Source organism: Anastrepha ludens, chromosome X, assembly GCF_028408465.1.
Source record: "Anastrepha ludens isolate Willacy chromosome X, idAnaLude1.1, whole genome shotgun sequence".
In the NCBI taxonomy this organism is placed as follows: Eukaryota; Metazoa; Arthropoda; class Insecta; order Diptera; family Tephritidae; genus Anastrepha; species Anastrepha ludens.
Window position 1 is genome coordinate 53,583,916 of NC_071503.1, and position 72,089 is coordinate 53,656,004.

At 36.8% G+C, this 72,089-nt stretch overlaps 1 protein-coding gene and 1 pseudogene across 1 annotated transcript; one reads left to right on the forward strand and one right to left on the reverse strand.

Annotated features, from left to right (window-relative positions):
- Positions 1 to 30,410: 30,410 nt before the first annotated feature.
- Positions 30,411 to 57,851, forward strand: LOC128869153 (actin-binding LIM protein 1-like; annotated as a pseudogene).
- Positions 57,852 to 64,043: 6,192 nt separating this feature from the next.
- Positions 64,044 to 64,490, reverse strand: LOC128870073 (uncharacterized). Its single transcript, XM_054112671.1, has one exon. The coding sequence runs from the start codon at positions 64,488 to 64,490 to the stop codon at positions 64,044 to 64,046; it is 447 nt and encodes a 148-aa protein (XP_053968646.1).
- Positions 64,491 to 72,089: the final 7,599 nt, after the last annotated feature.

The following is a 72,089-nucleotide window of genomic DNA, read 5'->3' on the forward strand; positions in this document are numbered from 1 at the left end:
ATATGTCCTTCTTTTAAGCTTTACACGGTTTTTTTTCTCTTAAATTTAATAAAAGACTATCGGTTTTTTCCTACATACATCGTCCATGACCAAACTTAGTAACAATTCCATTTTACTGCACAGCACGTTCATAAATGCAACAAATCTATTTGCAATTTTTCAACAAATCTATCAGTTGCATGAATTGTCACATTGACAGTGCTGCCAGCGCTGCAAGTACTGCGCATTATAATGCGTTTCTGAACATAGCCTGAAATATGATAAGGCGATGCTTGCGAGGTAGGTCATGTTGCTTCAGTGCATACATATGCGTGCAACACTATATTTATTAAAGATGCAATAAAACTTAGTTGTCCCATACAAATACGTTTCTTTAAAGTTTTCCTTTATTTATTTTAAATTTCAAAGTTGTATACTATCTATAAAATGCATACATATATTATTCCCTGTAATAAATGTAAATTGAAAAAAATTTCGTTTGGCAAAGGAACAAATGGAAGCATATTCAAATGTACATAAATATGATAAGGCGATGCGTCGATGCGTTGTCAAATTAAGTCTAACTGTTACAGAGTTACTTAAAGCTATTTTAACTTATCCATCACCTCATTCACCTGCCGTGCCACGTGATCGTGTTCCCGGAATTTCATGTATTGCCGTTCACACGGTTTGTAGCAAACATAGCGTCAGCAAAAAGGTTTTAGAACGGAAGCGCGTGCAGCGAATGAACTTTCAGCGTAAGCGGTGTTAACTCCTCCCTTCTTAAGAACGATTGTCCTCGATCGTCTTATTTAAAAATAGGGTAGGCCATGTAACCGAAGATTTGAATAACTAATAGTGGCTCCGAGTTGGCTATTGATTGGGTTGATTGGTGCAGCTGGGAGATTCGCTGACGCGCTGGTCTTTAGATCGACTATTGTGAGTGGTTCATTTGGTACTTCTTGAATGATAACCTTTGACTTGGGTTTTATCCAGAATTTAAAGGTTATTACGATTGCTGTTAGGATGATTGCTAGTCCTAGCATTGTGCTCTTGTTTACTGCTGAATCTGTTTTTAACAGGTTTATTCTTTTTGTGTTGTTAATTTGCAACTCGTTGAGGGCCTCTAATGACAAAATGCTGATGCGTTCTTTTTCTAACGGTGTTGGCTGTATAATCGCTGGTTCTGCTATTAGTGTTGGCATTTCCATATTGGTGAATGTTTCGTTGTTGATACTTAGTGATGTGTTGTGGAATTTAATTAGGTATGTACCCATAATTGATCTCTGCTCTCTTTCCGTTTTTACTGTTCCATTGAAATCATTTAGTAGAATTATTCCGGGTTGTATCTCTTCTATAGTCGGCATGTGTTGATTGTTGCTTATCGTACAAAGTGAATTTTGACTACTTATTAATTGAGGGATGCAGGTACTATTACTAATGTTAATTACTTTGCTTCTTTCACAAATTTTTATTCCATTGTATTTCGTACATTTGTCTTTAATACCATATACATCATTTTTATCTTTTAAAATTTCTTCAAAATCAAGTTTGATAATTTCTTTGTTTCTCTTAACTGATCTTATTATAATATTCTTATAAGTAATGTTACTCGTTAGTGGTATTTTTACCAAGTACAAAATTCTTGATTCTTTACTTATTATATTAACTTTTGCATATTCTAATGCTTCTTCAATTGATGCGAATGGCATTCTTTCTTCTTTTAATTTCATAATCGCTATTTCAATTTCTCTTTTATTCAATAATATTGTATTAATGATTCCAATTTTTGCCCATTGAATGGCATACTTTATATTTGTTAATTCTTCTTTGATAATTCTTATTCTACTTTCAAGATTCAATGTTATTTCACTTATTACATAATTATCTTTCCTTATCGAGTTTAGTAACTGATTTCCTAGCTTGGTTAAATTGTTAATTCTTTCGTTAAAAGCTTCATTAATTATTACTTGTTCATTATTGTTTTTCTTAAGTTCATTTAAATCATTATTCAAAATTTCAAAATCCTCGTGGTCTGGAGTACCTGCAATATACTTCCATACCGTTCCTAATGCATTTATTGCTCTCTTAGTTCTAAATTCCTTTTTAGGTCTTATATTTGAAAGTATTTCTAATGATATATCTATTTGAGATTTGAGGATGGGGTAGAAAAGGTTGTTTATGGGAATGTTCTTGTCGAGGTATGTAAGTATGTCCTTTAGGAAATAGTCGTATTGGTCCAAGTCAATAAGATGTATTATCTTAAATGTTCCTTCCTGTATCTTAGCTTGTCCGTCATTAATCGTTATTATGTGATTTTTTGTGTAATCCAATATTCCCGTGTCCGTTAGACTAGTGGTCGTCAAGATAAGTATGATCAACGTTAGTAGTGTGTCCTTGCTATTTACCATGTTGCTTCTATGAAAAGAAAATTATTTTTATTGTATTAATTATGAATTTCTAATTAGTCCTTTATGAACTATTCTACCTGATTCAGTAATGATTGTGCTATTTTTATTTTCTTTTACGATTTCCTCTTTATATCTACTAGAAAGTTTATTTCCTACTCTTTTATTTGTTTTGACATACACGACATCTCCTTGGTTATAATCTTTAAAGACGTCTCTATTTTTGTTATGATGTTTAAGATCTTTCTCCTGCTTATCCTTTAATTTACGAATGTTTTCGTTTCGATTTTCTTCTAATTGTAGTGGATTTGAAGTTACTCTACGTCTGAAAAATACTTCGACTGGTTTTTGATTAGTGGTAGAATGGATTGAATAGTTATATTTGTAAATTGATTTTTCTAGCAAGTCCTGGAATGAGGTATGAGACTTTTCTGCTTTTATACATCTCATAATTTCACTTAAAGTCGAGTGAAATCTTTCTATTTGACCATTAACGGTACTAGTATATGGGGGTGCCTTAAAAACTTCTATGTTAAATTGATCTTGGATTAGATGTGTTATCGGATGTGATCCTAAAGATTTTTCGTTATCGATGACGATTTTTTCTGGGATTCCGTAATTTGTGAGAATTTCTTTCAAGGGCTGAATTATATCTTGAGTGGATCTTGAGTTAATTATTTTCGCTTGAGCATACTTAGAAAATTTATCGATTTTATCATATTTTTGTTCTTTGCATATTTTGCATTGTTTAATAATTCTGTCAATTTTAGCCTGCATCTGTGGGAAGTAGAAATTTTTTAGAAGTTGCTGTTTATTTTCGCGTCCATTGCGATGAGCGCGTTTGTGTTCTTTTAGAATTTCATTTGTTTGGTCTATTTCTTCAGTTAAATCGGTTACTTTGGTTCGTGTGAATCTAATTCTGTAATTGCTATAATAAATTGGGTATATTGTCTGAATTATTCCTAAAGTATGTTCGTCAGTGTTGAGTCCGTTTATAACAGATGGATTCAGGTATCGTTTCAAAATATTTATCAGATTTTGTTGTGTGAACTGTGGTTCGGCAATAATGTGTCTATGGTAGGTCGGGAATATTATCTTAAATTGGTAAGAGGAAACTTCATCCAAACAAAGGAAGAGTTGGTTTTTGAATACATTTATTGGTTCTTGAACTATGGGTATTAAATGTTGTGAAGAACTAATATCACTATGGATAGTATCGCTTAACGAGCTATTGTCATTTTCAGTAACTGGTAAAAGGTTTATTTGAGGTGGTCTTGATAGTGTGTCAGCTACGACATTTTCTTTTCCGGGTTTATAGGTCAATTCGTAATTGTACTCTTCCAAGATATTCTTCCATCTTTTCATCTTATTGTTGTTGTTTTTGTTACTGAGGGCATAAGTCAAGGGCTGATGATCTGTGAAAATTTGGACTTTTCTTGATCCATAGAGATAACTGCGGAAGTTGTTTAATGACCAAATGATAGCTAACATCTCTTTCTCATTAGTAGCGTAATTTTCTTCTGTTTCGCTAAGAGTACGAGATATAAAAGAGATGGGTCTATTGTTTTGCGACAAGACTGCTCCAATTGCGTATTTAGAAGCGTCTGTAGTTAATTGAAATGGTTTTAAGAAATCAGGGTAGTTTAGAATTACGTCTTCATCAGTTAGGGAGAGTTTGAGTTTATTAAAGGCAGTTAAAGCTTCGTTACTTAATGTTATTGGAATTTTTTTTGATTGGTTCTTGGACACGCGTCCATCCTCCCCTCTTAAAAGGGCTGTCAGGGGTTTTGCGAGTTTCGCATAATCCCTAATGAAGCGGCGATAAAAGCCTGACAGGCCTAGAAATGACCTTAAGTCTTTCAAGGTTCTCGGAACTGGAAAATTTATTATTGTTTCTACTTTCTTAGGGTTTGCTTTAAGACCGTTGTTTGATATTATGAAGCCTAAGAATTCGACTTCAGATTTGAGGAATTCACATTTGTCCAGTTGCACTTTTAGATTGGCTTTTGAAAGGGTATTGAAAATTAATTCAATGTCCTTAAAATGGGTCTCTTGATCTTTACTGAAAATAATTATATCATCGATATAAACGTAGCATCGTATGCCAATATGATCTCTTAGAATGTCATCAAGTGCCCTTTGAAAAATCGAAGGTGCGTTCTTGAGACCGAAAGGAAGACGGGTAAATTCATATTTCCCGTTATTTACAGAGAATGCTGTCTTCTCTATGTCAGATTCTTTTAAGGGAATCTGATGAAAACCGCTCTTAAGATCAACTACTGAAAAAATTTTATTTTTGCCTAGTTGTGCTAATACTTCATTAATATCCGGAATTGGATATCTGTCGGGTACTGTGTCAAGGTTGAGCTTACGATAGTCTACTACCATCCTATACTTTTTTTCGCCTGATGCGTCTAACTTTTTAGGGACTATCCATACTGGTGAATTATATGGTGATCGAGATGGTCGAATGATGCCATCGCGTAAATATTCTTGAAGTTGTTTTTCAACGTGGTCCTTTAGACACATAGGATAGGGGTAATTTATTGTATAAACGGGGGTTCCTGATATCGTACGAATTTCTCCTTTTACTGTGGTGATGAAGGTTAGTTTTTCATCTGGATCACAAAACAGAGATTTGAAATTTTCCGTTAACTTTTTAAGATTAGCATTTTGAAGTGGTGTTAGATGGTCTGATCTTATGTTGATTACGTTTACGTCCTGAGATATTTGTTGTTTTAGTTTTATTTTAAGGCAGTTTTTAATCAACATGTAATTATCTTTAGTGTGTATTACTGCGTCTAGTTCCTTTAATGAGTCGTTCCCTATTATAGCATGGAATGATTTTAACGTTGGTAGAATGAAGAATTTTATATTGGATTCCTTTAATCCGAAGATGTTTGCAAAAGTATGGTGTGTGACATCAATATGTCCTCCTACGGAATTAGCTTTAAAGGGAGTTTCGTTTTTAATTGGTTTTTTTGCTAGTCGGGGTTGCACATAGTTCTTATTAGAACCTGTGTCTATCAGAATTTTTATGACCTCACCATCGCCTGTCTTGCTCTCTATGTAGGGCAATGAAGAGGCATTCATTCTAAAAAATGAATATCTGTTAGGTCCATATTTTTAAATTGGTTGTTGAAATCTGAAGGAAAGTCGTCTTCTGTTATGTTATAGTTTCTAATCGAGTCAAGGTATTCAGGTAATGTTGGTTCGGATTCAGGACTAAAGTCCTCATACTGTTCCGTTTCTATGTTGAAGTTGCGTTGACGTTTTTCCTGCGTTTGTGGTTGTGTTATTGGTGGTCTTTTTCCTTGAAATGCCTGGTTTGGTGGTGGCCGATTCATGTAGTTGACTCTCTTTGTCTGCATGGTCTGGTCGATGTCCATTGGTGTAGGTTTTTGCTGTGGTTTCGGTCCGAAAGGTCGCGGTGGTGCAAATTGTGGATTGTAATTATTGTTATCGGTTTGATTAAAATAGGGTGGCTTTTGAAAGCTATAATTTCTGAAAGCATTTGTTATAGGCTGTGGCATGTGGGCCAATTGAGGGTAGAATACGGTAGGTTTCTGAAATGGCTGAGGAGTAAACTTGCGTTGTGGTACCGGTGGTGGTTGATTTTGGAATCTTTTTGTAAAATTTTGATTGTTGCATGCATGATTGGTGCGAAAACTTTGGTTCTCCAGCTTGAGACATAAGTGGAGCGCTTGTGGCAGGTCCACTGGTTCTCTCATAGCTAGTAAGCGTGGTAGATCTCCTCTGAGACCACGTACAAATGTATCCAGGGCTTTGTCCCTGTAGGTTTGAGTTAAAAGATTTGTTGCGTCATTAGATAGTTCCATACACCCTATTTTGTTTAGGATGAGGGACAAATTTGTATATACCATCTGATAATAATCTTGTACAGTGTGGTGTCCTTGCACTAGAGTCGTCATTTGGTACTCTAGAGTAGGAATATCGCGTTTGTCCGCGTAATGAAGTGTGAGACACTTCGAGATAGATTTCCAATTTAGTGGAGTGTTATAGGACTCCAGTACGGCGTCAGCTTCGCCGATAATTTTGTTTCTGATAACACTGAGGATCCCATAATATTTTGGTGTACCTATTGACTGTTCGTAAATTTTAAGTATACGCTCTACTGATTTCCTCCATGAGTTAAATTCTTCTTGTTTTCCTGAGAATTCTCTAATTGATCTTACTATATCCGATATTTTATCGAGTTCGCCTAAATTGTTACGGTGTTCCGGATTTATTATTTGATCTGTTCCTACTAAGTCACTGTTCGTATTCCTTATCGCGTTATTCACAATGTTCGTAATTAATTCACTCAGTCCTGGTATGTTGATAGCATTGTTAGGATTAGGAGGGATTGGTGCATTAAGGATAGGAGGTCTAATTAAATTATTTGGGTTACTCATTTTGCTTTATAATGTTAATATGTAAACTTGAAAAATGTCTTTTATTTTATCTGTTATTTTATTTAGCAAAAGCACTTCTTAAAATTTATTTTCTTCCTTAATTTCTTGTATAATCAAAAATTTCCTTTTAAATCTTTTATTTGCTTTTCATTATTTTCTTTAGATTTTAAAACTTTTCCTTACTGGTTTTAAAATTAGAAGGAATTTTTTTTTTTTTTTTCAAATTTTTCTTCACTAATATTTTTCACTTTATCTTCCACAATTTCTGGTTTTCTTATTTCTAAATTAATTTCAAATAGTTACCGCCGTTGCCTACACAAAGTCTGTAGGGGGTCCTTTTTGCCTATTTCAGCTACTGGGGGTCTATCAGTACTCCTTCTCGCGAGGTTGTCTGCGAACTGGTCTACAGACGTGGTTGTAACTTGTCCTTTTACAGGAGTTCTTCGTGGTGTTCAGGGCTTCGGGTTGTCCTTGTGCGGCGGGCTTCTTTAGGCCGACTTAAGCACTGGTGACGACGGGATTTTTACTTTTTATGCTGCGGGCTACTTTAGGCCGACTTAGGCATCGGTGAATACTCGATTTTATTTTGCGTGTGGCGGGCTAATTAGGCCGACCTAAACACTGTTATTAACTTTTGACCAAAATCACAAAAAAAAAAAAACCCGTTATCCTTTTGCCCTTACCACGTTGGGCGCCAATTAATTACATTTATTTTGAGAAATGTAAAAAAATAATTTTTTCGGAGCAAGCTCCTTGTTATTTATTCACTTGTCAAATTAAGTCTAACTGTTACAGAGTTACTTAAAGCTATTTTAACTTATCCATCACCTCATTCACCTGCCGTGCCACGTGATCGTGTTCCCGGAATTTCATGTATTGCCGTTCACACGGTTTGTAGCAAACATAGCGTCAGCAAAAAGGTTTTAGAACGGAAGCGCGTGCAGCGAATGAACTTTCAGCGTAAGCGGTGTTAACTTATACCAATATGCTCTTTGAATTCTTGTTTAAAATTAATTTCGAGTCGAAAAATTAGTGAACATTTTCATCAAATTTGTATGAAGTTTCAAATTTACTAAAACGCACACACAAAATGTGAGGCCGTTTCATAATGTAGTTTGTTTAAATTATTCTTTTTAAATTAAATCAACAAACATGAAAATGTTGGCCCATTTTCAAATCTTTTATTTATTGTATTTGTTTGAAAATACAAATTGAATATATTTTCTTTTATCAAGGGAACATAGAAATGCACAAGCAAATGCCTTGCAAAATGCCGTCGGCATTCGTCAATTTGGGTATATTCAATAACGCATTATAATGCGCAACGTACTTTTGCAGTGTTGGCAATGCGTTCAGAAATGCAAATATGGCAGTACTGCAAATGCATCGCGTTCCAAAACGCCATTTTTGTATCAAACGTCGCGCATTATTTGCAGGAAAAATTTTAATACTGCCAATCTATCAATTGCAACACTTGTCACATTGGCAGTGCTGCCAGCGCTGCAATTACTGCGCATTTATAATGCGTTTCTGAATATACCCTTTGATTGCATACAGAAACCAAAAACTGAGCAGAGCCAATGTACTCGTACATAATTCACTGTAATTAGCTCTGTTAAGAAGTTCCCCGCTGTCGACTGCGCATTTATAATGCGTTTCTGAATATACCCTTTGATTGCATACAGAAACCAAAAACTGAGCAGAGCCAATGTACTCGTACATAATTCACTGTAATTAGCTCTGTTAAGAAGTTCCCCGCTGTCGACTTGAGCGAGGTGAAAAAGTCTTCGCCGTTTCACTTTATTTTTGACAATTCACAGTATACGTAGCTCGTGAGACTTCTCTATATATAAACGTTCTCTGCAAGGAATCCCTATACTAATTAAAAAAAAACGTTAAAAAAATGTTTTTTCCACCTCCATTCCCGCATCTCCGCTTTAGTAATGGAGATACAATAAAATAAACATAGTTTCCGCGTATTCTCCTCCCGACCAAACGTTTACCTTCGTTGTTTTAGTAATATTTTGCCTACATCTCTGCTTGCAAGGCTAAGAGTTTTTCCCGGTCTCCTCCCGTTAATCAAGAAACATCTAGTATACAGAAAATTATCCAATGCGCAGCTAACTTATGCATTCCACAAACATGTGGAAAATCATTTACCCCGACCCCACTGTGGTGGAATACTGAACTTGCAAGGTTAAGGCAAGCCAAACAAAATGGATGGCATGAATATAAGCGCTCAAGATAAGCTGAAAATGTAATAATTTACAAAACAAATAACGATTTCTTTCGACGTAAAACTAAAAATGCCAAGTCACCAGTTTTGAGAATTTAACCGGGAACATCAGCTCTCAATCCAGTACAAAAATAATGTGGGCCGATATCAAAAGAATAAATGGAATGGCTTCTTATACTTCTATCTCTATACTAAGTTCTTCATATGGCACTCTTCTTTATCCTCAGGATATAGCCTAAGAATTCGCCATTTATTTCTCGGCCTCCTCCTCTGACAGCAACTTTTCCCCTGAATTTATTTCATGCAAACAACAAACTCTTAATGAAATACCCTCCCTTAACAATCTTTTACCCTGCGCCATATACTTAGAGATGGAATTTCACTATTTTGAGTTAGTATTTTCTCTTTCTAAGGTAACTGGTAAAACGCCCGGAAGTGATAGTATGAAATTCTATGATTAAGAACCTTCTTCACCCTTTACTCTCTCGACTCCTCAAACTTTACAACGATGTATTCTCTATAGGCATTTACCTCCAAGCTTGGAGGACCAGTACCACTCTTCCCATCCTCAAACCCGGCAAATCTCCCCTTGATGTTTGTAGCTACCGACCTTTCCTTCCTTTAAAGGGGTATTCCCATGAAAGGCCTGCGAAATAAGGAAAACTTCAACTATTTTTTCTTTTTACATTCGATTTTTTGATATTTATTTTATAGTTGTGTGAAAAATAAGGTTAAAATATTTAAAAATGGCGAAGATATGTCTCCACAAAAAAGGGGTTGTCGCCGCACCTCAGCCATGATAACGGCCGTTCTATTCATCTGAAACAAAAAAATAAAAAATCATATTATTCAGGATGGTTGTCGTCATCATATGAACTAGAATCTTTGAAAAATAATTACATGCAATGAAATGATAGCCTCTTAAACATGAAAATCGCGATTTTACTATTTTTTTTTACTTTGGTGGGCCATAAAAAATCGAAAATATCATATTATTCGATTGTAATAATTCTAGTTCATATTATACGGACATTAATTAAGAACAAAATGCGACCTTATACGTCCAAATCGGTAAATTACATTTTGATTTATCGTGGCTGAGATTTTGAAAATGCTGCAACTGCAGGTCAATTCTGACCTGTGCGCGCTCGGCTTTAATTCTGCGTAACTCATGAAGATTTCAAGATTTCTCGAAAATGCCTGTTGGAGATTATTCGAAAAGGATTACAGAATCAAATAATTAGAAAAAAAAATCAAATTTTTGAACCCGAATCATGGGAATACCCCCTTAACCCTCCGTTGTACACCCGGTTCTGGCTAGACCTTTTGCACCTTTGGTTGTACACCTCGGCTGGACTCCTATTCAAAATGTATGGAAACATATGTGATATGATGAACGTTGAACGCATAGCAAAATAGCGCGAAAATAATGAACAGAAACACGAATGCAGTGAAACTGAACCCTATGTGATTGTGTGTATTGGTTATATATGTATGTATTCTTTGCCGTTTCTTTTTCTCATTCTGTTCATCAGTTGCCCAGTAAACGTTGAACATATAACACGTTAGTGCCAAAAAACAGTTATTTTCGCGCTAAATAAAGCGCCATTTGTGCGATATTTTTTTTTTCGTTTGTTTTGATCATAATGGGTGATGAAGTGGAATTTGTTTATAACACAAGATTACGTAGGAAAAGCTTGAGTATTGATTTTTATGACCGAATTTCTTCGGCTTTGTTTAGTGATATTCGTCGTGAAAATAGAGATGAAGAAGGCGATGAGGAAGAGGATCCATATGGTGGGGGTCATGATCGAGGTGTTGATTATTTGCCTGAAGAAGATGCATCTGATATTGAGCAAGAAGAAATAATCGAACCAAATGAAATATTTGACAGTGACGAAGAAATCGAGAACGATTTATTGCATGAGCCGACGGCTACGCCAGAACAAAGTGCTAATGAGCATTCTTTCTACGGCAGAGATGGAACAGAATGAAAGAAAGATGAGCCATGTGCAGCTATTCGTACCCGTCAACATAATATTATGCGATTTCGCTCTAGGCCAAAGCACCAAACTCCGTTGCTATTGAGGTATTCAAGAAACTTTTTACACCCAATATTTCATTCATTATCATTTCGGAAACAAACCGATAAGCCATTCAAAAATGGAATGAAACACATCCTGATTCAAAACAAAGGGTTTGGATTGATTTGACTAGCACTAAGCTTGATGCATTACTTATTGGTATTCTTTTGGCCATGCGTGTAACACACAATAATATGCAGAATGCGGTAGCTTTGTGGCGTTCGGATTCATTGCCCATTTTTCGTTCAGCTACGTCTTATCATCAATTCAGAATTTTGACACGATATATTCGTTTTGATAACAGTCGAACCCGTGAGTTTCACCAAAGAACCGATAAAGCTGCGCCCATTCGTGATATATGGAATATCTTGAATGAAAACTTCAAAGATAATTATGACCCGCATGAAAATATTACTATCTATGAGCAACTATTTCCATATCGAGGCCGAACAAAATTCACGCAATATATTCCATCAAAACCAGCGAAATGCGGCATAAAAACCTGGTGGGCATGTGACTCCAAAACAAAATATCCGTTGCAAGTAAAGTTGTATTGTGGCCGAGCAGAAAGAGAAGAGCGTGAAGTTGATCAAGGGGAAAATGTGATGCTACAATTATTCAACCGATATCTAAACAGCGGCCGTACAATAATAGCCGATAATTTTTTCGTCACATTGAATGGAGCTAAGCGTCTTGCTGCTATAGGACTCGCGTTAGTCGCCACCATACGATCCAACAAACGTGCTTTCGTCATTATTTGGTTTTCACGAAAACCTTGTTTTCAATCAGCAGATATGTGCCAAGGAAGAATAAAGCCGTCAATTTACTTTCCACTGTTCATTATACTAAAGTGTGTGAACGCAAGGCAAAAAAGCCATCTGCTATTGTATTTTATATTATAATGCACATAAAGATGGCGTCGATTGTATGGATCAAATGGTCACACATTTCACATCAAAACGGCCAACAAGTCAATGGAACTTTGCTTTCTTTTGCAACATGTTGGATGTCATGGCATTGGCAACGTTTTGTATTTGCAAGGAAATTGATAGGCTTAAAAAAAGTAATGCTATGCGCATTTTTTTGACGACTTTATCGAATAAATTGCAAAGCATTATTTCTCAATTTACTAATCGTCTGGCTATGGAATCATTTTTCAACAAAAAATAAATATCCCTGTGAATATCGTAGTTAATCAACCAACCGGTGCCGAAGCGAAAAGAGATTGTCCTCTTTGTTTACAAGGGGGCGATAAAGTTCGTCGAAGGACTCGTTTTTATTGTACTGCATGCATGAATCCAGTATGTCAACCGCACTCAAAAGTCTCATATAGGGTATATTCAGAAACGCATTATAAATGCGCAGTAATTGCAGCGCTGGCAGCACTGCAAATGTGACAAGTGTTGCAATTGATAGATTGGCAGTATTAAATTTTTTCCTGCAAATAATGCGCGACGTTTGATACAAAAATGGCGTTTTGGAACGCGATGCATTTGCAGTACTGCCATATTTGCATTTCTGAACGCATTGCCAACACTGCAAAAGTACGTTGCGCATTATAATGCGTTATTGAATATACCCATACATGTATTGCTTGCCTTCCCCCGAACCCATAATAAAGATCATTTCATATTTCATCATAAATTTTATTGCTATTGCATTTTGTTTCTTCAACCTTCTTCGAAAGGAGTCAAAATAAAGAACAAAAAAAGAAACGAATAAAAAAGGTTTTTCTTCACAAACCGAAATATTTTTAGCGAATATTTTTTCTTCTGTTGGTAGTTCACTGCATGCCAAAACCAATGAGAAAGGCAAGAAATTTTAAATATATACCTGCGATGCTTATAAATGATCGCGCATTTGCCATACATATATTCCCATACAAATGCATGTAAATGCATAGGGTTCTAACTAGACCCGGGGTGTATAACCGAAGGTTTAAAAAGTGGTGCACAATGGAGGGTTAATGCCTAGGCAAATTGTTAGAAAAAATAATTGCCACGAGTCTTTCTTGTATATATTCGTCATAATCAAGTCGCCTTTAAAAAGGGTCAGGGAACTATGGACTCATTATTACACCTCGTTGAATATATTTCTAACGCCTTATCTAACAAAAACCACATTTCCTTTATGTCCCTCGACTTCCTAAAACCCTTTGATTGGATAGGAATGCTCATTATATTACGGCAACTCAACAATTCGAAGGTGGGTACAAATATCTTCAATTACACAAAATCCCTTTTATCCCACCGCAAAATCAGCGTCCTTATTTTCATCACCCGTTCTTCCATTTTTCCGCTGGATAATGGAACTCCCCAAGGCTCTTCCTTGTCACCCATACTTTTCATTATAGCGTTTGACGCATTAATCTTACTGTTATCTGAATTCACGACTGAATTACCAGCTGTACGCTGACGATGTGATAGTATAATTAAAAAAATACTGACCAAACAGTTGTCCTGAGAACTTTTACCGAAATCTTTTCCTATATATCCACCTGGTCACAAATTTCAAGCGCTTCAATATCTACATAGGTACCTACGCGCATTTCCAACAACGGCTTGTATTTCCTGAATGCTCAGTTTGCATTGCAGAAGCAACCGCAATATTCAATGCTATTCTCTAAACCGTGAAAACTAAGGGAAAATTCGTTATCGACTCTGATAGTATATCCTGCATCACCGCGGTAAGGGAAATTAGTAAACCATATTATCAGGTCAGTCCCTAAGTTCGTGCGTATTTTACCCATAATTTCACTTTTGTACGATTTTTGCATACAAAAAATTATTCGCGGAATATAACGGAACTATTTATATATTCTTTGATATATTGTGCATTCAACAAGTGATTTTAATCGCGAATAGAACCACGTGTTATTAAAAAATAAAATGGAATATTCGAACGCGTATAAGAGGCAAATTTTGTATTTTTTTATAAAAGTGGTAAAAATGCAACAACTGCTGCTGCTGAAATAAACACTTTGACGGAGAGGATACCGTGAGTGTAAGGACTGTGCAAAAGTGGTTTTAAAAATTCCGAAGTGGTAACTGCGATGTGGAGGATGCTCCGCGCGCTGGTTGTCCTGAAGTCTTTAACTCCGACGCGAACCCGTGGAAGCTGAGCCAAATTTGACAGTCGATATGATAGCTCAGAGATTAAATTCATCGCATAGAACAGTTCACAGGCACCTGGTTCAGTTGGGAAAGGTTTCGAACTGGAAAAATGGGTTCCGCATAGACTTTCCGGCGCCAACCTTCAGCAGAGAGTGAATGTGTGTTCTCAGCTGCTGCAACGGCTTTAAAATGAAAGATTTTTGAACCGTCTCGTTACTGTTGCTGAAAAATGGGTCCTTGTCAATAATCCTGTTCGCAAGCGCCAATGGTTAGATAAAGATGAAACACCAGAACCGACCTCTAGAGATGGCCTTCACCCCAAGAAGATTATCCAGACTATTTGGTAGGATATGGCCGGTATTGTTTATTATGAACTTCTGGAACCAAACCAGACGATAACTGCTGATTATTATTCCCATCAGCTATCAAACCTGAATGAGGCAGTTAACAAAAATCGACCGTCTTTAGTGAATAGCCGCAAAGTTTTGTTTCACCACAACAAGGCAAGCTGAACGAGCTCGGAGCTAATGCCACATCCACCATAATTGGTGTGTACACCCTTTTTGGGTGTTTGGCCGAGCTTCTCCTCCTATTTGGGGTGTGCGTTGTGATGTTGTTGCACAAATGGAGGGACCTACAGTTTTAAGCCGACTCCGAAGGCAGATATTTTTATGAAGAGCTTTTTTATGGCAGAAATGCACTCGGAGGTTTGCCATTGCCTACCGCTATTAGAAAAATGTTTTTTCTTAATTTTGGTGTTTCACCGAGATTCGAACCGACGTTCTCTCTGTGAATTGCGAATGGTAGCCACGAACCAACCCATTCGGCTACGGCGGCCACCCACCATACTCTCCGGATATTGCACCATAATTACAATACCTTTTCTGTGGACTTCAATCTCATATGAGTAACAAGAACTACTCCTCAAAAGAAGCTATAAAAAGGGATATCGAAGCGTATTTGGGCTCCAAAGACAAAAAAATTTTTGAGCAAGGAATTAAAAATATGCCTAAACGTTGAAAAGACATTGTAAATAATGAAGGAAAACATATTATTGATTAATAAATACTTTAAACATCTTTTTTATTAATTCTAAAACCACTTTTAACCCTAGAACACACACCCGGGTACAAATGATATTTTCAAGCATAATATAAATGATATCTGTAAAAATAATATACCGGTGATAAAAAGGACTAGTTATAGAGTACCGTGGCATACCAAGGAACTGAGAAAACTAAAAAATTTGAGAAATAAATATTTCAAAAAGTTTAAGTTTTCTCATTCCTTCACAGATAAAGATAAATATCTACAGTTCTCTAGAGAACTTAAATCTTTGGATATGGACTTAAAGCGAAATTATATTCTCAAGTTCGAATCGGACATTAAATCAAATCCTAGTTCCTTCTGGCGTTATGTTAGATCTAGGAAATCATGCTCAAGTATTCCTTCGGTTGTCTTCTATAACGAAACTCAAGCACATACTTCTACAGATGCAGCCAATCTTTTCGCAGATTTTTTTTTTTGTTCAAATTTTCAAGTAGACTCTGATTTAATTGATGAGTTTCATTCGAGCATGAATTCCTCAATCAATATTGGCTCGTTAACTTTTACGCTTTCTGATATCGAAGATGGAATTCGGCAACTCAAAACATCAACAAAAACTGATGTAGATGGGCTATCTTCGTATCTTCTTAAAAACTGCTCTGCAATTGCCTATCCACTTTTGTTAATGTTTAACAAATCCCTTGATCGAGGAGAATTCATAGATGCCTGGAAAGTAACAACCATTAATCCAGTATTCAAAAGTGGAAATAAAAACAATATTACTAATTATAGACCAATTGCCAAATTATCCACGGTATCAAAATTATTTGAATTAATAGTGAAAGATAAAATCTATTTCGTAGTTAGTCGTTATATTTCAGTAGACCAACATGGCTTCATGAAAGGTAGATCTACTGTTTCAAATCTTGCTGTGTTCTCTGAATATTGTATATCATCGTTTAAAAAAAAAACTCAAGTTGATGCTGTGTACACAGACTTTTCAAAAGCATTTGATAAGGTTAATCACAGGGTTTTAATTTCCAAATTGAGTGCTATAGGATTCCATTCCACTCTTTTAAAATGGATTAAATCCTATCTCTCCTCTCGGAAATGTGTTGTAAATGTTGATGGTGTGTCATCTATTTCTTTCATTGCGTCCTCTGGGGTACCTCAGGGAAGTATACTGGGCCCCTTACTTTTTATACTTTTTATTAATGACATTTCTAGTTGTTTTAATAACGCAAATTTTCTCTTGTATGCCGATGATTTAAAGATATACTCGAGGATTGCAAGTACAGTGGACTCTTTAAACCTTCAATCTGATCTAGATAACGTTGATTCTTGGTGTAAAAGAAATAAGTTAGATTTAAATATAAGCAAGTGTTTTTATATTTCTTATTCTAAATCTTGTTCTCTTATACCCACTTCCTACCACATTTGTGGTTCTAGCTTATCTCATCGAAGTGAAATTACTGATCTTGGTGTGGTATTTGATTCTAAATTCTCTTTTCAAAAACATTTAAATCACACTATTTCAAAGTCTTATTCCGTACTTGCGTTTATTCGACGTTTTAGTTCAGACTTTGTTGATCCATATACTCTAAAGTTGTTGTATACGTCTCTGGTGCGTTCCAAGTTAGAATATGCCGTCTTTATTTGGAGACCATATTATGCTTGTCATATTAGTAGGCTTGAACGTGTCCAGAAAGCTTTTGTGCGTAATGCATTGCGTTCTTTAAATTTCACTGATCCAATTCCATCCTATAAAAGTCGGTGCTTGCTTATAAATCTAAAATCACTAGATATTAGAAGGACTATTCTCTCCATTACTTTCCTCTTCGATTTGATAAACGGGGTTATTGACTCCCCATCGCTACTCGAGAAAATCAATTTCAATATTCCTCAGCGAAGTTTACGGAATCATGATTTTTTCCGGTTAGGGATGGCACGAGCTAATTATGCTTCCAATGCTCCGATTTCTAGAACTCTGGGTGATTTTAATTCGCTTTCAAATCATACTGGCCTGGATTTCTGTTCCACAAAGAATCACTTCAAATTGGTTCTAAATGAATTGTTGAACTAAATTCTTAGTATTAATCTAATCTTCTTCTGTAAATTATAAAAAATGTATTCTTTTTCTTTCACTCATTACAATTGAAACTAGTTAATATAATTATAAGTTTAATTTTACTTTGATTAATTTATTCAGCATTAATCTGTTTTCATAGTCTGTAAGAAATATTGTATTTTTAGACTATTAATTAATTAAATAAATAAATAAATAAATAAATAAATGTATCCACTTCAACTTTGAAGTGTTGTAACTTTTGAACCGCTATACCTCTATACCGCTAACTTCGGATCTAGGAAGATTATTTAGTTTTGAGTTCAAATCCAGATCGGACCATTGGTTCAGGAGCTACAGCCTTCCAAACACATTATATACGTAAACACACACCCGGGATACGTTTGTACCCCAATAGTAAAAATCCTCATAATAATAAAAAAAAAAAACATTTTTTATATTATTTTTTTATTTGAAAAATTAAAAATATTCATTTCACACATTATATTATTGACTTTTATTATAAAAATTATAAAAATGCATCTTATATCTAAGGAAAATCATGGCAAATAGAGCAATTTGTTGATGTGACCGAATGTTCAAGATACATTGGCTTCTTACATTTGGCGCACAGCTTTCTGGTTTTTCTACGGCGTTTTTCCTCTTGTGCGTAACATAAATAGCAAGATCCGGACACAGGTTTTGGCGTGCGCGCTGCGGCAGATGTTGATGCTGCTGTTAACACCATTGATACCAGCGGTCGGTTGAAATATGCTTCAATAGCAATTTTAGTCGAAAAATTTCGCGTCACTTGACGATTTATGGCTCTGGCTTCAATAATGGGCATACACAATGCTTCAGCCAAGCTGCGCAGGATCTGCTTACGCTTGTTGTTTGTTCTCCAAGGCAACATAGGGTTATTCAAATCGTAGACAATGTAGGCTGCAAGAGCTGTAATGTCCAACATGTTGAAGAACATCGCTAGTGGCCATCGTTTTGTTTGTCTTTGTGTTGGATATTCCGCAAACATTTGGTCCATTCGATCAACACCACATTTGGTACGATTATAATATTCAATTTTTCAGGTTTCCCACTGTCAGCTATTTCAGCATCATTATGCATGGTCGAAAGCAAAATTACTGCTTTATTTTTTTTGGGAACATAAGAGCACATTGTCACATTATTTTTGAAGCCAAATGTCGTTGAACCAATTGTCCTGTTTTTGTTCTGCTTCATTTCTTGAGGAATATATGATTTGTTTTTGCGCAAAGTTCCAACGATCGTGAGTTTCCAGGTGAGAAGCAGTTCTGCAACTGGCAAGGTCGTAAAAAAATTGTCCATTGTAATGTTTCGGCCACTTCCTTGGTATTTGGCAGACAAATCCTTTACCACTCGTTCGTCTTGGTTCGTTTCCCTACCAGTTTCTGCTTGGCCAGTATATATTTGTCCATGCAGTGGATATGCATTTGTGGCATCGCAAATCCACCAAACCTTGACACGATATTTAGCAGGTTTTGACGGTATGTACTGCGTAAACCGTGTGCGTCCACGGTAAGGAAATAATTGTTCATCAATCGTCAAGCATGAGCTGGGCTTGTAATGTGCAGCAAGATTATTGTTCATCATCGTCCACAACTCACTGATCGGTGCTGCTTTATCAGTTAGTAAGTGTTTTTATCGTCAAATCTTAGGAACCGCAATATCGAACAGAAACGGTTGACTCCCATTGTGGCGCGATATAAAGGATAGTTTTTGACGCTCCATAAATCTCGAACATGTTCTCCATTGCTATGGTTCGCACCAGTCAAAATAAGTATGCCAAAAAATGCATACAGCTCTGTTATTGACACAGGCGTCCATGACTTAGGAGTTGTGTTTGGATGCGCATTGTTGTAAGCATTATAAGTTTCTTTTGCTAACTTATTTGTGTGGCGCATAATTATATCAGCCATTTCAACGTTCATGAAACATTTGAATGTTTGCTCTATTGACAACATTTCAGTGCATCTAGCTGGTCCAGAACGTTCTCTTATAATATTTTGTCTGAGTACCTGACGACTTACATTTGGTTCTTTCATCCACTCAGTACCATCACGTGCAACAAATTTTTCGCCACTAGCAGGTAATTCATTATTTTCTTCTACTTCTTCTTCTTCATCATCCTCATAGTCCGCATAATCAGGTAATACTTCTGCGGCACTTTGCGAAACTTCAGCATCGTCATCAGCAATTTCAATTTCATTGAATTGAATTTCTTCTTCATCTTCTGAGTCAAAGTCATAGGGAGCGTCATCGTCACAAATTTCATCAAATAAAGATTGTATATATGATTCTCGCTGTTCCTCAGTTCATTCATCATTAGCATTACAGTCTTGTGCAGACCATTGCTTCCACAACTACGGTTCTCCACTCCGATCGATTCTCTACTACTCCTTTCCAGTTTGTGATACCCATTTTCTGCAGGTCGGCTGTGACCTCATCTACCCAGCGTTTGTTTGGTCTCCCTCGACATCTCCGTCCAATTGGTTGTCTATGGAACGCTATATTGGCAGCTCTCCATTTGGGCATTCGGTACATGTGCCCCAGCCATCTGATTCGTTGACTTTTTATAAAGCGTATTGCGTTTCCATTACGTATCAATGTGTCTAGCTCATGATTGTATCTTATCCGATACGTTCCGTCATCTCGCCGGGAAGGACCATATATTGTTCGCAGTATCTTTCTTTCAAACCTTAGTATTTGGTCCATGTCTTTTGTTTTAAGTACCCATACCTCACTGCTGTATGTTAGTGTGGGTCTTATAAGCGCTTTATACATTGCTATCTTTTGATCTCTTGATAGCAATCGGGACTTGAATAATTTTATGTGAGCAAAGAATGCTTTATTTGCCGCACTTACTCGGTCATTTATTGCCACGGAAGTGTCAGAATTACTGCTGATGAAAAAACCTAAGTATTTAAATTTGTCGACCTTCTGTATGCATTCACCATCTATTTCAATGTGTGCATCTTCACTCGGTTTCTTTGCGAAGTGCATATATTTCGTTTTATCTACAGTGTCTCACAGCTTATTTCGTGTGGCTGTATGTTAAACTAAAGAATTGTAAAATTATTTTTATTTGATTTACTTTAAAAAAAATTTAAATGCACAATCAAAGATAAATTATTTCTAATTGCAAACATGTATAAATGCATTCAAATTTTTTCTGCTTTAGTAGAATATTTACAACAAAAACAGAATACTAGGTAAATTGACGTCACAGCTTATTTCGTGTGTTTACTTTTACCGTTATTGGCGCCAGTAAACCGGTTAGCAATTATAGGAAATTTGTTTTGCATAGTATATTATATTATATCCTTATTTAGTTTACACATTGAAAGGAGTCGGTTGTCCAGCTTAATTTAAAAATACCGTGATGGGTCGCCGTACGTCGATTGAAAGGCGCGAATTAGTGATTACGCATTACAAAAATGGAAAGTCGCAGAAAAAAATTGCTGAAATTGTAAATTTAAGTACTTCCACAGTACAGTACATTATTCAACGCTTTTCTCGTGAAAAAAGAGTGGTTGACGAAGGACGCCAAGCTCCAAACAAAATTTTTACAGAAGCTGATGAAAGGTGGATATTAAGAAAAATTAAAAAAGACCCACGAATTAGTGCGCCAGCTTTGACAAAAGAGGTTGAAAAAGTACTTGGTAAGTCATGTAGTCCTGAAACAATAAGAAGAATTCTGCGCAAAGCCGATTTCCATGGTCGTACAGCTCGAAACAAACCGTTTGTTAATGAGCGTAACAGAAGATTAAGGGTGGAGTTTGCCGAAAACCATGTTAATAAAGACCAAATATTTTGGAATGACGTTATTTTCGCCGACGAAAGCAAATTCAACCTCTTTGGTTCCGATGGAAAGTCTTTCGTTTGGCGTAAGCCCAACGCGGAGCTGGACCCGAAGAATCTGCGTGGTACAGTAAAACACGGTGGGGGTCATGTAATGGTTTGGGGCTGCATGTCAACAGCTGGTGTCGGAAACTTGGTTTTTATCGTCGAAATTATGGATAAAACAGTTTATTTGAATTTATTAAAAAATAATTTACTACAAGGTGCTGAAAAATTAGGCATTCGGGACAGGTTCAGGTTCTATCAGGACAATGATCCGAAGCATAAGTCGGAATTTGTGCAACGGTGGCTTATATGGAATTGCCCTCATGTGGTAAAAACGCCCGCACAATCACCTGATCTCAATGTAATTGAGAATTTATGGAATATTTTGGATCAAAAAATTAGAAAACATAACATAAGCAACAAACAAGATCTAAAAACAGCATTGCAAGTGGAGTGGGAGAAAATATCTCCTGAATACACTGGAAAACTTGTTAGCTCCATGCAATCCCGGTTAAAAGATGTATTAAAACAAAAAGGCTACCCTACAAAATATTAGATTAGTAAAAACTTAATAAATTAAAAAAAAAATCATGTTTTTTCTAGTTTGGTTAAGCACACAAAATAAGGTGTGACGTGGATTTACTTATAATTTTGATTTTGCTGTAAACATATTACTTAAGAAGAAATAATTTAAGTTTATTTATGTATGTTTGTAACAAGAAATAGTTTATCTTTGAATGTACGTTTAAGTTTTTTTTCTAAATAAAGTTTATACAAAAATATTAAACTTTTTTATTTTGATAAACGGGCACACGAAATAAGCTGTGAGCCACTGTATGTTTACCCGTAGACCCACTTCTAAAGCTGTGTTTTTCAATCGCATATAAATTTTCTTAAGCTCATGTTCATTCTGTGCAATCACGACAATGTCATCGGCATAAGCTAACACTTGCGAGCTGCAATTAAAAATCGAATTGCCACATTTCAGTTTGCATACTACCTCATGTAGTAATAAATTAAAAATTGTCGCTGATAGTGAATCGCCTTGTTTTACACCTGATGAAATGCTGAATTCGTTGGTAACATCTCCATTTATCATAACCTTGGCATTAGTGTTTGATAGTGTCATCTGAATTAGTTTTATAATTTTTACCGGTATACCTTGTTTAAGCATTATGTCGTTCAGACAGTTTCTATTGATGCTGTCGAAAGCTTGCTTAAAATCAATGAACAGACAGTGCAGATTTAGTTCGAACTCTCTGTGTTTCTCAAGAATTTGCATTAGTGTGAAACATTGGTCTGTTGTGGATCTACCCTGGCGAAAACCGCACTGGTAGTCATCCAAAATTTCCTCAGCATATACGCTCAACCTTTTGTTGAGTATATTTGTAAAGACTTTATAACCAGTGTTGAGGAGAGATATGCCTCGATAATTATTACAATTTGTTTTGTCGCCTTTTTTATGTAATGGTACTATAAGGCTATTGTTCCATTCTTCCGGTAGATGTTCGGTTTCCCAAATTTTGCGTATCAGTTCTGTTATCATGCTATTGAGTACTTCACCGCCGTATTTTAGAAGTTCTGCATTTATTTGGTCACTTCCGCTGCTTTTATTATTTTTTAACTTTTTCAGACTTTCTACCACTTCGTTACGACCCGGTGCTTCTATGAAGTTTTCTGCTGTAAAGTATGTCTCATCTACCTCAGTTAGCCTGCATAATAAAAAAAATTAGTATATGTTTACATTGTTGCTTATTTTACATTTTTTACCTTCTATATGCTGCACTTGATAAATATTCGTTTCTTCTTGAAGTCATTTCGTATCCAGTTATTTATAGTTTCAGTTATATTTATTTTCACTTCTTACACTTTTGAGCACCAAAACAATAATGAAAATATCAACAGGCAGCATTTATAACAACACCTCGTGTGAAAACAACCCTTGCAGCTGCATATAAAATACAAAAACCAGTTATACCAGTGTATTTGCTACCTACGTACCCATACCTTGCGCGACCTTTTTGCACATATCTTTTGAATCAGGTAGAATATTTCAATGAAATAAAAACCAAAATGTGTATTCGTTGTTACTCTACAAGTAGAGGGTGTTTTTTTAGAGGTTAGGTTTTCAAGATGAAATAAAACGTATATAATTTAATGTTATGGCCAAGAATTTAGCTTTATTATAAAGATAAGGGTTTGCCATTATGTTTTAAAAATGATTTCGGGCAAGTGGCCGCCGCGGCTGGCTCGAACAAATTCCAGCCGAGAGGCCCAATTTTCGACCACCTTTCGCAGCAATTGGGGCCGTGTGTCAGCAATAACGCGCCGAATATTCTCTTCCAAGACGTCAATCGTCTCGGGCTTATCTGCATAGACAAGCGACTTCACATAGCCCCACAAGAAATAGTCCAGCGGTGTTATATCGCACGATCTTGGAGGCCACGCCACAGGTCCACGGCGCGAGATAATGCGCTCACCAAAAGTTTCCTTCAATAAATCGATTGTTGCGTTGGCTGTATGGCATGTAGCGCCGTCTTGTTGGAACCAAAGGTCGTCCACATCAACATCGTCCAATTCAGGCATGAAAAAGTCATTAATCATGGCTCTATAGCGCTCTCCGTTGACTGTAACATTTTGGCCGGCTTCATTTTTAAAGAAATATGGACCAATGATTCCCTTTGCCCATAGAGCACACCAAACAGTGACTTTTTGAGGATGTAACGGCGTCTCAGCAATGGATTGTGGATTATGTTCACTCCAAATGCGACATATTTGCTTATTGACATACCCATTCAACCAAAAGTGAGCTTCATCGCTGAACAAAATTTTCTTGTGAAAAATCGGGATCGGTGGCCATCTCGTTTTAGGCCCATTCACCGAACGTGCGACGCGTTTGATGGTCGTTCGGCTTCAATTCTTGCACGAGTTGGATTTTGTAAGCCCGCAAACCAAGATCCTTCCGCAAAATCTTCCATAAAGTGGCGCGATGGCGGATGGACTCATTCGGGTCTTGTTCGATACTCTGCTCCACAGCAGCAATAGCGTCTTCGGTGCGCACTGTACGACGTCTCTGAAGATGCGTATTATCCACTAGAGCAAACGTGGTGCGAAACCGATCCATGGTTAATCGAATTAGTGACTCTGATGGACGATTATGTCGACCGAATATTGGACGCAGCGCGCGATGCGTCGCGCGAACCGAACCATTATTTTCGTAATAAATTTGCACGATTTGCAAACGTTGTTCAGGTGTAAGTCTATTCATTATGAAATAGCAAACCAAACTGAGCATAAATCAAGTGACAGCTGTCAAAAAGACCATCTACGAAAAAAGTAGTGCCAACTTGAAAACCTAACCTCTTAAAAAAACACCTTTTATATTATTATAAATTATATTATTTTGTTTTGCATTTATCAGGACAAACAAAAAAAAAATCCACTGTTGCATGTCCTGACTTTATTTGCCCATATCGCTGGAACCAGTAGGAATATTCGAATGAAGCAAAAGACAAAATACTTGTTATATATTAAAATATACATTTAAAAAAAAAAAAATCATAGAATTCGGTTGAATAAGCATTAAAAAAACCGCAAAATAAGGTCCCGGGTACAAACGTATCCCGGGTGTGTGTTTACGTGGTATTTTCTGGGTGTGTGTTCTATGGTTAAGAAACGCACGAACTTATGGACTGACCTGATACATCATCGATAGCATCCCTGACATACTTATTACTCTTGCACACAAATCAAAATAATGTGGATGCCTGGTCATTCAAATATACGGGGTAATATGAATGTAGACAAAACCGCAAAAGATATGGCTGCCACACCTATTATGACTCTAAGAATCATATTTAAAAACGACATATGTATATTGGCTAATAAAACATAAAAGGAAAATCAAATCATTTGCTGACTAAAACGAATATAGCCATCATTACTCTTTAAGAAATCATAGTCGCTCTAAGCTAAAATTTACTGCCTTCATAACAGCAAACTAAATCACGCCCGCCATACACTCGTCTTCGGTTTGGCCATACGATTATCTCCCAGTCCTATCTACTTCAAAGTGCTGAACCTTGGGGATGCCTGTTTTGTAATCCTCCACTCAGCATGAATCATCTTGTGTCATCCTGTCCCGCACTCCAATCCCCGAGACCTTATTACTTTGGTAATGCATTTCCTTTTCAATTGATTTCATTTGCACAGATGATAACATAATAAGGATATACAAATATCTCAAAAACTCTGACCTTTGATGTATCTAATACTCTTTAAGGGGTTATACGCAGTTATGAAGCAAATAAAAGACGGGTTGTCAAGGATTTATCCTGAAGAAACTTCAGAATATTTTAATTTGAAAATTTTTGGCGGTTATAAAAGCATCCTTCAAGAACGTAACAAAATATTTTATTTATGAAAATGTTGATTATAGAGCGCGCTGCAGGCGATTTCTGGAACCTCCTTTAAAAAAAGACGATTTACGGTGTACATCGTAACTCAGGATTGGATTATCTGAAATCAAAAAACCAAACAAATTTTGTTAATATATTAGATTATCTAGTAATTAATCGTTCGGCTAATCAAAATAGTGAATTTTCACAAAATGGCAGCTTTTAAAAGAAATGATTTAGATTTTTACGTTAAAATTTGGCCGTAAATTGATTATAAAATGGAAAATAAGTATCAGATTTACAAAAGGAACGATTAATTACTAGAAAATGTATCTTTAAAGATTGAGTTAAAACGGTTGACCGATCAAACAAGCCGTTTTCGAGATATCGTGTACACCGACTTGAAAAATGCCGTTTTGAAAAAAACACGTTTAAAGTTTCAATACCTACCTTCAAACGTGCCGAGGCATCTCTACATATTTAGGTATAACTCCGAAAGTATTGCTTAGATCTACTTCAAATTTCGTGCGTATACTTTTGAATATATGTAGGTACATTACAAAAATGCGATAAAAAAAATCGATTTTTTTGAAAGTCATAACTGCGTATAACCCCTTAAGCCCCATGTCAGCCGAAGGCCTCTGATGCTAGTACTGCGTTAGTTTGTAAGTTTATATACAATAATAATTGTATTGTTAACTCTTATAAAATAAAAAAAAAAATTTAACTTGCAATCTAGTGGTCTGAAATTAAGAAAAAGGATTATGAAAGGATTTACATAGTTTATTAGGTATAAGCCATACCTTTCCAACTAAATCTAAACAAACTCTTCTGCGCTGCCAGGCTACCGATCGCTCTTCAGAATTAAAAAATGCCAACAGATATTCTCGAATTTGAGATGCGGATTATGCGAGCTTTCCAGCTTGACCCTCCGTACCTCGGATGAAAAAATGGAGTTTACAGGGATGTGGTGGCGAAATTCGCCCCTACCAATTCTCCGAATTCGCTGTATTCATCAGGGTAATTCGAGGCGCAATATTAAGATCTACGAGCCGTTATCAGGTAATTATGCAAATAGCAGCACACAACTTCTACTTTTGGTGCTTTTTCTGGAGAGCAAAACATTTTTCTAGAGAGGCAGTATTGGATATTTGTGTGCCAGAATTTTGTGAACATTTATGACAACATGCTTGCCATCGAGTTCCGAAAATTCCACTTGTTGAATGTGTGTCCAATGTGTTCTATTTCTGCTCGTGTGAGCGATGGAGTGCTGGTAAATGATTCACGTGAAACTTATTGGAAAGTGTCTTATATTTAAGACTAGATCCGTGTTCTAAACGTGTAGTCATTTTTAAGCGTGTAAATCATAAGATTCTTTGGTGCACGAAAGAACTCAAACATTGTAAAAATATGAGAACTGAGTTTTTTAAGAAGTTGTAGTTAACTAACGAAAACAGCTTTTATGATTTTCTTATGTTCCACAGGAATATGTCTCATAATTCAAATAAGCCTTTGTATAAAGAATACATTCACAAATTTGAGCTTAACATAAAAAGTAATCCGAAGAATTGTTGGCTATAAACCGAGTGAAAAGGCTTCTTGTATTCTTAATACTGTTTATTTTTAAGGAAGTTGCTGCTTTCTTTCTCAGTGATATAGCGAACTTATTTGCCGACATCTTTTCATCTAACTTCGGGTCTTATGAAGATATTCAGGAAGAACATTTGGCAGCCATTCGCCAAAATTTCTCGAGGAAATTGTCTTCTAGAGTTGAGTTCTGTTCACTTCTTCCTTCAGATGGTGATGTCATTGAGGGATTGTTGGAGGTTAATAACTCTTCTCAGTGGGATGTGGAAGGTCTTTTTGTAACGTTGCTTAAAAAATTGTTGCTCTATGGTGCCACGTCCTAAACTAATTTTTAATAAATGCTTGGCTGAAGGAGTGATTGGTCGGTGATTGGAAGCTGACTTAGGTCACTCAAATTTACAAAAGCGGTAATAGGAGCGATATAGCGAATTACAGAGCAATTTCTAAATTATCTGCTGTCTTTAGACAAATTATATTTTAGCGTAAAATGTTCGATTAGTCCTAGACAGCATGGTTTTGTAGTTATCTATATTATCAATTTTTGTCTGAAGATGCCTCGCAGGCTTCCAGAATGGATATCAAATCGACACGATATACACGGACTTCTCTTGAGCTTTCGATAAAATCTCACATATGATTTCAGTAACTAAGTTGGCCTTTCTCAGTTTCCATTCAACTTTCCTTGATTGGCTTCGATCCTATTTAATAACGAGGTGCAGCACAGTAGTTATCGATGGTGTTCCTGGATAGCCACCTCTGGTGTACCTCAGGGTAATATTTTAGAACCTTTGTTATTTGTTTTCTTTATTAATGATATCTGTGTGCTCCGAATTTTTCTTTTCTACTTTTCTTCTTTATGCTGATGATCTAAAAGTATATGCTGAAAAAAGAAATTCTAGTGACTCAGATGTCCTACAGTCTGAGCTGAATAATTTATTTTCCTGATACCTTATGAATCATATATCTTTATAATGAAAAATGTCATAAAATCACATTTTTTAAGCTTCAAACCGTTTTAATACGTCTTATCATATTAATTATACATATCTGGTTCGTCTGATGTGATTAAAGGTTTTCTTTGATTCAAGGCTAAATTTTATCACGCACTTAAAGTATGCCGTTTCTAATTCACTTGCTATGATCGCTTTTGTCGTTGACGTCACTCATCGCACTGACCCAGGTACCCTTAAGATATTATACTCTGCGTTTGTTTGGTCCAAATAAGATTACGCTGCTTTTATTTGGAGGCCTACTGTACTCGTCAGGTAGTATTATTTATCTTTGATCTCGTTAAAGGCGAAATTGACTGCCCAGCTCTTCTAGAAAGTACAGTACAATCGTGATAGTCCGACATTTCTTAATCCGACACGTTCGGTAATCCGACAACCTCATAACGTCTATGTATGCAATTGGCATTATTTTATTTTGATCAGTCTTAGCAGAGCAGCAGAGGGGGATTGTGTTTTGTTTCCCGGTCACAACGTATTTGTCATTAAATTTGAACGACGCCAGTTCTCTCGCGATTTCTGACGGTGTTGATGTAATTCTTTTCTGTCTTTTCGTGTCATTAAATGGAACCTTCGGTAGTCCGGAATATTTGATAATCCGACAACGAGTCGGTCCCGTATGTGTCGGACTATCACGATTGGACTGTATACAGTTGCATGTGCTTTGTAGGAATTTTCGGCGTTTTAAGATTTTCGCATTGGCTTTAATAGGACATTATTTAGTGCTAATGCGTCATTCGTAAGAACGTTATCTGACTTTAATATTCTGAAATACTTGCACTTTAGTTTTGAAATGATCTTTTAAATGTCCGTTCTGAATTTTCTTAGACATTAGTGAATAAATAAATCTAGTAAAACGTGCTAAAAAGAATACGATTAGTTATATTCTTATGTTTAAAAACACGTTTCTTTTTCAAAACTAACTCACGCTTTTCTTTCGAAGTTGACTGTGCCATGGTTAAAAAAACAAGCGCACATAAAATTTAGAATTGCTTTATTACAAACTCACTCTACAAACTCTCGCATATTAAAAATACAATTTCATTTGTTGAAACAAGCGTATCATTTAAGCTGCGGCGTGCATTTTATGTATGCTGTTTTTTTTTTGTTTTTGCATTACAATGAAATGATTGGACACTTTTTTGTATTTTATGTTGAGAAATGAAATAAAGTAAAATATTGTGACTGACTTATACAATAGTTTACAAAAAAATCGTATGTGTATCAAGTAAGGTGTGAGTGACTGTTATTGTAAGTCTATTGTACTAGCCTTCCTGCAGCCTGTAGGTATAAAATAATGTATTAAAAATTCTTGCTCACATAACCCATTAGCGCACCAGAGGAGAGTGGTAAATAAATTTCAAAATATATTTGAACACGTAAGGATTTGATTATTAATTTCTTCGAATCGTCGACAAATGTAGTATAAATACTGGATAATGCTGCAAACAGTCACCGACGTAAACGCAGTACCCTGTCAGCTGATACGATCAAACTAATGAGAGCCCCATGTGTGTGTTTGTGTTTGGTTGTATCCACACAATGTTGCCATTGATATTTTTGTTTACACACTTTTTCACACATCCGCGTTATCAGTTACCATTTTTCATTGTTTAATAAAAAAGGCCAAAAACCAATAAGTGCAAAAAATGCATTTATTTATAATTAAAATTATTCAACATTGTTCTTAATTTATTTTATTAACAAGTACAATTTGTCTAAGTTTATTTTGTAAATGATTTCGAAATGTACTGTTTGGTAACACTGTGTGGTGAGAGAGCAATCAGCTGACACGGCTTACAGGATTTTCCAAAATCCTGCGATTAAATCTACGATACGGAAGGGAAGTAATTTTTCATTTGTATGAGGCTTTGATCGTAACAGCTGGCAGGGGACTGCGTTTACGTCGGGGAGTATTCGCAGCATAACATGACAGTGGCTGCGTTAGCAGTGTTGGTTTTTATTATATCTCCATCATAATCTCAGTTTTGTCGAAAACAAACCGTTGTTTCATCCTCAGTTACGCCAGCAAATCGGGTGATTCCTTCAAAATCGGGGGGAGCGAATTAACGGTCTGATGTTGGCCACATCTTCTGAATTATCTCCATCGTGGCTATGAATCCCGACACAGTCATCCGTTGCATTATCATCATTGTAAGCTGTCTTCTTAATCATTTATATGTAGGTACGAGTATTATACCCATAAACATACGGTATGTATACACGTTAGAGTGCATCACTCTCCATACAAAAACAATCGGTGCTATTTTCTCATCGGAATTATAAAATGTATAATAACTTCAGCCCAAATATTTCGGAAAAATATTAAGATTTAAGTGAGTCGTATAGCTTTGAAAATACCTCCAAAGTCATGCTTCTTCTAAATAAAAATGTTTTCCAAAAACGTCATCTGAGACAATAGCAGAGTTTAAGTTTATAATGTCGCTATAAAACTGCTTAAAATTGTATCAACGACTTTATTCAAATGTTGCCAATCCGTCGGAAATTAGCGAAACTAAAAATATTTAAGCCAGAGCCACTACGTCCATCAAATCCGTCTGACTTATCCTTGCTCGTTATCAATTTTCACGTTAGTGGTGTGGAAAGTGGACATTTTTTAATTCTTGTGGTTTATTTGCCGTCACTTCTTATATTAGTGGTGCAGTACGTGAAGGTTTGCGATCACAAAGGTGGCGCCATCCGAAGACCGATACTTCGTTCGGGGAAAAGTTGACAATTGAGACTCTGTGAGAGTTCATCCAAATTTTAGTAACCAAACTAATGGCGTTTTCTTTTCTCGCATTTATACCATGTTTGTGAAAATTGTGGGTGAGTGTGGGTCAGCTGATTTTGAACTTTAATTGTTACAAAATATGGAATTAAATCGTCCTATTTCATTATATTAAATATATATTTTTATTAAATATATAATATGTGGAAGTATTTTTCTTGTTCTCTTCCCAAATGAAATACGCAACATTTTCACAGAGCGATGGATATATTTTTGTAATATTAAGATATAATGTCATATGCGTTTTTTCATATACCACTAAAGGTTCGAGCACTGCTTTAATTTAGGAAAAGAGCAGGTGATTTTGTATATAAATACATACATAAAATGAACAGTTTCATGGTGGTTTTCTAATTATTTAGCAATATAACAAATTTTGTGCCATTGCTTTACGAATTTTATAACAACGACTCGCTTTAACAAATTTGACAGTTCAATTTAGGTTTATCGGTTCAATTTAGGTGTTGGATCGACAGTGGCATGTTTTATGGTTAAAATTAGAAAAATAAAATTTAGTGATGTCGCTAATAAGCGGTATCGCATCTTCGGAAAAAATGCAAAGTTATTGCGTTTTGGAACTAAAGTAGTGGTGTAAATTCGTTTCGTTGTCGGTATATTTGCTTTTGCAAAACTAAAGTCCAGTAATTTGTGAGTCGTTAGGAAGCTTTACATATTAAAATAATGGAAGTGAGAAGGTAGACTATCTGAGAAGTAATAAATACGGGAAAGATAAGTTATTGCTCCATAAAGGGCAAAAAGGTGCTTACTAATTAGAATTGGATATCAAGGGTTTCGATTGGGGAAAAATCTAAGGATAAAAAGCTAGTTGGAATCGGTCAATTGGCCAATTGGTTAGTCGGTAATCGTTGATATATGTTTATACATGTGTATGTGGTATCATTAGCGGAGTAGTGGTTAAGAAATTGTCCAATTTGAGTGGTGTTCCGTCAACGCGAGACTGATTATATTGGTATGGTGCTTTTCGAACATACAGCAGCGGTGCCTCAACTTAATAAAATAACAACAACGTGATATTGAGTAAATTTGTACCAGACAGAGAAGGTGTATTTGAGAACCGCGAAATCGAGCAATAGAAAGCAAAAAATGTATTGTGCTAAATGCGATAAAAAATGTTCCGGCGAGGTGCTAGGTGTGACCAATAAGCATTTACACAAAGCTTGCTTTCGCTCGCCATTGTCGGATTCTTTACCAAAGATAGTGTTAACTGCTGCATTCCCGACTATCAGCGTCTTCACGGCATGAGGTGTACCGCTTGCCAACAGTATGTCGAGGGTGAAGTGGTCTCGGCCATGGGAAAGACGTATCACTAAAAGTGTTTCATGTGCTCCGAATGTAGCAACCCTTTTAAATCAAGAAGCAAGGTAACAAATACCGGCAAAGAGGTGTTATTTGAAAATTGTATACCAGTTGCTTCTTCTTCGCCTATCCCACAGCCGTCGACCACTGCCGAAACGTCCCGTAAGGAATTCACGGTTTCACCAGTTCTAAAAGCTTAACGGCCAACACGGTGAGCAGATGAATAGTGACGAGAAGACTATAGCCCGAACGACTGTGCTGGATGCGGTGAATTATTGAAAGAAGGAGAAAGTTGATCGACCGTGGCATGTTTGTTGTTTCCGTTGCAAAGCACGTAATGTTGTACTAAACGACTAATATATGGGCAAGGATGGTGTGACGTACTGTGAGAAGAGCTATCAAAAATCATTTGGTATCAAATGTGCCTTCTGTATTCGCTTTATTAGCGGAAAAGTGCTACAAGCAGGTGATAATCATCATTTTCATCCGGCATGTTCACGTTGTACGAAATGCGGTGATCCATTCGGAGATGGCGAAGAAATGTACCTACAAGGTACCACGCTGTGGTCCTGGTTGGTCTGAATCCGGCATAATATTAAATGGTGGAGGACCAGCCGACGGTAATGGTGGTTTTACGGATACTGAATGCGATCGTATAAGCTCTAGTGCGCTGCGTGATATGTACACGTGCTCCAGAGCGCCGAGTTTTAATGGTTCACTTTATTGCTCTAGCCGAAAGCACTACCGCACCTTAGTTCCGGACTAATCTTACGTGAATACGGCCGTCCCTGTGGTGAAGATATTTCACGTATTTATACGTACAGCTACTTGACAAATGCTCCGCACTACTTACGCACGCCAATTTAACCGTCGTCGTTCGCCACCAGTACAGCTGGTTCAACGGCAGGCAGTTGGTCACCGTCACGGCCTCATTCACGTAGCCGCAGCGATATGAAAGTACTTGTCTATACAATCCGGATCGAGGGACCACTACAATAATGATGCGGCAATAAAATTTTGCCGGGAGAATCCTTAATCCTTATTGTTGCGTCAATAAATGTTGTGGAGAAAATCCCAAATACTTAATTGCTTAAAAGAGGATTCAGTTCATGGAATCAATAAATTACACATAGAGAGGAACCAAATGATATGATGAAAACCCTAAATCCTGTTGGTTATTAAAACGATGATGCTGTGGTCCAAATATAAACTCGTTGCGTCACCTTCGAAATTAAAATTTTTCTATCTTTATTTTCCAAAATATTTCCTTTTATATACATATTTATTTTCAATTAAAGCCTATCCATTTTCACAGAAAATTATCACAAACACACACAAGTGTTCATGGTAAAAACATATTTCTTAAAAGCGGTAAGTTCTAGGCATGTACAGTACTTGGCTATTGAATTATGACCGATGATAAAAATTACATATTTATGGCTTTGAGAACGAATAAAAAGCAAAAGGTTTTAAAGCATTTAAAAAAGTTTACATATTTGTTTTATTAAAAACTTCTTGACATTTTTGCATTGAAAATATTTATTTTAAACTAATATTTCGTGCCCTCGGGGGAACCAGTTTTCCCTAGAGGGCGCGTCCCCAGGTGGTGGATAGGAGAACGCCTCCCAGATATGTGTGGTAGGAGGACATTTCCCGCGAACCACACAGGTCGAAGATGTAAACTTCCTTAAAAAAACTCCCTCAACCCTCAGGTTGTACCGGTGGCCTTACCATGGTATGGGACGCCGCCATGGCTGACCAACTATTTCCCCGATATCCTCTTTGGTCACCGCACATGGCGACATGTGCAGCCCTTTGACGGGGCAGGTGACCGTACGAAACAGTGTATATATAATGAACCAAGATAAGAAACAAAAATCGGATAGCATCCACAAACGGACAGACAAGAAGACGGACAAACGGACGGACAAGCGGGCGCACCCATTGACAGAACATATGGACAACATGGACCGACAATAACGAACTGAGGAAGTTGGGAACTCCCTCAGAGGACGAACTCTTGGCCTCCAGCCAAGAGACGGTTGATGGCAAAGCTGTGGACCACAGCACGCCATCAACCCTAAATCAACCATCCAGTGATGCCAAGGGGCAAAAGCGTCAAAACGTTAAAAAAGGCCCGTCCAGGTATAAGCTTTACCAGAGGTCTCTGGCTATTCTCGGCAGAATAAGCAAAAATTAGGCCGAAGGGAAAGCTCAACCAAAGGACGCGGCCGACAAGGCAAGGTGCCAAAAGGTGGTCGATGAGTACCTGGCGTTCCAGGCCACCCAGAAGCCAGAAGCCGTGAAACGCAATCGTTCGCGGGACGAAAGCGACAAACTCACGAAGAAGCACAAGGTGTCGGTTCACACCGCTTCAATACTAAAGCCAGCCAAACGGACATTTAACGAGGTGGCGGTAAACCTGCATTGGAGAAGTGGTCCGAAATTGAGGCACGGCTGTCTCGCATTGTCGTCGATCACGTCATCGCAAACCATGGAGGTGGTCCGCGGATACAGGGTGATCAAATTCGATGATCAACTCTCTCTGAACTTCCTGCAAACAGTTGTGGGCAAGATCCAGAACGACTGCAAAGGTTTGAGGCTCAAACTAATCCCGGCCAGCGAAATCCCTCGACGGCCGAGGGCTCGCATCTGGATACCTAACATGGAGTTCGATGCTAAGCAACTTATTCCATACTTGCAGGCACACAACCGCACTGTTCCGATGGATGACTGGAGCATCATCAAAGCGGAGGCTCCGCAAAAGAACAGTGTGTCCTTCCTTCTCCAAATATCGTAGGAGAGCAGCGAGCCACTGGGCAAAGCGGACAACAAACTTCGGTTCGGCGTCAGGAAAACTCAACTGAAGATATTCCGCTCTGCAAATCCGGAGGATCAACAGGACGAGGTTGACGGCGGCAACGAGTTGCTCACGGGCATGCAACTTGACGACGCCGCTTCTACCAAAAACGATGACGCTAACGAGCAGCATCCGGGAGTGCAGCTTGGTGACGCCGTCAAATTGTAAATCGACCAGCAGCATGGGTCTCAAGGTTGTCCAAATAAACCTGCAGCACTCGCGGACTGCAATGGACAACCTAACCGTTCTCCTGGCGGAGGAGGACGTTGACATCGCCATAATCCAGAAACCCGAGGTGAAGGGGTTTACTGGAAACAACCATAACCTTTTCTACAAACGGACTGAAGGTAACCCCAGATCTTGTATTGGGAGCTAAGAAACATTTGAACATATTTTTAATCCCATCATATTGTTCACAGGATGTGACGGCTGAGGAAATAGAAGCCGCTGACGGTGTCCATCTACAAGGCGCATGATCGGCCAGCATCACCTGAGGGGCTCGTCGGCCTGTGCGTGAAGCTAAAAATAAGAACCTGCTACTCGGATGCGATGCCAACGCAAGGCACTCTCTATGGGGCAGCCCGGAGACTAACGAACGAGGTAAGTCGTTTTACGACTTTATTACTAATTCTAACCTGACGGTATGTAACAGAGGGAACACACCCACTTTCACCTTTCTTAGTACGGAGTACTTTAGGGGATGGGCGGAAGTGATTGATGTTATTTTACTGTCCGAAAACAGTTCAGTAAGGGTAGACAAATGGAGGGTTTCCAACAAAAATCCTTTCTAGGATCACAGCTTGATCCTTTACGAGCTGGATTCACCCTTACCGCATCGTAACCCACTAAGAACTAATTGGAAAAAGTTTAAAAATGTTGTAAACAATAGGTTGGGAGGAATTCCGATCAGCTAAATCACTCTCACGGAAAGCCTTGAGAGTAGGGTTACAACATTGGAGAAGACATTCAGTAGGGCCTACAAGACGTCGTGTCCAATTAAATATAGCAAAAAACATTTCCTCCCTGGTGGAGCAATGAGCTCTCGAGGGAAGAAGCCAGATCAAATTTTAATCTCAGCTACTCAACAGGTAATTAACAACTGTACAGAGATAGTCGGAGACAGTACAAAAAGGCAACTAGGGCCGCCAAGAAGGAGAGCCGGAGAGATTTTTGTTCTTCGATCGAATCTACCAGAGATTCTGCGAGGCTCAGCCGTATCTTGTCCAAAGGTCATTCAATGGCTTCTTGGGTCAAGAAGCCAGATGGCACTTGGACTTCTACGGCAGAAGAGTCTCTAGAACTTCTCTAAAATACTCATTCTCTGGGATGTAGCGCTCACGATAGCGATGTTGGGAGAATTCGGCGGAGCCGCTACGACCCATAGGATTTTGCGGATGTAAAAGTCACACAAGAGAAGGTTGCATGGGAAATCAAATCATTTTCACCTTTCAAATCTCCAGGCCTTGGCGGGATTTTTCCCAAGATTTTACAGGAAACTCTTGATAATATTCTGCCATGGCTAATGGAAATTTTCAAAGCGTGTCTAATCCTAGGTTATATTCCGAATAGCTGGAAACCTTTTAGGGTCATCTTCATGCGAAAGGCAGAAGGGAACATGAGTCAGCGAAGGACTTTAGGCCAATTAGTCTCTTGTCCTTCCTTTTAAAAACATTTGAACGGCTTTTAGACATACACATTAGAAGCTCGCTGGAGAGTTCTAGTATTTCAATTGCACAACATGCTTACCTCAAAGGCAAATCGACGGAGACTGCGCTTCACGAGGTAATCCCATCAATAGAGGGGTCTCTAGCAGGCAAACAGTACACCTTGGCTTTTCTTGACATAGAAGGTATACCGTGGTACATGTGCACATTTTTAATTTCTTCTAATTTCCATCCTCCTTATGTTCATACACACAAACGAAACACAGGTATGTCTTTTATATACAAATTAAACACAGCGAGAAAATGTCCCACCCGATCATGATTACCTTAACGAAAGTAGTGAAAGTTTCCCTTTTTGGCTGTTAAGTTTAAGCCCAGCCGACGTATTTTTATTCACTACAAATCCATCGAGGCGCGCACACGTATAAGAAAAAACTAGCATACGCTAAAACAAAAAGGAATAAATTGGAGTTCATCATATAAGGGATCATAATTTTTGGTAAGGTTCTTTTCCACCGAAATTTTTCGTTAATAACCGTAGGCAAAATCGATAAATTTTAAGTAAATTTTAATACAAGTATATGCGTATATACTTTCACCTTACAGAATTTCAAGGCTATCGGCCGTCACTATCCACTGCCACATCGGATTCATCCACACCTATGCGTCTATAAACTCTCATACGTACCATTGGATTATAAAGTAATGAAAACCGAAATGAAACCGAAATCGATTTAAAAGAAAAAAAAAAAGAAGATTTTGTTTTTTAAATAATAAGAAAGCTAAAGTGAATTTATCATAATAAAGGTTTAACCTAATGTAATTCAAAGCACAAAAATTTAGCAACAACCACACAGCGAGGAGGCCTTCTACGCGTCGTTGGACTGCTATATCGACACTAATATGTAAGTGCAATTGCTAATTCGTTATTTTATGTTAATATTCACTCTCCCGCTCATTTAAATTCATGTAGACGTATGTATGGAAGTATAGTATGTAGCAATTTGCAATGACAGTTTTGTTTTGTTTGAGAGAACCTATTTATGCAGAATAATGTACATCCATACATACGTATACATACTTTGATCTTATTTTTGATATATCTGATAGTGTTAAAAAATATTGTAATGAAAATGATTTACTAGATTTTTCATAATTTTGGTCTGATTTCGGAGGAAGTGTAGATGATCTAATGGGGCTTTATTTACAACTACAAAGCTAAGGTAGGGTGGGTATAGAGCAGCCACACGACATACACATGCGCTGCCAGGCTTAAGGATTCCTAGGCCTTTTAGGACTGTAGGTGGAAGTTACGTATGTTGGCAGTTTTTAATTTTCTCCGTGTGCAATTTATTTAGTTTATCTTTGTGAGGCAATAGTTATGATGGTAGCTTCGTTCTGCTGCTGCGTTTCCGAACCCACGTACTGAAGCTCCGGGACATAAGTGAGTGCACACGGCGCAGTGACAGACCATCACCACAAGCAAGCCTACCAGAACTCACGTATGGTCACATAACAGATAAAATGGCGCCCAACGTGGGGCCCACAAGACTGCGGCTATTTGTAGCTGCCAACTGCTCAACACTATTTGTGGTCTCCAAAACACTATTCCTACTTGGAATAATTTTTTTTCCTTTCTGATTTGCTTTTGTAATTAATAAAAATAATATGTAAACTTTTGAATTCATAGTTTATAGCTAAATGGTTTTATAGTTTTGTTCTGCAAAAATTTCAACGCTGGAATTGCAATTTTCGACAGGCTTTATGCCTAAGGACTTGACCGCTGAGGATATTGTATAACAACAACGACGCAAATAATTTGATTAACCATTTTCAGGCTTTTTTTTTTTTTAGTTATAGACTACTTGGAATTTAGTAGTAGTGTGACCAGTAGCTTTGTCAATTTACATAATTACAAAAGTCTTAATTACATTTTTTTTCTCATAACAATTTTATTTTGATAATTAGTTATTTTAAATTAAAAACAAACAAAAAAATCGGAACCTTATAATTTTTGATTGATAAGATTATAACCGATTTGTTTTTTTTTTTTTGCCAACATACTGACTACCTACTTTACTTTAGCCTAGGATCTCTTAAGCCAACCAGATCATCACACGACTGATGAATCAGACCATTGCAGTCATTTTTCATATATGAATACTTGATTTTTTTTTTGCTTTTGATTAAAGCAAGTTGATACAGAATTTTTTTGCTTTGCAACCTACTTATTTAAAGCTTTTCAAGAATACTTTTGATTTGTTTTTTTTTTTCTTATAAAATAATCGTCTTTGGATTTATTATAATATTGTTGGATTAATAGTTTAGTAAATTTCTTTTTTCAATACAGGGTATTACCAAATTTGATTGAGTGTGTACCACTTAACCCGTATATTTTTTTAATTTTTCTTTGTTTAGTTTCTTCACGAGACTGCGTGATTAAATTGAATCGAATTTTTGGAATTAGTACTATTTTTTTTTTTCGTGAATATATTAATTTTTTTTTTTCAAAATGTCCTTGCGTCATAGTAATGAGCATTTGCCACCACAGGCTAATGTGTGCACAATATGCAAAGTCAGCTTTTCAGAACGCGATGATATTTTAATGACAGTTTGTTCTCATCGTTTCCACCGATCAAGTCTTTTAACCTGGCTTAAAAGAAACACGTCTTGTCCACAGTGCCATGCCAAATGTAATAGCAGAGATTTTTCACAAAATACTGGTGCGCGTACTAGGGCTAGAGCTTTTCGATCAGACAATCCTATTAGAGACTTAGAATTGCCTGCTGCGGAACATAATGAAGAACATCACTCTGATGGTGCAGCAAGCTTACCTGTTCCCAATACACAAGATGGCAATACCAGCTCCAATGAGGAAGATAACCGAGTACGGAATATGGTAACCGCAGTGATATCAGTGCGACAGGCAACTCTTTTCAACGATTTGGAAAATCGTGTTTCACAGCTAATTGAAGAGAACCTCGAAAATACCGTGGCAAACATATTAGGTCGGGTAAACCTAAATGGTCAACCATCTCAACCTGCAGCTAACATCAGTCCAAATGTGAACGTTCACCAACCGAATACACATCAGGATAACGCAACTCCTTTTTGGCCTAGAGATATTCCGAATTTAGCAAACAATTCTAACCAAAATTTTCACAGAAATATTGGTAATTTACGATTCAGTGACATGTCTAATGTTCCCAACTCAGGTAGAGTAGCCCAATTAGTATCCAACTGGGATATAAAATTCGACGGCTCATCAAAATTAACAGTAGATAGCTTTTTGTACCGCATTGAGTGTCAAGTGATCGACACATTAGGGGGAAATTTTAACTTACTGTGTGAGCATGTGCAAAGTCTATTTATCAATGAAGCAAAGAATTGGTATTATAGATATTGTCGCTCAGTTGAACGTGTCACCTGGCCTTCACTTTGCCAAGCATTGCGTACCAATTTTCAGCAACACAGAAGCGATTTTGAAATTAAGGAACTAATCCGCAATAGAAAACAAGGGGCTATCGAAAGTTTTGATGATTTTAGAAATGCAGTTCTTAAAATTGTTGAATCACTACAATCCCCTTTGCCCGAAATCGAACTGGTAGAAATTTTGCAAAATAATTTAAGACCTCGAGTGCGACAACAATTGTTATATGTACAAATAAATTCCATAGCAGAATTGCGCAGACTTTGTCTGAAAGGTGAAAGCCTTCATTACCAATTTTAAATCAGCGACAATATTCACGTCGCTTTGCCAATGAATTAACAGTCGAAGATGCTGTTTGAGAACAACTAGAATGCGAAATCAACGAGATTACGAGGTATCCTTGTAATTCTAAATTAATTTGCTGGAACTGCAAAACCGAAGGACACAGATATTTTGACTACCTGGCTGACAGAACTGTCTTTTGCTATGGCTGTGGAACGCCAGAAGTTTATCGACCAAAATGCCCATCGTGCAGTCCGGGAAACTTGAAAATGAGCGAGGTTTCAACACAGAACCCTCGTAACGACAAGAAGAATCAAATGTGAAGAAAGCGCTTTTACGACGAGGCAAGTCCCAAAACGATGATTACTCAACGTCACTCATACGTGCCCACAAATTCGATAAAACTAATCCGTATGTGCATACAATTATTCCCTATGACGTTCGACTTAATAATTACTACAAGATCAGAAAACAAATTTTTGATTCCAACAATAAACCGTCACCAACTAGTAGCCGATCTTCGGTACGCTTAAGAAAGTTTTGGAAAACAATTAAAAATAATCGAAAAATCCTGAATCATCTTGTTTGTTCCATTAAACACAAATCTTCCGACTTAAGGCCTTATGCTAAAATGGAAATTCTGGATGCCGAGTATTTAGGACTTTTAGATAGCGGAGCTCAAGTCTCTTGTTTAGGTTCATCTTTAGCGGAAGACATTTGCAAACGAAAACAAATATGCAAGCACACAACGTCTGTCTGTACTGCAGATGGAAAGGAACAAGTAGTTTTTGGTACGGTAGACTTAAATGTTGTACTTGAAGACAAGAATCATATAATAAAATTTTTTGTTGTACCGAGCGTTTCACAAGAAGTTATACTTGGAGTCGACTTTTGGAGCAAATTTAAAATTGCTCCACATGTTATCTCGGAAATTTGTCTTCAAACAAGACGTGAGGAAAATACACTTTGTTTAAGTAATGAACAGAAACGATAGCTAGACGCTGTTGAAAATAGATTTCCAAGCTTCGAGAAAGAAGAATTAGGAAAAACTTCTTTAATGGAATATGTAATTGAACTTCAACCTGGTGTCCGTCCGATAAAACAACGATACTTCCCAATATCCCCTGCAGTAGAAGACCTTGTTCACGCTGAAATCGACGAGATGCTCAAATTAGGTGTAATTGGAGAATCTCCGAATAGCCCATGGTCTAGTCCGATTGTTTGAGTGAAAAAGCCAAATAAAGTCCGTCTGTGCCTTGATTCACGAAAAGTGATTAGCGTTACTATCACGGACGCATATCCTCTTCCTCACATTGATGGAATATTAAGTAGGATACCGAAAGCAAAATACATAAGTTCATTGGATCTGCGTCGTGCTTTCTGGCAGATACCTCTCTCGGATAGTTCTCGAGACTTCACCTGTTTTACCGTTCCTAATGGTCCGCTTTACCGATACTGTGTCATGCCTTTTGGTTTATGTAACGCCCCTCAAGCACTCTGTCGCCTAATGGATCGCGTTATCCCTCCTCAATTAAAAAACCAAGTTTTTGCATATTTAGATGATCTTTTAATTGTGTCAGAAGATTTCAGCATACACATGTCCGTCGTATCCGAAGTTGCTTATCACTTAAGGAAGGCTGGTTTAACAATAAATATAGATATATAAAAATTCAGCCGTTTTTCGCGTTGTGATGAACTTTACGGAAAATGGCTCAACCGATTTTAACCAAATTTTTAGGCTTTGTTTGGACTATTCAGTAGATGGTTTGTGTTTTGAAATTTTAAGAATCGGATACCATGGTCTCGAGAAATAGGCCAAAACGTGGACCCGGGTAACCCTAGAATGTGTTTGTATAATATGTGTAGCAAATGGAAGCTGTTGCTGATTTCTATAGTGCAGAGTATTTTTCATACCGTTCCGTGACTAGGGTCTCGAGATATAGGCCAAAACGTGGACCCGGGTAACCCTAGAATGTGTTTGTACAATATGGGTAGCAAATGGAAGCTGTTGATGATTTTTATAGTAGAGAGTATTTTTCATACCGTTCCGTGACTAGGGTCTCGAGAAATAGGCCAAAACGTGGACCCGAGTAACCCTAGGATGTGTTTGTACAATATGGATATCAAATGGAAGCTGTTGGTGAATGCTTTAGTAGAGAGTATTTTTCATGCCGCTCCGTGACTGAGGTCTCGAGATATAGGTCAAAACGTGGACCCGGGTAACCTTTGGTTGTGTATGTACAATATGGGTATCAAATGAAAGCTGTTGATAAGTGCTTTAATACGGGGTAATTTTCATACCTATTGATGACTAGGGTCTCGAAATATATGCCAAAACGTGGACCCGCCGTGCCTTTGCACCGAATTAAACCAAACTTACACACGTTGTTAAGCAAGTATTGAAAATGGGTTTCTTAAAGTTTGGTTGTAATTCGAAACTCCGGCAACGCGTACAGCGTTCTTTTGAACCAGCCATAATGTCGTTTACTTTTTTAACCCTTGGGGCGGAGCTGAACTGTCAAATTGACAGAGTGAGTTACAATGTGTCAATATTTCTTTCTGATTTGGACGCCATAAGGAGAAGCCGTAAGTGCAAAGGGTAAACATTTCTTGTGAATTTTTTTGGAGTGGATTTTGGAACAGTGAATAATTTCTTACGAAATTTGAGAATTTAAAGTGAAATCCGAATGTTCAAATGAAATTATGTTTTGTGGATTTATTTTTTCCGTTCATATGCGATAAGCTACGATGCACCATGAGTGAAAAAAATGGTAATCTATATATAAAAAGAAGTTACATTTCCTTGGTAATCTTATAACTCAAGAACGGGCTCACCTATCCAAACCAAATTTTTAGGCTTTGTTTGGACTATTCAGTAGATGGTTTGTGTTTTAAAATTTTAAGAATCGGATACCAGGGTCCCGAGAAATAGGCCAAAACGTGAACCCGGGTAACCCTAGGATGTGTTTATACAATATGGGTAGCAAATGGAAGCTGTTGACGATTCTATAGTATAGAGTATTTTTGATGCCGCTCCGTAACTAGGGTCTCGAGATATCGCCCAAAATGTGGACCCCGATAACTTAAGGATGTGTTCGTACAATATGGGTAGCAAATGGGAGCTGTTGATGATTTCTATAGTATAGAGTATTTTTCGTACCGTTCCGTGACTAGGGTCTCGAGATATAATCCAAAACGTGGACCCGGGTAACCCTAGGATGTGTTTGTACAATATGGGTAGCAAATGGAAGCTGCTGATGATTCTATAGTATAGAGTATTTTTAATGCCGCTCCGTGACTAGGGTCTCGAGATATCGCCCAAAATGTGGACCCCGATAACTTAAGGATGTGTTCGTACAATATGGGTAGCAAATGGGAGCTGTTGATGATTTCTATAGTATAGAGTATTTTTCATACCGTTCCGTGACTAGGGTCTCGAGATATAATCCAAAACGTGGACCCGGGTAACCCTAGGATGTGTTTGTACAATATGGGTAGCAAATGGAAGCTGCTGATGATTCTATAGTATACAGTATTTTTGATGCCGCTCCGTGACTAGGGTCTCGAGATATCGCCCAAAATGTGGACCCCGATAACTTAAGGATGTGTTCGTACAATATGGGTAGCAAATGGAAGCTGTTGATGATTTCTATAGTATAGAGTATTTTTCATACCGTTCCGTGACTAGGGTCTCGAGATATAATCCAAAACGTGGACCCGGGTAACCCTAGGATGTGTTTGTACAATATGGGTAGCAAATGGAAGCTGCTGATGATTCTATAGTATAGAGTATTTTTAATGCCCCTCCGTAACTAGGGTCTCGAGATATCGCCCAAAATGTGGACCCCGATAACTTCAGGATGTGTTCGTACAATATGGGTAGCAAACGGAAGCTGTTGATGATTTCTATAGTATAGAGTATTTTTCATAGCGTTCCGTGACTAGAGTCTCGAGATATAATCCAAAACGTGGACCCGGGTAACCCTAGGATGTGTGTGTACAATATGGGTAGCAAATGGAAGCTGCTGATGATTCTATAGTATAGAGTATTTTTAATGCCCCTCCGTAACTAGGGTCTCGAGATATAGACCAAAACGTGGACCTGGATAGCCCTAGGATGTGTTTGAACCACATGAGTATCCATTTCGGCAAAAATGTAAAGCACTTATGGATTTAATTGAGAAATTATATGCATTTGGGGAGGTGCGTTGCCATATGTACTCCATCGAATGGCAGAAAAGGGGATTTCCGCACGCACATATACTAATTTGGCTGGTACATAAAATAACTCCGGATCAAATCGATAGCCTTATATCAGCTGAAATTCCTAACCACACTGCTGATCGCCTGGGTTATTTCAAGTTGTCGTTATATATTACATTTCCTTGGTAATCTTATAACTCAAGAACCGATTGACACAAAAATTTTAGAGTTCTTTTCTATCTTTGAGGAGGTGGTGTGTGTGAAGTTTGATTGAAATCGGCGCAGCCGTTCCTGAGTTATGATATTTTATGTGAGTAATGGTTTCCTCTCATACGAAATGCCTGTATGGGAAGAACAATAACAAATACACAGCCGCTTATGAGCGTTTCTGTTGTACTGTTGAGGTTGTGAGTGTATTATGTTAATATTAATTTTGGGCGAAAATATAATAAAAACTGGAGCATTCAAGGAACTGGAAAAATATTTTTAACTTTATTTATTTTAGCATAATTTATTTAGCGTAAAAAATTGAAATGGAAATTAAAGAATCAAAGTTTAATTACAAGTTTTTATCGGCTCTTTCACCTTACCTGTATATAGGTGACCACCACAATCAAATTTTAAAAAAGTACAGAAAAGGCTATTGTGACATCTTTAGAAAGTATGTTGAATGAAAAAAATCAACTAATTCAACTGTTTAAACATTTTACGAGTTCTATAAAGAAAAACTAATATGAAAAATTTCTTGCGATATAAAAAAAACATTTTATGTATGGTGGTGCGAAGCCCACTGGGTGATGCTAGTCTATATATATAAAAATTCAGCCGTTTTCCGCGTTGTGATGAACTTTACGGAGAATGGCTCAACCGATTTTAACCAAATTTTTAGGCTTTGTTTGGACTATTCAGTATATGGTTTGTGTTTTAAAATTTTAAGAATCGGATACCAGGGTCTCGAGAAATAGGCCAAAACGTGGACCCGGGTAACCCTAGGATGTGTTTGTACAATATGGGTAGCAAATGGAAGCTGCTAATGATTGCTATAGTATAGAGTATATTTCATACCGTTCCGTGACTAGGGTCTCGGGATATAGGCCAAAACGTTGACCCGGGTAACCCTAGGATGTGTTTCTACGATATGGGTAGCAAATGGAAGCTGCGAATGATTGCTATAGTATAGAGTATTTTTCATACCGTTCCGTGACTAGGGTCTCGAGATATAGGCCAAAACGTGGACCCGTGTAACCCTAGGATGTGTTTGTACAATATGTGTAGCAAATGGAAGCTGTTGCTGATTTCTATAGTGCAGAGTATTTTTGATGCCGCTCCGTGACTAGAGTCTCGAGATATAGGTCAAAACGTGGACCCGGGTAACCTTTGGTTGTGTTTGTACAATATGGGTAGCAAATGGGAGCTGTTGATGATTGCTATAGTATAGAATATTTTTAATGCCCCTCCGTAAGTAGGGTTTCGAGATATAGACCAAAACGTGGACCTGGATAACCCTAGGATGTGTTTGAACCACATGAGTATCCATTGTAAGTTGTTGATAAATGCTAATGAAAAGAGGACTTTTCTTTTCGCTGGGTAAATAAGGACTCTTGATATAGACCAATTGGGAACTCGCCTTCAGGTTAAGAGATTGCATTCTTATGTACTACAACCAGTTAAAATGGTATATCCAATCACATCTATATATATAACAATTCAGCCGTTTTTCGCGTTGTGATGAACTTTACGGAGAATGGCTCAACCGATTTTAACCAAACTTTGCCACATTGAAGAGACACATGAGGAGAAGGTTTGTAACTATGTTTGGTTAAAATCTCCTTTACTTCATCATCAACACACAGTATACACGAGGCACCGTTCTTTTTACGCGTGTGGTTGTTATGGTAAACAGTTGCATGGAGCGTACATTTTACTCACATATGTACAAGTTAACGCAGCAGTATTTATGCCTAAATTTTCTTTCCATTACATACATTTCAATGGAATGAAAACATACATACATATACAAAAATTCATACAGCAGTGGCTGCACGCCTGCATTCGCATAGAATAGAAACATACAAATTAGCAGGCACAGCTGGAATAATTAATCGTAACACAATGCTGCTGTGACTAACTTAACACTTTGCTTAAATACTTCTTCCTTACACTCACACTTCGGGATAACCGAAGCAAAACCATTAGCTCAACGAACCTTATCAGGTCATCGCTAAAAAAGTACTTAAATAAGGCCGTTTTCTTAGAAGAATACCAAAGGTTATTAGTAATAGTGCTTAGTGAAAGTAAGTATTAAAACTAACAAGAAAGTGTTTTATTTGGTAAAGTGTGCAAGTGAAGCAGTTTCCAGGCCTCAACCAAAGAGATAAAAAAAGTGCGTCAGAAATATTTAAGAGAAGAGATTGTTTTCACATTTTCCAACGATATTTTCACGAAAAATTTACAAAATATTTTGCAAATGATTGATAACAAGTGAAACAGTGAATAAATGGTGTGAAAAATACACACGACAGAAATCGGCAAAAATAATTAATATTTTAGAAGTTTTTACTTAAGATATTTAAGAAAAGAGATTGTTTTCACACTTTCCGTGGATATTTTCAAGAAAAATTTCAAAAATATATATTATTTTAGCTGATCATTTCCCATTTCTGTTCTGTGTAATTTTCATTTCAACGCGTGCTCACAGTTAAATTATATTTTTAAAAGATGGCGCTAACAGTATGTTAATTTGAATTCCAGTTTAAAAACAAGAAAAGTAGCAATTAACGTAATACACGTCACAATAGAAATGTGCAAAATCACAGACAAAATGAAAGTGAGGAAAATCATGCTGATCGATTAAGTCAAAAAAGAGATCGTACTAGGTCACGTTCTCAAAATCGGCCAATAAATATCAATTCTGTAAATTTGAATGGGGCAGCATTTCAATATAATCCACAACTTGATTATTCATCTCACAAATACGTTGTCATTGGAAGTATGGATAAAATTTGCGGATTTTGTCAAGGATTGAAATTCAAAACTGAAACACCAGGCATGTGTTGCGCTGCAGGAAAAGTTCGTTACAATATCCGCCCGAACCATTAGCTAAACTTCAACGTTCAACAACATTCGCTGAAACATCTAATGAATCATTAGATTTTATGGACACAAATTATGGCTTTTTTCTGATTCAAGGGCAAGCATATTACTTAATAGGTTCATTACTACCACTACCCGATCAAGAGTCAAAATTTTTGGAAATTTATTTCATTAATGACAACGATGATGAACTTGAATCACGGTGTGTATTTTCCTGAAATATAAACAGAGTCATTATGAGAGAGTTACAAGATTTATTACACACCCACGATGTTTTGGTGCAAAGTTTTAAAACAACAATCGAAAAATTGTCATCTGATAATCATAAAATTAAAATGTATGCAAATAAAACGCCTGCCGGCGAACATCGTGGAAGATACAATCAACCAACTTCAAGCAACGAGGTTGCAATTGTTGATGTTGATTGTTGGTGAAGATGGTTATTCGATTGATATAAAACAAATAAATCCAGCAAATGGTAAAAAAACAAATAAAACTGTAAGCGCAATGAATTATTATGCATACAGAATCATGATAAGAGAAAATCAAGAGAATCACATTTTAAAATGTCGAAAATTATTTCATCAGTATATTGTTGACATGTATGCGAAAATAGAAACAGAGCGATTGAATTACATTAGATTCAACAATACATACATTTACGAGATGCAATTAACAATGATACCAACGTTAACAACATTGGTCAAATGGTAATAATACATTCATCGTATACAGGCAGTCCAAGGCATATGCATGAATACGCCAGAGAACTCCACCGGCTCAGTGTAAAACATTCATACGCTTCGCTTGAACAAAAAAACAGGCTTTTGCGTTCAAACGATCGAACTTGTTCAAATAAGTTATTGTCATTGTTTATTTCAGCTCAATCAAATCATGTGCTGTGTTTTAGCTCTCCGATGTTATCACCAATCGTCTTCATAGCAGCCGTTTCGGGTATTTGCTCGTTCGGCTATACATTCATTTTTTTGAGCAAGAATAAAAGGGCTATAGAGCCAAATGAGCCGGTTTGAACACGTATGATTCCGCATGAGTTTTTGCTTAACTAACGATAGCAAAGTAAAAGCAAAATTTTAAAGCAAAAACGCTATATTTTCTTATATGTTTTTTTTCTTAAAACTTATAATAAAACACGAAAGAAAATAATGTAAATAAGGAAACATTGCTGAAACCAACTAATCCTTTCAAATACGAACCCCAATTTACAGCGTACATTGTACGCCAACGCTCGTTTGCTCGAACATGTGCTATTTACAGTAATGACAATTACTTCTTTGAACAAGTTTGATCGTTTGAACGCAAAGGCCGATGCTAATTTCATTCAATGCTGCTTTTTGTTCAATGATTAGATTTGAGCCGAAGGCATTAGATCATACGTGTTGACTGAGTTGAACTACGCGTTCGCCTGCATGAGCTGACTGCACTTGACCGAATATTTTGGTTCAATTGACTGAATGTGAGCAAGAAATTTTGCGTATGAACAACTCAAGAAAACAGTGAGCCATGCAGGTCTCTGGAATACGCCCAAGATGCAATGTGTTATGTCAGAAATTATGGTCGACCCGTCTTATTCATAACTTTCACATGGAATCCGAAATGGGATGATATTAAGAATCATTTATATACTGGGCAATCAGCTACTGATAGGCATGACATTACTGTAAGAGTGTTTAGACGAAAGCTACAGTCTCTAATGGTTTCATTGTAAAACATAAAGTTTACGGAGATGTACAATGTTTCATGTATTCTGTGGAATGGCAAAAAAGAGGCTTGTCTCATGCGCATATTTTGATTTGGTTAAAACAAAAACTAGCCACAGATAAAATTGATCATATTATATGTGCTGAAATTCCAGATATAAAGGAAGATCCAGAATTACATACTACTGTAACCAAAAGCATGATTCATGGACCGGGTGGTACGTTAAATCAAAATTCTCCATGTATGGTTGATGGTAAATGTTCAAAAAACTACCCAAGGCAATTAATTGCTGAAACAATGATTGGAAATGATGGATATCCATTGTACCGTAGAAGATCACCAGAAGATAATGGAAAAACAGTCACTGTGAAAATAAATAATCAAGATGTGGAGATCGATAACCGTTGGATAGTTCCGTATTCCAAATTATTATCGAAAACATTTAACGCACATATAAATGTTGAATATTGTAACTCCGTAAAATCCATCAAATACATATGCAAATATATCAATAAAGGAAGTGACATGGCAGTGTTTGGAGTTGTAAATCGAAATGATGAAATTACTAATTACCAAATGGGAAGATACATTTGTAGCAACGAAGCAGTTTGGAGAATATTATCATTTCCGATTCATGATCGCCATCCAGCTGTTATTCATTTGTCAGTCCATTTAGAAAATGAACAAAGTGTTTATTTCACTGAAAATACTGCTTAACAAATGGCCGAACGACCACCAGCAACAACACTAACTGCATTTTTCAACTTATGTGAAACAGATTCATTTGCAAGAACATTGCTTTATTCAAATGTTCCTAAATATTATACTTGGAATGCATCATCAAGGTCCTGGGTTCGGCAACGAGGAATACCTGTAGATGGATATCCAGGTGTTCATTTGGGTGATGCAATCGGACGACTTTACACTGTGCATCCAAGTAAAGTGGAATGTTTCTATTTATGTTTACTCTTAGTTGATATTCCCGACCCAAGATCATTCGAAAGTTTGAAACGAGTTAATGGTCATCTCTGTTGTACTTATCAGCAAGCATGCAAAGAAATGAGTTTGCTTGAAAATGATAATCATTGGGATGCAACTCTTATGGATGCATGTGCAACAAGTTCTCCACACCAAATAAGAACACTCTTTGCCATCATTATTGCTACATGTTTCCCAGCAAACCCAAAAGAATTGTTGAGTACTTACCAAGAATACATGACAGAAGATATCCTACATCAAGTACGTCGCATTACTGCAAATCCAAATTTAATTATACAGATGAATTACAATATATAATGAGGCATTAATTAAAATCGAAGACTTTTGCCTGATGATTGCAAATAGAACTCTGAGTGAGTTAGGTATGATCGCACCAAATCGTCCGATGCGTGATGCATACAATGCAGAATTAAGACGTGAAAAAGAATATGATCGAAATGATCTGAACATATTTGTAGCAACAAACATACCAAAATTAAACTCAGAAAAAAGGCAGGCATATGACACAATTATAGACAATGTTGAAAATGAAAGAGGAGGAATATTCTTCTTAGATGCACCAGGTGGGACTGGAAAAACGTTTTTGTTGTCGTTAATTTTGGCCACCATTCGGTCACAGAATAATATTGCATTGGCTTTGGCATCATCTGGAATAGCGGCAACTTTATTGGACGGCGGTCGCACAGCACATTCTGCATTAAAGTTACCATTAAATATGGAAGTAAATGAAGAACCAACATGCATCATTTCTAAAAATTCTGTAATGGGAAAGGTTTTACAAACATGTAACATTATTGTTTGGGATGAATGTACGATGGCTCATAAAAAATCACTAGAAGCCTTAAATAGAACACTGAAAGATTTTCGAAATAACACAAACATATTTGGTGGTGCACTAATTCTATTGGCCGGTGATTTTCGACAAACTTTGCCTGTTATTCCCAAATCAACAGCCGAGATATGGAGATATGTTCAAAAACTCACATTAACTACTAATGTTCGTGTGCAGTTACAGAATGATCCAACAGCTGCTGAATTTTCCGAACATTTGTTGCAAATTGGAAATGGACGAAAGCCAATTGATAAGAATACAGGCATGATCACACTTCCAACTAATTTTTGCACCGTAACAGAATCAAGAGTACAATTAGTGCAAAATGTATTCCCAAATATTGCACAAAACTATCGAAATCAAGATTGGCTAAGCGAGAGAGCTATATTAGCTGCCAAAAAAGTCGATGTCAATGAAATCAATGCCAGTATTTTGACTCAAATTCCAGGTGAAGTTGTCACCTATAAATCAATTGATTCACTCACAAATCCCGACGATGAATTATCCAATTGAATTTTTGAATTCACTTAATTTGCCTGGCTTGCCACCACATCGTTTGCAATTGAAAGTCGGCGCAGTGATCATTATTTTGCGAAATATCAATCAGCCGAAACTATGCAATGGAACAAGATTAGCAGTGAAACGGACAATGAACAATGTAATTGAAGCAACAATTTTGAAAGGCAAATTTAAAGGTGAAGATGTTTTGATTTCGCGCATTCCAATGATTTCAACAGATTTGCCTTTTGATTTTAAGCGACTTCAATTTCCCATTCGCCTTTTGCTATTACAATCAATAAGTCTCAAGGTCAAACACTTCAATTATGTGGAATTGACCTAACTTATCCATGCTTTGGACATGGGCAACTGTATGTAGGATATTCTCGAGTAGGGAAACCATCGTTACTTTATATTTATACACCGCATGAAAATAAAACCAAAAATTTTGTGTATAAGAAGGCTTTAGAATAAGTTGTTAGTTTACAATCATTAGAGTAAGTCACTAAAATAAATAAAACATTGTTATTAGAATAAGTCACAAAATATTGGCCGAGCATGAATTAAATGATGAAATAAGAAAAAAACAAAGAACACTTTTCATTCATATTTTTCTTTCACCCAGCGAAGCGGGTGAGGGCCCGCTAGTAAATATAGAAAAAAGTAAATTTTGTATAAAAGAGGTAAAATATCTTGGATATATCGTTGGAGATGGAACACTCAAAACTGATCCTGATAAAATTTCAGCTGTAATAAACTACCCCGTACCGACGAATGTAAAACTATTACGACGTTTCTTAGGAATGGCAGGTTGCTACCGCCGTTTTATTGACAACGTTGCCGCGATTACAAACCCATTAACCAATTTACTAAAGAAAGGTAAAATTTTTTCTTGGAATGAGGAAGCACAAAAATCGTTTGATCAACTGAAACAAATGCTATGCTCTGCTCCGGTTCTAGCCAGTCCAAATTACGAGAAACCCTTTACAATTCAATGTGACGCCAGTAAGCTCGGTGTTGGTGCAGTGTTGTCACAAAACTATGACGATGATGTCGAAGTACCGATTGCTTACTTTTCTCAAAAATTAAGTAAGGCTCAAAGTAACTACAGCGTCACCGAACTAGAGTGCCTTGCTGCTATCCTTAGTTTCGAAAAGTTTAGAGCTTATGTGGAGGGGCAAGACTTCACTATCGTAACCGATCACGCCAGTTTACAATGGCTCATGCGTCAAACCGATCTATCAAGCAGACTAGCTCGGTGGTCACTTAAACTACAAGGATAGAGGTTTAAAATCGAACACCGAAAAGGTTTACTAAATGTTGTGCCAGACAGTCTGTCCCGTCAGAATTTTGATGAAATTAATGAGTTAGAAGTCCATCCGCTTGTTGATCTGAATTCGTCCGATTTTTTTGCTGATGAATATAAAAATTTAATAAATAGTATTCGAAATAATGAAAGCCGCTTACCCGATCTTCAAATCATTGATGGTCATGTTTACAAACGAACCGAACATCCAGATGGAAACCCAGCACGTGAAGCATTCAATTGGAAGTTGTGGATACCAAAAACTTTAGTTCGGCAAGCAATAGAACATGCCCATTGCCCGCCAAATAAATGTTATGGAGGCATTGCAAAAACTCTAGAGCGTTTACGGTTGAATCTTTATTGGCCTAATATGACTGTGGACGTAAAAGAATTTGTTGGTCAATGCGATATTTGTCAACAAAGCAAAGCGCCTAATGTTACTTTACGACCACCGGTGGCTGTTCAATATACTGTCCAACGCCCGTTTCAAAAGTTATATATTGGTTTACTTCGTCCATATCCCAGATCTAGGCAAGAAAATACAGGAATTTTGATTGTCTTTGATGATCTCACAAAATTTCCCTTATTGAAGGCTATTAGGAATTTTAATACTTCAATTATCTGCAACTTTTTAAAAGAACATGTTTTTTGCTTCTTTGGAACTCCGGAGATTATACTAAGTGACAACGGAAAACAATTTAAAGCCTCCCAATTTAACAATCTACTTGCCGAACGTGGTATTAGATATATTTACACTGGGATGGGTGTGTACCGTGGTACATGTGCACATTTTTAATTTCTTCTAATTTCCATCCTCCTTATGTTCATACACACAAACGAAACAAAGGTATGTCTTTTATATACAAATTAAACACAGCGAGAAAATGTCCCACCCGATCATGATTACCTTAACGAAAGTAGTGAAAGTTTCCCTTTTTGGCTGTTAAGTTTAAGCCCAGCCGACGTATTTTTATTCACTACAAATCCATCGAGGCGCGCACACGTATAAAAAAAAACTAGCATACGCTAAAACAAAAAGGAATAAATTGGAGTTCATCATATAAGGGATCATAATTTTTGGTAAGGTTCTTTTCCACCGAAATTTTTCGTTAATAACCGTAGGCAAAATCGATAAATTTTAAGTAAATTTTAATACAAGTATATGCGTATATACTTTCACCTAACAAAATTTCAAGGCTATCGGCCGTCACTATCCACTGCCACATCGGATTCATCCACTCCTATGCGTCTATAAACTCTCATACGTACCATAGGATTATAAAAGCTTTCACCTTAAAAAAAAACAAAAAAAAAAACAAAAACAGTGTTTTGTGAAAATATTTATATGGGTTTAAGCTAACGCCGGTTTTCCGAGCGGTTCTTCGAGCGGCTTATATACATATTATATATATATAATACTTAACAGTTGTTAACTGTTAACAGCCACAGTTAAAGAAAAAAAAAACAACAAAAATGCTTTTGAATTAAATTAATATTGAAGCTAGTGAATAGTTATTAAATTTTTATGAATTTTGTGAAAAACTATCAATAGATGATAGTTAAATAATTTTTGCTTCTTAATTTTTTTTTGTGTGCATATATATATGCTAACATTAACCTCCCTCAACATTGTTCTTTGTTTTTTTATTTCCTTTACATCTTTATAAATATTTTATAAATATAATTTTTTTTCTTAAATGAAACCGAAATCGATTAAAAAGAAAGAAAAAAGAAGATTTTGTTTTTTAAATAATAAGAAAGCTAAAGTGAATTTATCATAATAAAGGAATAACCTAATGTAATTCAAAGCACAAAAATCTAGCAACAACCACACAGCGAGGAGGCCTTCTACGCATCGTTGGACTGCTATATCGACACTAATATGTAAGTGCAATTGCTAATTCGTTATTTTATGTTAATATTCACTCTCCCGCTCATTTAAATTCATGTAGACGTATGTATGGAAGTATAGTATGTAGCATTTTGCAATGACAGTTTTGTTTTGTTTGAGAGAACCTATTTATGCAGAATAATGTACATCCATACGTACGTGTACACACTTTGATCTTTTCGGTTATTCCATTTCGTTCTTTTTGTTTCCTTATGTACATACATACATTGAATATTATTTAATATATTTTTTTCGGGTTAATGACCACATATATATATTATAGAAAATGTTGAGGTAGGGCAGTTTTAGTTAGTTAATGTACACCCACAAAATAATGTTAGTACACCATTGTATAAAATATTCTTATTTTTGATATACAGTAGGTTCTGTTTTTATGCGGTAGATACGTCCAGCAAGAAACATCATAAAAAAACACAGCATAAAAAAAGCTACTAGTTCTATAGTAAAACTTTAGATACGTTTCAAAAGTGCTAAAACCGCATACATCTGAAATAATGTAATAAAATCGCATAAAAAAGGGCACTAGTCCCATATTATAACTATAGATACGTTCCATAGACCGCATGAATCTGAAATAATTAAATAAAATCGCATAAACAAAATATTGTATATTTGAAAATTATATCTTTATTTAAGAAACGTCAGAATCGAAAAATAAATTTAAGTCAGAAATAGAATCAGACAATACCCACATGTTGCGCATTCGTTTAGGATTTGGCGTAAAATCACTTTCGTCACTTGAGGAAATGTACACGTCTGATCTAGATAGTTATGCAGGCGGTTCCATACTTGTAGGGTTAGCATTTCTGATGTAATCTGTGATGAGTTTTTGCTTAGCTGGTTTAGAATCTTGTTTATATGTACAATTCCCGATAGGTCGACATGCATTTTGTAATTTAAAAAAAAAACCGCACTATTTCAAAACCGCATAAAAAAAAGCCGCATAAAAACAGAACCTACTGTATCTGATAGTGTTAAAAAATATTGTAATGAAAATGATTTACTAGATTTTTCATAATTTTGGTCTGATTTCGGAGGAAGTGTAAAAGATCTAATGGGGCTTTATTTACAACTACAAAGCCAAGGTAGGGTGGGTATAGAACAGCGACACGACATACACATGCGCTGCCAGGCTTAAGGATTCCTAAGCCTTTTAGGACTGTAGGTGGAAGTTACGTATGTTGGCAGTTTCTAATTTTCTCCGTGTGCAATTTATTTAGTTTATCTTGTGAGGCAATAGTTATGATGGTAGCTTGGTTCTGCTGCTGCGTTTCCGAACCCACGTACTGAAGCTCCTGGACACAAGCGAGTGCACACGGCGCAGTGACAGACCATCACCACAAGCAAGCCTACCAGAACTCACCTATGGTCACATAACAAAGGCGCATTTAATAACGTTAGCACTGATGCTATCCAACGGGCGTTAATAGACATACGGGTGGAAAATTGTATCAGCAATTGGATCACCTCTATGCTAGAAACCAGAGCAAATATGGGTAATAGCAACATAACAGAAAGACACAGGGGGAGTATTATATCCACTCCTTTGGTTATGAGTTATTAGTAAAATCTTAATAAAACTTAATGAAAGTGGGGTAAAAGTGGTCGCGTACGCTGATGATGTGGTGTTAATGGCATCAGGACTGTGTCCCAATACGATCAGTGGGATCATTCAAAGGGCGTTAAGCGAGCTTAACTCTTGGGCTACAGGCTGTGGCCTAAGTTTAAACGCGCGTAAAACAGAACTCATGCTATTTACGACCAGATATAAGGTACCAATTTTTACTCTACCAAACATTAATGGACAAGCCCTCTCACTTTCACCCAGTCCAAACTACTTAGGGGTAATTCTGGACTCCAAACTTAGCTGGAAATTAAATGTTGAAGAACGGGTAAGGAAAGCTTAAATTGCTTTATATGCCTGTAAACGTATGCTTGGAAGAAGATGGGGTCTTCAACCCAAGTATACATTATGGTTGTATAAGGCGGTTATACTACTGTGGGCATAGAGTAAGGGGAATTTATTTGTCAAACTTCGCGGGATTAAAATTTCGCTCTAGTTATTTTTTCATGAGTTGGCAGCACTGTTAATAACATCTGAGCCAACTTTTATGTGAATGTCATTATCAGTAATATATTTACGATTGTGTTTACCAAACGACCAAGAGTGCATTTTTCGATTTTTACCATGTCTGATTTGACCCTTGGAAACACACAATCTTCAGAATATCGTTCTCCGGCTCTTCTGCGAACAAAACTTGCTGTTCTTCTGACCGCTTCCAATGAGAGAATTTCATACAATTACTTCAACCAAGTATTAACTCCGAATTGGAAAGTCCTTTACTATAAGACCCTATGCTGCTGGCTTAGCTGCCGAAAATCTATTGAATAAAGGGATGCTACCAAAATTTTCGAATTTACATGCATAAGTGATAAACTAACTTAGCAGAAGGATATACATACGTGTATTTTCTATGTATTTTGTATAAATTTTTAGATGCAAAACTAATCCTTATGCTGTACGTCAAATACCGCCGATTTCAAGGAACGCATGCATGGTAAAGGCATCTTAACACAACGTTGAAACTTGTATTTATCACACAGGCATATATGTAATATATATATATATATTTCTTAATGTACGTGATAATGAGTTCAAGTGTATTTGTATCTGATTTTTTAATTTACAATTTTTACTTGTGTAATTCTCTATTTTCATAGGATATTGATGGCGAATAATTACGGTAACGACTATGATGACTTCATGTAAACATTGTTGAGATGCGCTTTTTATGTTTGCTTCATTCATGCTCAATTCATCAACATTTATAAAAAAATTATTTCTGTATTTTTAATTTTTTTTATAGATCTAAGAAAAACTTGATTTCTATAATTTGTATTTAGAACATAAGACCTTAAACTTTACAAAATTTATTGAAAAACGAATTATTTAATTTTAATTTATTTAATACAATTGGAGTTCATGCTCTGCTGTGCGCTGTGCCGTATCGATATATGTAGGTTAGGTTAGGTTATGGTGGTAGTCGGTCCGTATGACCAACTTGTGATACCACTGTGCGACACGGGGACCATGTTTATTTATTTTCATTAAACCATTTTGAGGCTCTTATGAAGCGCAGGATTGGTCTAATCCCCGCGCCAGATAGTTCCGTAAGAGAATTGAAAAAGTGTTTACCTAGACAACCTGCGCCGATTTTAGCTAAGGCTGGACAATTGCAAAGGAAAGGTCAGTGGCCGGTGACACAAGCCACGACCTTCGAGATATCTTCTCTTGAGAGGCTAAGCAATTCATTTGTCCTTTTTTTGTTTATTTGCGGCCATAGTAGCCTGGCTGTTACACATGTATCTTTATCTTTCCATGACCTATTGGCCTCTTGGGTAATGTTGTTTTTTATTATTAACTAGGTGACCCGACAGATTTCGTACTCCCTCAATCGATAAATAAAATTTTTTAAAATTTTAAATTTAAAAATTTTTAAAATAATCTTAAAACAAACAAAACGAATCCGTATTGAATAAAAAAAACATATTTTGAATTAAGCATGAAGTTTTATTATTATTTTCGACACATCATATTGCTTAATTATAAAATAGGGTTTTCCTGAGATGCTGGCTATTTATAAGGTTTAAATTGGATATTGACAGACACACACTGCTATGATGCAGTTCGTTAATCAAGTTAAAGCTTTCTCATAATTTTTTTTGGAGTTTACTCCTTAAGAAACGATATATAAGGCCTATGGTATGAAAAAAATATGGGTAGTAAAATCGTGTGAATCACTGGCGTACGCTGACGGAAGTGACGCATTGCCCTTTCTCTATGCCCCTTTTCTCTTTTGGTTTGTGTTTTTGATGGTTTATTTAGTTGGTAAGTGTTTATTTTAAATTTTTCCAACGAAGACACAAACTACCACTTTGAATATTTGAATATTATCTGCGCAGCGCAATAGTGCAACAACAAACCATACAGCAGCTACTCAGTGTTTTTGCTACTACATTTCACCTCAAACTGTGCATGTGTAATTGTGCCTGCGAATGTTTTGTTACAATGGAGAAACTACTCAGAGTGTTTCGCTGCTACATTTGACATCAAACTGTGGCTCATCATCATAAATGTGTGGCTTACAAAGTATATTCACTAATTTTGCTAATAGCAAAATTGCATAGCTGGAAACATAAAACGCCTCTGTTAGCTATCCTACATAAAAGTAAATTTTGGTAACTGTGCATGTTAATTATTAATTGCGCAGTTACCGTGTAAAGCAAATTAAACTTTAGAACAGCCATTTTTCATACGCCGCCGGCCAAGGCATCCACACCAGAGCAGCAATAGAAACTTGGTTAAGAATTTGCGCTAGCTAAGCTTCGAACCATTTCTGGTTCCATTGTGCAAAGACGCTATTACAGTGCACATCAAACAGTGGACGAGTAGGTAGCAGCACAACGTACCGGAAATTTTACCCAATGCACGTTTTAAATGAGTTTCTGCAGAGAATGTTAATTAACATACAAGAGAATTCTGCATTCTGTTGCATATAATTAACATTGTCTGCTGCTACAAAACTTTCAAATCTCAATTTTACTAAAAATAGTTAACAGTAACATTTGCGCCTTCTTATCTCATTAAGGGGGAACACCACTGTGATTTTTCAAAAAAAAAAAAAAAGAGGTGTGTGTGTCAGCTCCGACACGCGACTGGAGTTTACTCCTTAAGAACGATTACCGTGATATTTAAAAATAAAGGTTCCAGAGAGCTTAAAATACGTTCACATATGCATTAATTACCAATAAATCAACAAAATTAATATACCCGTTCACATATGGGCATTTTCACGGTAACGGACGCGACATTTGTACGCTTTTAAGTGCGTCCAAAACAATGAAGACAAAGTAAAAGTTTATATATATTGATATTGTTTTAACCCTTTCGGTACGGACAGCCGCTAACGGAAATACAAATTATTTTGTATGTTTGATAGTTGCAATGGGTGAAATAAAAGTCTTTTGTCCCATCAAAATTGTATTCGGTTAAAAAGGGGCGGTGGGAGGGGCTGGGACATATATGTCCGCTCAGTATTTTTATGGACGCATTTGTCCCGTTTAGTATTTTATGATCCAATATCGTTTTTTATAAAAGTTGGTTTTATTATGAATTCAACATATATTTAGTTTCAGTAAAGTGAAAAGAAGAAAACAATGAGCAAGTAATACAGTATAAAAAAATTGGTTTTTACTTATGGTAAGGAGCAAACAAGAATACTGATGGGACACATACGTCCCACCAGGATAAAAATGGCAGTAATTTTTTATATAACACAAAAACTTTTACTTACTTACCTCAATATAATAATAGAGCACTAGCACAATAAAGAAATATATTTTCAGTAAACTTTGAAGAAACCACGAAAAATCGCAAAAGAACCTACCACTTGCAAAATTCGCGTCCACTTTTGCGTTTGTTTTTTGACTAATGAACACGTGTTTACCATTTAACTTCAAATAACGGAAGGAAATACCGTTAAGAATGGCATTAACTACGAAATGGGATAAATAAAGTCCATTAAATTCGCTTATATTAATTTCCAGGCTAGGTATCTTCAAACATGTGCCGGGACATATAAGTCCCGTTCGGGCCGAAAGGGTTAAAGGGCTGACGGAGTGCTAGATTTTAATATATACGGGAAAGATCTTTTACAAATAAGTACGTAGTTATAAGCAATTATAAAGTGATACGGACGCGACAAAAAATAGAAGTTTTTTTGAGGCGCATTCAGAAATATACAAAATTCAGCAAATTAAGGATTTATATATATATACAATATATAATAAATGCGAACAGATGACTGTTATTCGTAGGTTTATGAAATATGATAATTTTCTCTTCGTTTTTTTTAATTGAGTATAGAAGAAATACGGACGCGACATAGCGGACGCGACAAAATTTTCCATGAGCTAGGAAATAGAATTTTTTTCATTATAACACTTCAATTTTATTGAAAATAAAAACTCAAGTAATATTACAGTAAAAACGACTTAAAAAATTAAGAAGAAAGTTATTAGTTTTTAGGATGGTCTATTTTAATTATTTTCTTTAATGAATAGGCCGTCCGAGCAATTTCAATACATTTACTGTCGAAATATGAAAACCAATGCATACTTTTAACTCCTTTGATATTTGGAACATTTTGCCATAACTCTGACAGTTGATTAGAAAAACTATCAATTTGTGTTCCAGAGATATACAAAATTTTAACTCCATCAATGTTGTTCTTAGCACATTCATAGAAGCATAAGGCATCACCGAGAATGATATTTCTTGCTTTAACGATTTGCCAGACTTTTCGTTTAACTACGGCACCTATTCCGTCTACAGCACCTTTGCCATGTGAAGTGGCGAAAAAATTCCACTCTGAGATTCCGCAATGAAATTTAGCTGCAAGTCTTGGAATACTAGAAAGAATAAATTTATTTTTGAATTGGGAAGTGCTTCCATCAGAGAAAATATAAATGCTGGTAACTCCTTTGTACTGGTTTTGTAACATATTGATAATTTTGGAAATAAAGCAGTAAACGTCGAATTTACTGTGAGTCAATCTATCACTGATAACAGCATAGGACTTGGTTTCACCAAGAACCCAAGCTACGCACGTAAACACGTACATCATGAATTAAGTCGCTTAAAGGACCAATAGTGTAGTTTAAAGTTATGCGATCGTCTACTTTTCTCCACTGTTTCGATTTGATTTGCGTATCAAATTGGTTAATAAACTGCATTGGAACTAGATCGTCTTTAATATCGCGTACACAGCTGTCACAAGTATTAGCCATGTACTTTTCATTCATAACGTCGCAGCAAACTCTTGTAAGAAATAAATCAGCTTTGGCAGGAATCTGCGGTATAATCTTTGCACAGCCTTCTAGTAAGAAAATAAAATTTGCATGGTACTTACAGATACACATATTGTGTCGTAAATTATTGATTAACTGAATGTAAGTCGGCTTAGAACGAATAAAAATAGTTTTGCAGACTTTTTCCTCGGTATATTCGGCTTTGAAGAGTTGATATGCTTCTGTTAAGGTCATAAGCATAAAATGTTTTGAGACTACTTTCCCATTGATTAGCATTGTATCCTTTCTCCCAGGAGCTTGAACGCTGATTCCATCTTGCAAAAAGAATTTTTCAATTAATTTTTCACGCATCAGGCTTTTTGATGACTTGGTAGTATTTTCATCCATCGTTTCTGTTGGCCTAAGATATTTATTGCATAAAGATTTGAGGATAGCTATTTGTCTATTTAGGTTTTTAGGTAACGCACCCTCAACTTTTTTATTGCTTTTCCCATCGTTTGCTTACAGCTGTAAATTTCGCAATTCAAACTATCAATATTATTTACGCTCTTTTTTTGACGCAAAACTTGCTGCCTAACACGGTCCTTTTCTTTCTTCTTTTCTAATAAATTGCAATCACTTTTCATTTTTTGCTATAATCTTTTTCGATACTCTTGCTTCCGTTTAGCTTCTTTCTTCTTGTATTCCTGCCATTTCTCGACGTCTTCTTTCATTTTCTCTCTATATTTCGTTGTTATTGCTTTTCTTGTTTCTTTTGCCGTTTTTGCCATCTATAAAATTTTAATCTTGTGCAAACTCTACGACTTTATTTAAAATTTAAGGTTCGCGGTAACGGACGCGACAAATTTCAAACACCAATAAATTTTATTAATCGTTTTTGTCGAGAGTCAATGGCTACTTTTCTTAAGTGAAATAAGTTATTTGCTTAAAGTCTGAAAGCAATTTATACTTCAACACTTTTTGCACTAATGAGAACAATAAATGCTATTTTTCGGTAACGGACGCGACATACGAATATAAGCAGAAATAATCAAAAAAAACTACCGTTAATCGATCTCCACTAAGTCTCTCTGCTTGTTAAACATTATGTTACTATCAGTAGAAGATTTTTAAATTATAAAAACATCATAGTATTGCTTTGAATGAGGGAATATTACAAGGAACAAAGTTGGTATATTCGGTCAAAAGAGCTAGATTTTTGTAAATTTTGTATATTAGTTGTATATTTCGGCTCAAAATTAAAAGAAAAGAAAAATTCTTTTATATTTATAAAGTAAACACATTTGAGATTTATTATTCATCAACAAAAAGTTTTCAGGAACAGTTTGAGTTTTTCACTCGTGGTTGACCTTTTTGTGAAAATGCCCATATGGCAGATACCTGCAAAATTGACAATCAGCTATCCATACTGTTGTGAAAGGTTTTTCTTCATAGAAATTATTTTGGTGGAATATTTCGGTGTTTTTGCTTTGTTTAATTATTTTCATCTTAACGATATGATGAAAAGACAAGGAGAAGGATTAGCTAATTTAATTGCGCAATTCGCTGCTAATAAATAAATTTATATTTTTCCAGTAATATAGGAAAGGTCTTCATTTACTCCTTTTGCATATTATATTTTTTATTATATTATATATTTTTAAATATCACGGTAATCGTTCTTAAGGAGTAAACTCCAGTCGCGTGTCGGAGCTGACACACACACCTCTTTTTTTTTTGTTTTGTTTTGTGGTGCGTAAATAAACAAAGAAGACGGTTTTCCGACACGCGAACACGCGGCGTATAATTGTCCATGAGCGAAACAGGAAAACTCGCAGTTGATTCCGCAAACTTCTAACGGCTGTCCTTGCGATTTATTTATGGCCATCGCGAAAGATAGACATACTGGAAATTGTAAGCGTTTAAAATCGAAGGGTAAATCCGTTGGAATCATCGGAATCCGCGGGATCAAGACATCCTCTCCTTTGTATTTTTCTTTTATGATTGTTGCCTCAATGACGTTATTCATCAACCTTTTCACAGCCAGTCTGGTTCCATTGCACAATCGAGGTTAATTAATGTTATGCGGGATGATGACAACTGACCCTATTTTTAACTGCAAATTGTGAGGTGGTAATCCAGACAATTCCAGTGAATTTAAAAACTCCGTGGGATAGTTGACTTCGTCATCCAAGTTCATAACGGTGTCGACTGAATTAAAGGAAACCAACTGTCCTGGAAGACCATTCTGAATGGTCGCATTGAGATCCTCGACATCTTTATTTTTCGCTGTCAATATTGCTCGTTCACTCAGCCAATGATGGTTATTGAACTTTTGCGCTATATCTGGGAAAACATGATGAATAAGCTCCTCTTTCGAGTCTGTGATTTGACAGAAATCTGTGGGTAACGTGATGAATCCGGTCGAGGTGTGCACTGCAACTTTATTATTTCCAATGTCTAACAACTGCTTCGAAAACACACTCCCAGTTTCATCTTGTTGCAAAAATACTCGCATGTTAGTTGTTAATTGGAGTGTCTTTATATACTGCCACAAATTCGACGATTTTAGGCATGCATTTAGTTTATCAGCAACAGTTCATCGGGGAATTACTGTAATAGTCTAACAAAAATCACCTGACAACAGTATCATGGCCCCACCAAAAATATTTTGGTTGTCACGAAGATCTTTCAACGTTCTGTCCAGTGCCTCCAGTGAACTCTTATGGGCCATTGTGCATTCATCCCAAACAATCAATTTGGATACCTGTAGGATCTTCTCCATTGCGCTATTTTTTGGCGATGTTGCAAATTGGTGTTTCGGTGATTTGCATGTTAAATGGTAATTTCAAGACCAAATGTGCAGTTCGCCCGCCTTCTAGCAGAGTCGCAGCTATTCCAGATGAAGCCAACGCTAGAGCAACATCATTTCGCGATCTGATCCTCGCCAAAAGCCATGAAATTAAGAATGTTTCCCGGTTCCTCCGGGAGCATCAAGGAAATAAATTCCACCAGATCCACTGTTCACAGCTTCTTTCAAAGTGTTGTATACAATTTTTTGTTGTTGGTTTAATTGTGGAACATTTGTACGAACTGTTTCGACCGAAACTTCAAATTAGTACTGTTGTTCTCTTTGCAACTCATGGTTTAATGCTTCGTACATATGACGATTTGGTGTTGTCATTCCCAAACACGACAATACCTTATTTGCCATCAATAAACACATATCTTCTAACATGAGCAATGTCTCATTCTAAATTTCCGCAGTCATTTGTAGTGCAGGATTCAAAGTTTGACGGCGAATAAGATGCAAAACATCCTCAGACATGTCATCTCAATACTTAATCCACAAATCTTTTAGATTCGAGGGGAAACATGTCGATATGATAATCGCAAACAATGAACGAATTTGATGCGGCGATGAAGATATTACGGAATCCTTGAGCGTATCATCCCAGTGCGGATCGTTCTCAAGTAAATGCAATAGTTGACATGCCTCACGGTAAGTCGCTCACAGCTGTCCATTAACTGTTCTCAGTTGTTCAAACGATATCGGACCGCGAACATTCACCAACAACAACCGGAAATAATAAAATTCATCGTTATTTGGATGTACTGTCTAGATGCGACCCAGAGCGTCTAAAGAAAATACATTTGGATGTCTTTCAACTGGTGTTCCTTGTTTTCGACGCTGAAACGATTTTGATGATGCTTTCCCGGTGTAATATCGTAGCAGGTCAGCATACAGAAAAGTGCAAGCAAAATCATCAGTTTGACAGACTGTGAAGAAACTTGTTAATGTTGTCGACGGTGGACGTGCCGCTCTGTCTGCCGCGTTCGATTCATTAAAATAAACTCGTTGACCATTTTCTAAGTGGACTGCCAAATGGACTACTGTGTCTTTCATGGATCGCAAATGAAATGATACGCCAAATTCCTTCGTTGCTACTTACATAGCCCGTCTGGTACTGTGGTATTTCATTTGTTTGTTTGTTTGTTAACAGTAATAGTAGCCCCACCAGTGTCACCGGTTGTCTTCGTCTAGCTCATCTAGAGGTAGGCCCAGGAAACATGCTGTTTCGACGGGACGGGTCCAGAGGGAGAGGGGTGTTAGATGAGTCGGTTTTAGGGGGCATGTGAAAAGGTGGTTAGTGTCGTGCGGGCTGCCTTCACATGCCGGACATATGTTTGGTATGTCGGGGTCGATTCTGGATAAGTAGGAGTTTAACCTGCTACAATATCCAGAACGTAATTGTGCCAGTGTTACACGTGTCTCACGAGGAAGCTGGAGCTCTTCATCTGCTGTAGGTGGTGGTTGGACTCCGATTACGGCATTCACAGGACGGGAGCAGAAGGAGGTGACGGTCTCCCGGTGAATGTCGTTTATTAACTGTCTAAACACTGTCAGGTCCAGTAGATTTCTGTCAGTTTTGTCCTGGATTTCGTCAGCGTAGTCTAAGAGATGTCTCCTGACGTGCCTGGGAGGCGGCTCAGGCTCAAGCAGGTGTTTGCAGGGGTGAAACCTGCGGTAACATCGCTGCAGGAACTGCTTGCAGAGCAGTTTGTTATGCTCCATTACTGGAAGTATTTGAGCCTTGTTGTGTAGGTGTTGAACCGGGGACATCAGGAGGCAACCGGTCCCTGTCCGAATGGCGGTACTTTGACATGTCTGTAGCTTTATCCACTGCGTGTCACTAGTTCCAGGCGACCAGGCAGGAAGGCGCTGCTTTAAATATCGATAGCAACAGTTCTTTGTCTTTGCCCCAAGTGCTGCTGGCAAGCGGTTTGAGGACCTTGTTGCGATTTTGGACTTAAGTGGCAATTGCGGTTGTATGCGCTGAGAAGGAGAGCAAACTGTCAAAGGTTAACCCAAAATTTTGGGGTAGCTTACCGTCGGAATTGGTGTGTCGTCGACTTTTACCTTAAGGGACAGTTTGACCTCCTTTGTCCAGTTGGTAAAGAGGGTCGCCGTGGATTTAGTGGGGAAAGTTCGAGATTCCTCGCAATGAAAAAGCGAGAAAGGTCGGTGAGGTAGTTGTTCACTTTAGAACACAGGCCATCGATGTCATTGCCCGACGTCATTATAGCAGAGAATGTTAATGGAATGAGAAGGTGCAAATGTTACTGTTAAGAATTTTTAGTACAATTGAGATTTGAAAGATTTGTAGTAAGGGAATTTAGCACACCGAGTTTATAGACACCTCACTGACTTTTGCCCACACAAAAATTAGAAACACCACACATCTTTCACCTCAACACACAACACATTTCTCACCTCGATATTAAACCAATTAAATTTTTACTATTTTTGTATTTTTGAAATAATAAGCGAATGCGTAAAATTTATTACATAATTTTTTTTTTTCAATTACATTAAAAAAAAACGAATTAAAAAAAAAATTAATAAAAAAAAATTTGCGCCGAGAATTGATGGCGAGTCACGTGGGGAAGATAAATACGCAGAGCGTTTATTTCTGCGCCTGCGTTGTGAACAAAAGGTTTGTGATGTCTACGTAGATATGTATGCGCGCGACGCGAATAAGTTTTAATAAATTCTGAAAGTAATTCATGACGTTTTTCATTACATACATTCATAAATGAACGTATACTCTATATGTACATAAATGATGGTATATGACAATATATTGTACATAATATGTATGTATGTATGTACATGTCAATAGGAGGTATTTGCATTCAGAAAAAAGAATGGTTTAAGATAAATCAACACCTATTTTATATTGTACTAGCTGTTACCTGCGGCTTCGCTCGCGTTGAAGCCCTTAAATAAATATCAAAGATCATTACTTTTCAATAGGACTGAATCAATGTGATTTAGTATTTAAAAATTACTACATACAATGAGTTTCAAAAACTTAAAATATGCTTTATTTAATTACAACAACAAATGTTAAATATATTTCACTGTAACAAAAATAAATAATTTTAAATTCTTATAATTCAAAAAGATATAATGGAGAGTATTAATCTAGGATATTTTTGTAGACTATCTTATAAGTTTTTCCGTCTTTTGCAAATATGTGTAAATTCCGGGCATTAGACACTCGCGAACATGCTACATATAGTTGACCGTGAGAGAAGCATGGCTTTTCTAAATTCACTCCCGCTACCTGCAATGTCTGCCCTTGTGCTTTATTTATGGTAACAGCAAAGCTAAGCTTGATGGGAAGCTGAACCCTTTTGAATTGGAATGGAAGGTCAGTGGGAATAATTGGAATGCGAGGTATGATGACACTTTTTCCCTTACCCATACCTGTTAAAATAGTAGCACCAAGTATATTTTGCCCCAATTTTGTTATCCGAAGCCTTGTTCCATTACATAGCAGAGGAGCATTCAGATTTCGCATAAGCATCACTGGTACACTCAATTTTAATTGAATTTTATGTGACGGTACACACGGTTCAAGTGAGTTTAAAAATTCCATAGGATATGAAGTACTTAGTTCCGTATCCATAATTGTATCCATTGTCAAATATTCCTTCATTTCCCTTTGCACCTCTTTTATAATGTCAGTGCTGATCCTAGAAACTACCTCATTTTTTGGCGTTAATATTGCTCTTGCGCACAACCACTGATCACAACTCAAATTTTGTTGCAATTCCGGAAAAACATTCCACAAACTAAATTGCAAAATTCTCTTGATAGTGATATATAACCTTCTTGTCAACGTCTTAACAACCATCACCAATTTTCAACAACATTTCTGCATAAAGTCCCGAGTCCACGCCATTATGAAGATGACCTCTCATATTTGTTTTCAGGCTGAGTTTTTCAACTCTCGACCAAAAGCATGATGATTTAATACATGCTTGAATTTCATCTGCTGGTGTCCCTCTCTGAATGATTTGGAGGGTTTGTCGGAAAGCACCAGCCAATAAAACTACCATTCCTCCCATTTTATATATCAACTATCTCGCAAGTCCTGGAGAGTTCGGTTTAAAGCTTCTATAGCCTTCTTGTGAGACATTGTACTTTCATCCCACTCTAAAAGCTTACATTCTCGCAGCATCCAACCTCGCGAACTATTTTTACTGAAATTACAGATGGGTGAATCTTCCTGTGCCTGATTTAATGGTAATTTTAAAACAGAATGTGCTGTACGGGCGCCGTTTAATAGCGTCGCGGCAATACCCGAAGAAGCTACAGCAACTGCTATTTGTTTGTCTTTTCTGACGGACATTAATAATAGGTTAAGCAAGAACGTCTTTCCGGTTCCTCCTGGTGCGTCGAGAAAGAAGAGTCCACCATTGCCGGAGTCTATTTCACGTAAAACTTGGTGGAAAACATGATTTTGCTCTGGAATTAATTGAGGGACTAATTCTGTTACATGATGTTGCAGTGCTATAAAATCATAATCTATCTCTCGAGCAATTTCATTATTAAAGTTATCTGTATTGTTTCGTCGAGGGCTTTGCATTCCAAAATCATTTAATTTTTTTCCAACCATTGTAAAAACCTTATTTTCGATTATAATTAGCGTTTCGTTGTAGATACCTTCATTGAAAGTCATATCTGTATGTACTCGCTGCAGTTGATATAAAATGTCTTCGGCCATGTATTCTTTGTACTTATCCCAAAGAGTTTGAGGATTAGACAAACCGCATGAAGATAAAAGCGTAGCGTAAAGTTCCCTGATTTTATCTGGTGATCGACATTGTACCGCTTCCTCCATAGTTTCGTCACAATGATTATCATTTTCTAACAATCGCCGAGATTCACATGCTTCTCTGTATGTTTGACATTCCTGACCATTGACAATTTTATGTTCTGTAAAGCTAGTTGTACCTCTAACATGATGCAATAACATACGCAGACGAAATTTGTAACATGTACAGTAAAGACACGACCAAGAGGATCCGATGATTTAACCTCAGGTTGATTTTCAACAGGTGTACCTTGAATACGACGATGCCACTCTTTTTTTCAGGTGTTCCATGTATAATAACGGGGAACCTCAGAGTAGAATAATGTCCTTGCAAAAGTACAATATCATTCTGACAAAGGTAGAAAAAGGCAGTCAGCGTGGTCTTAGGAGGAGATAAAATCCTATCTAGAAAGGTATTTTCATCAAAAAAAAAAACACGCTGTCCGTTTTCTAAGTGTACTGTAAGATGTATAACAGTGGGTGTATTCCATGTAATGGAAAGCCAAGCAGCCGCCATGCTGCTTCATTGCTACTGACATATCTTCCTGCTTGATAAGTTTGTACTTCATGGAGGGCCTGTACAACACCTTCATTACGCAGATTGAAGATCGCCTGATCGCTTCCTCTATTGACATACTTGCAAATACTTGCAAATATTATATATTTAATCGCACGCACAGAATTGCAGGCTTCACTTTAATGTGGGCGTTGAATAATTTACACAAAATCGGCGAATAGGGCACAACCCAGCTATTATCAAAACTCTTGATTTCCCCACTGCGAGTCCGAATGCCAACCTGTTTACCACCATCATCAAGCGCCCTTCGTCTATATAACGGGTAACCCTTATCACTGTGAACTGTTTCTTTCATCAGTTCTCGAGGATATTTTTTTGTACACTTGCCATTTTGCATGCAAGGTGATGCTGGATTGCGAGCTCCGCAGGGACGGTGAATCACGTTTTTAATAACTGTGTCATACAGATTTTTATCTTCTTCTTGATCTGGAATTTCAGCGCTAATTATGTTGTCGATTTGATTAGGAAGTAGCTTCTGTTTTAGCCAAATGAATATGTGCACATGTGGTAGACCTCGTTTCTGCCATTCAATCGAGTACATATGGCACTGGACGTCTCCAAATACAATACTTTTCCTCTTGTCACAACGTTAATTAATTTCTGAACCTTTAAACGAAATACACGGGCAACTATGTCATGTCGATCAGTGTTTTTTTGTCCAGACATAAGCTCTTGAGTTATATCCTGCCACGAAGGATTACAGGTAAAAGTTACGAAGTGGTCAGGCCATCCGTAAGTTCGTACATAAGTAAATGCGCCTTTAGTGTACTCTTGCAAATAACGGGGACTGTTCACGAAAGTAGACTGTAAAATAACCATTTTGCCAATGTCGTTAGGTCTAATATTATCATCTGCGCTAATTGCATCTTGTAGATGTACATATATAATTTTCAGCTCGTAATTTTTTCTGGTTTAGGGAAATGTAACGAAGACGTTCGCTCTCTACTTTAATATACATGTCTACCACGAATTGATGGAAAAGTTGCCTTGTACGCAGAAGGAGATTGAAATCATTCTCTCGAATCATGATGTAATACGCATAGAAGTCCGTACAGGAAACTTTTTTATTTGAAATTGGCTGTTTTGTTGTTGGATTAATGACTGGAATATTAAAATGATATCCTGATTCACCTTTACTGAAAATTAATGGGTACTGCAAATCATTATAAAATTTATGAGTATCGGCAACACGCTGTAGCGTATTATCATGTGCCCGTAACACTATGTCTCGTGGAGAGCACGGGTCACCAGTGACCAAAACAGCAGCTTCATTGACCATCAGCGCATTATAATGCCTCTCATGTTCACCACGTGGAGTTCGATCAGCATGAATGACAACTTTATAATTATCTGAAGGCCAGTTGTCTATTGCACTTTTGAAGATCTTCACCAAATTATTGAGACTGTGTAACATTTGTTGAATTTTCAATACTGTTTCTCTTCCTACTCCTTCAATATATTGGCAACGACGGTTGACTTCATTTTGTTCATCACCCATAAAATAAACTTGCAAAAATTTATGCTGATCATTTTCTTCCGGAAATAGTGATCCAATTTGATGATATATCTGCCCTTGTACAGTAAAAGTTGGTGAAAATCCGGGCATTCTTATCACTTTATCAACTCCAAAGGATGTCATTTGAAAGCAAGAGTTATACTTTCTTATTTTGCTTAAGAATTGCTTTGACTCATTTCTAACATTTAACAATAAAGTTTTTAAAGGCTCTTCTGGTTCACCAAGTACTGGAAGTGAAGCTTTACCACTGGAACAACACATTCCAGCAGTTTCATCTTTCCACTTGAAAGCATCGCAATACTGACATTTTTTATCCATTGTGCCAATAACAATTAAAGGATGATTATGATATTCAAT

What these genes read in the sequence shown, in the direction of transcription:
- LOC128870073 (XM_054112671.1), bottom strand. Translation starts at nt 64,490, where the DNA reads ATGCGAGTATTTTTGCAACAAGATGAAACTGGGAGTGTGTTTTCGAAG.